This window comes from Nomascus leucogenys, chromosome 2, assembly GCF_006542625.1.
Source record: "Nomascus leucogenys isolate Asia chromosome 2, Asia_NLE_v1, whole genome shotgun sequence".
In the NCBI taxonomy this organism is placed as follows: Eukaryota; Metazoa; Chordata; class Mammalia; order Primates; family Hylobatidae; genus Nomascus; species Nomascus leucogenys.
Genome location: NC_044382.1, coordinates 36,833,207 through 36,903,565, shown reverse-complemented (window position 1 = coordinate 36,903,565; position 70,359 = coordinate 36,833,207). Strand labels below are relative to the sequence as shown.

Here is a 70,359-nt window from a genome sequence, read left to right as displayed (position 1 = left end):
GGTTCAGAGGCTTGGCCTCTCTCAGTGGTCCTCCCTTGCTCAGGCTGGGGGTGGGAAGGGCTAGAGTGGAGGGAGAAGTTATGGGGTGTGAACCCCACCTCATTCCTTCGGCCTGGATCCATCAACCCCTTCTGAGGAGACAAAAAAAAAAAAAAAAGCATCCTCACTGCATGGGACCTACCCATTCTGCCTCTTTTTCTAAGCCTATAAAGTCTAGTTTCCCCCTCTCACGTTGAGTCCTCTGGATGTGGTGACAACACAGATGCAGGGAGACAGGAGTCCTTTCTTTCTCCTTCTCCCCTCTGGGTCCTGGAGTGATGGATCACACACTTCCCAGAAGGAGAAACAGAAGAACCTGCAAAGGCACCCTGGCGAGAAGGGAACCACATTTCCTGAGAACTTTCTCTGTGCCAGTTGTTACATAGATATCATCTCACTGTAATCTGTATCATCACCCTAGGTGGTACTATTGTCTCCATTTTATAGACGGAAAAACTGAGGCTTGGGGAAATTAAATCATCTGCATAAGGCCACAACACAGATGGCAGAACTGGACTATACTATTTTATTTCAAAGCCCTTTCCACTCCACACCTTGGGGCACCTGCTCTGGGCTTCCCCGTTGTCTCAAAATGAATGACCTCAGGGACAGCATTTGAGAATTCCTAAGGGTCTCTGCATCTGTCATATGGAACTGCAACTACAATGATGCACCAAGCAACAGCAGACCTAGCATCTCCACCAGCCAGGAAAACAGTCATGGATGGCAATCCAGGAGCCTGCCACTCCACTCAGCACCATAACCAGGCTCCATTCTTGGGCTCTTGTGACACAGAACTCCCTGCCCTCCCCAATCACCAGTCTGCATGGTTTGGGTCTTCAGCCAGAAATACTCAGGTCCAGACACAGAAGCTGACCATATGTCCACTGTATCTGAGGCAAGAATCAGAGCTGTGTGACTTTGGGGAAGTTACTCAACCTCTCTGTCAAATAGTAATAGTGCCTGCCTCAAAGGATTATTGAAAATACTAAATGAGGTCATCCATGAAGGAGTTCGGCACAGACTCCACTGTGCGCACTCAGTGTTGATATTGAGGAAGAGGTGTGGCATTGATTCCAGCAGGGAAGTTCTCCCGCTACAGCCCAGCATTTCCCACCTCATTCATTCCACAAACATGTGTGAGCATGGACTATGTGACAAGCACACACTTCCTGAGCACTTGTGCTGGGCATAGAGGTGAGCTAGTCAGAGGCTGTGCCTATCTCCCAGACACTCTCTCCCTCATCGCACCCTTCTTAACCACCCTCTCTCTCTCCCACGCCATCCTTCTTCATCTCACTCAATCTTAGCTCCCATCCCAATTTCTCATCTCCACCTTCTTCCTGCATCCCATGCCCCTCTTCACCTTGCACCTTCCACCAGCTCCCTCCCTCTCTGCATCCCAGCCTCTTCTCCACGCGCAGGTCTCTACCTTCCATTTCCTCCAACTCATCCCTTCCTCCCCCTGGCCTCATTCCCACCTCCTTCCTCATTCCCCTTTTCATTTCTCCATCCCCAACCTGGACTCCACTCCCACCCATCCCCATCTCACCCCAGTCTCCCGCCCGATTCCCATTCTAGTCTTTCCCTGACATTTTTCTTCTTTACCCCATTTCCATCTCTCCCCTTACCCAGCCCCAGCCCCAGAATTCCAACCCTTCTGATTAGAGGAGCCCAGTGGAACCCATGGGGGAGGGGACACTGCCCCCAGAGGCCACTATGGGAAGGTGCATTCCAGGAGACGAACCCCAAGTCCCCGAGAGCTGGTGCAGCCCCAGAACCTGCAGTTGGCAGAGTCGGGGAGGGCGGAGACTGGGCAGCAAGCAAGCTTCTCGCTCCCTGCCCCCATCCGTCCCCCTCTCCTCCGGGCAGGCCACCACGCTGGGACCTCGGCCCACAGCCCGGCTCCTCACGCGGCTCCTGTTTTATTAACCTGACTGTCGCTGCTCTCGCCACTGAATAGGGCCTGTCGCGGGGGCTAAGGGGGTGGGGGGGCCTGGGCTTTGCCGGAGATCACCATGGAAACGGCAGCCTCGGCCAATCAGTGGACAGGCAGCACCGAGTGCAGCAGGCAGCTCGGTCTCCGAAGCCTCGTGCAGCAGCAGGCTGACTCCTGCCTGACAGGCCTTCCACAGCCCTTGCGGTGGGAGAGGATAAGAGCGGGGACAAGACCCTAGGAGAGGGGGCAGAGGCGCAGGAGTGGTGGGTAGTATGAGGCCAGGGGACACTGAGGGTTGAACTAGAAGATGGGAAGAGACTGAGGAAGGGGATCAGAGACTCCTGGGGTGGGGTTTTGGAGGAGCCCGGGGCAGGGGGCTGCATTTCTCCCCAGCTGCGGTTCTCTGCCTAAGCCAAGGTTTCTATTGGCATTCTCCGCACTATTCTCAGCACTATTGACATTTCGGACCAGGTGCTTCTTTGTTGTGCGGGCTGTCCTGTGCACCGTAGGTTGTTTAGTTGCATCCCTGGCCTCTACCCACTAGAAGCTAGCAGCATCCCCCCACCCCCAGTTGTGAGAACCAATGTCCCCAGACATTGCCAAATATCCCATGGGGGTCAAAACCACCCCTGGGTGAGAGCTACTGGTCCAGGCACTCATAGGGCAGTGGTCACTGTTTATGAAATGTGCTCTCTCTGAGCTGGCTTCTCTAGGGGAAGAAGGAAGGAGGAAGAAGAAGATGAACAGGAGTGGGAGTGAAAGAGAAAGGAAGAGGAGGAGGAGCAGGAGGAGGGAGCCCAAGGCAGGGTTCCAGGTGGGTGGGAGAACCTCTGGAAATAGGGATGTAGGAGAGAGACGCCCCAAGGGGGAGACATAGGGCTGCCATTTTGTGCTGCAAGAATGAAATAAAGTAAGGTTCCTAAATGCCTTTCCTCCTGGAGTTCCTTCTACCTGCTATAGCCCTTACCAACCCTGCTATAGAAATATTGTCTTTCCTTCAGGCCCATATCAGGCACCACATCCAAGAAGCCCTCCCTGATAATCTCAACACATTTAATTTTCTTTCTTTTTTTTTTTTTTTTGAGATGGAGTCTCACCCTGTCACCAGGCTGGAGTGCAGTGGTGCAGGCTCGGCTCACTGCAACCTCTGCCTCCTGGGTTCAAGTGATTCTCCCACCTCAGCCTCCCCAAGTAGCTGGGATTACAGGCACCCACCATCATGCCCGGCTAATTTTTGTATTTTTAGTTGAGGCAGAGTTTCACCATGTTGGCCAGGCTGGTCTCAAACTTCTGACCTCAGGTGATAATGCCCGCCTCGGCCTCCCAAAGTGCTGGGATTACAGGCGTGAGCCACCACGCCCAGCCCTCCTTCTTCTTTTTTTTTTTTTTGACAAGGTCTCACTCCATCACCCTGGCTGGAGTGCAGAGGCATGATCATGGCCTACTGCAGCCTCGACCTCCTGGGCTCAAGCAATCCTCCCACCTCAGCCTCCCGAGCAGCTGGGACCATACGCATGTGCCATCATGCCCAGCTAATTTTTAATTTTTTTTTGTAGAGACAGGATCTCTCTATGTTGCCCAGGCTGGTCTTGAATTCCTGGGCTCAAACAATCCTCCTGCCTTGGCCTCCCAAAGTTCTAGGAGGTGTGAGCCACCATGCCCAGCCCAGATTGAATTTTTATTTTCTTCAGGACCGCTCATCACTTTGCTTTTACCTCCATGCTAGTACTCAGCACCTTGGTTCACCTACTAACAATAGTTCCCTTTAGTGAGGGTTTCCTGTGTGCCAAATGCTGCAGCAAAGACTTTAAGCATGCTTTCTCATTTAATCCTCCTCACAGCTCCCTGCATCTCCAGTACTATTATCATTTTACAGATAAGGAGACTGAGACACAAATTAAGTAACTTGCACAAGGTCACTCACCCAGTTAGAAATAGTAAAGTGAGGATTCAAGCCCAGGTTTTCCTGACTTCCGTGAATGTGTTTTAAACCTCTGTTAGTGTCCATCTCCCCCATTAGATTCAAAATGGCTGGCAATGCCTGGCACAGTGCTGGCGAGTAGTAGGCACTTGAGAGCTGTTTTGAATTGGCTGGTGGTCTCTGGAAAGGTCTGCCTGGGCAGCTGAGAAGGCGGGACTGAATTGGCAGCACCAGGGTGTTGGGTGCCCTCTAAAGGCCCTCAGGCTTTGCTGGGGCCTGAATGAGCTGGGCCAACCTCATGAAAGGCAAATGCCACTGAGGCTACATCTCAGCCACGCTGCCTCACTGGGCCACCTTGGGTCTCTGGACTGACCTGTCCCTCAACCCCCTGGATGCTAGGCCATGGCCCCCCCCTAGTGGCCAGAAGGTCATGGTGGCGGTGGTGTGGGGTGGGAGTGAGGGCAGCTGGAGATCTCACAAACAGCTCAGTGGGCTTCCTTCCCTCTGAGCCCTATTCCTAGGTTCCAAGCTCTCTGAGGAATTGAAGCCAGATGCCTCAGGAAACTGCCATTGTGGAGCCTGGCCCCTAACCGAGGCCTAGAGGATGAAGCAAACCCCCTCTTTCCCCATAACTCCCCTCCACCCAGTAAGAGCCCCTTTCCCTCCTGCCCCATTTGAAATGAAGGGGGTAGTGTTGGCAGACAACTTCCATCACAGCCCGCCTCCCCGCAGGGTTGATTCCACCCGCATCCCTGCCTTACATTCCACAGAAAAGGGTTTGAGGCTGAGGGGTGTCTGCCAGGAAGCATCGCATGATGCTGCTTCCCACCCAGGTTAAGGTTTTGATCTGGAATCCAGGAGCTGGAGTCCCAGGGGGCTTACATTAGAGCTGCTTCCCCACCCCAGACACACATACACCACCCGCCTCCCACAGGAACCTGCAACACACGCACCTCAGCTTTGAAGGCAGGGCTCCTGACAGGCTGCCGTTCCCATGGCAACCCCATCCCAGGCTGCCCTACCCAGCACTTCCTTCCACCCCCCTTCCTCCACCCTGAACTCACATCACCTTCATTCATAGAACAAGAGCTGCTTCACATTGGCAAAGTGGACACCCCTTCCCCCAGTTCTCTCCCTTTCTTTCTTCCTCTTCTCATTCAATGGAGAACCCAAAACCAGAAAGAGAGAAATGGATGAAAAGAGTAGGACTAAGGTGGATGAGGGGTAGGACAGGAATAAGAAGGAGCCATGGCTCAGTGCCTTCTGCCAACCTGTGGACCCCCCAGCCCCAAGGCTCCAGTGTCTATTCTCATTCCCAGATCTGTCTCAGTTCATGGATCTGTGCCTCTCCCAGCTGTATCTCTGTGGAGATCCAAGACGTAGCCAGGCTGTCTGATGGCCTTATGGCTCCAAGCACAGCAGGGCCAGGTCCCAGCCTCCAGGCCCAGGTCTCCAGCCACCAGCCAAACTGTAGCTCAGAGGCCAGGTGCAACAACTGGGCTCTGGAACTCAGCCCAGGAGTACTGAGGCTGCTCCTGTCCCTAACTCTGGTGCCCCTCCAGCACAAGACACTACCTTGCAGAGGTCACTGGGGAGTGAGGGGACTCTAATTTACAGTAGGATTGTGGGAAGGGCTAGAGGGGAGTCTCAGACTCCAGCCCTGGTTAAACAGTGCAACTTCTCCTGCTGGGAGAAGGAAACTTGGCTTTTGGACCATTGGCAGGTGCTGTTGGAAAGTCAGGACAGGCATCAATCCCATCTCTGCAGGAAGCACTGAGCAATGGTCAGCAACTCAGCTTCAGAATCAACCAGCTTGGATTTGAATTATCATGCCCTAATTTATTCACTGTGTGATGCCTACCTTCTCCAAGACTTGCTTTCCATATATGAAAAATGGAGATATTAATTATATATAGGTATATGACCAATATTTATAAGCTCTACCACCCTTCCAGAGACAGTGCTTGAGATGTAATATCTCATTTAATCCTCATAACAGCCCAGTCAGGTAGATATTATTATTATTATATCTAGTTTATCCTACAAAGGAGAAACTGAGGCTCAGAGATGTTAAGGTGGTTAAGGTGACCCAGCTATGGGACTTTTTTTTTTTTAACAGACAGGGTCTTGCTATGTTGCCCAGGCTGTTCTCGAACTCCTGGGCTCAATCAATCCTCCCACCTCAGCCTCCCAGGAAGCTGGGACTACAGGTGTGCAGTACCACTGTGCCTGGCTAGGAGCAGAACTTTTAATCCCAGGCCCTATAAGAGAATGTATGCACAGTGTCCAGCAGCTGCTAACTAACCAGTAAGTGGAGATTTTCTTATTAGTGAGGTTCTAGGCCCTACATTGGCCTCATCTCTCATTTCCCTCACTCTGGGGATATACAGCTTCCACTGGCAACCAAGATTGTGAACTTACTGGATGAGAGTCAGGAAGGAGCCCAGGCTTGGTGAGATTGAGGATGTGGTACGGAGGGGACCTAATTTTGTGGCTGTGAGAGACCATCTCTAGCTGGCCCTTCAACTGTGGAAATAGAGCAAGAGGGTGAGGCCTCCGGGAGGCAGTGGTTTGTCCAAGGTTACCTGGTGAACAGACAGCTTCACTCCTCCTCAGCCCCCCAACCCAACCCTTTGGACAACACATCAAGGTCAGAAGCCTCTGAGGATTAGAATCTCTGGAGAAGGGTGGAGAGGTGTAGGGGGGAAGCAATATTTCTACTAAAGGGAGCTGTCCTAGAGCTCAAACCCACACAACCATACTTGGAATCCTCACCTCCCTTAAGGCTCACCCCCAGCCCCTCCAGCTTCCATCCACCCCTTCCCTGAGCAGCCCCGCCCCTCGAAGAACCTCGGAACACTGGGGCCTAACCATCTCCCCCCACTCCCCATCTTGAGTGAATGTGCCGAACAAACAGCATTGTTCCCCACACAATGGACACAAAGAACTTGGGAATTCACAGAATGGTCCTGAATTTCTGCTTCCTTCCCCTCCAAGCCCTAGAGAGATCCATTGTCTGTAAACTCCACTTAAAATATGCACCATAGCTCCAGCTGGGGAGCCACTTAAGACGTGCGGAAGCTCCTCCTCCCACCCCCACCCGCCGCTTTCCCTCCTTCCTAGCCCTTTCAGAGCTAGGCAGAAAGGAGGGGGAGCAGCAGCCACTTAGAGTCCCTGATGGAGTCTGAAGCTGGGAACGACCCTGTACACCCCCAAGTTCCTTAAGTCAGACGCTTATCTCACTGGGTCAGACCCAGCACCACTCAGCACCTGGGGCTCCCATTTTTACAGCTGAGTTGGGATTGAAGGACCTGGTCAGCTGGTGGACTACTAATCACAGAACCTTGATGCTTACATGAAGACTCCCTGGGGCACCTCCCTCTATTCTCCTGTCTGCTTACAGACCTCCAAGGACAGGGAACTCACTACCTCCTAAGGCACCTGTTCTACCCCTGAAACTTCTCATTCTTATAATACCTTCCTTAGAAGGAACCCCACCCACTTCTCCTTAACAACCCACTTCTTCACCTCCCTGCTCCTATGTTAACGTGGTCTTCCTCTGCAATGTGACAGCCTCGTGGAATTTGAAGGCTGCCAGTATATTCCCCTGAGGGAATATATTGAATATTTTGAATATACTGAATATATTGAACATAGAATGCATTTGAAGGCTGTCAATATATTCCCTTGTATACAGGGGATACAGATAAGTTATACAGACAAGATAACCAGCCCTCAGGCTGAGAATGTGACTCATGCCTGTAATCCCAGCACTTTGGGGGGCCAAGGCAGGTGGATCACTTGAGGCCAGGAGTTCAAGGCCAACCTGTCCAACATGGTGAGACTGTCTCTACTAAAAATACAAAAATTAGCTTTGTCCTGGTGGTGGGCACCTCTAGTCCCAGCTACTCTGGAGGCTGAAACACAAGAATCGTTTGAACCTGGGAGGCAGAAGTTCCAGCAAGCCAAGATCGGGCCACTGTACTTCAGCCTGGGCAACAGAGTGAGTATGTCTCAAAAAACAAACAAAAAAATCTCATATAACCAGCTTTCTCAGAGGGTTGTAATTCTGGTGGGAAGTCAGGTACTAATATCAGATAAGATAATGCATAATTACTAAGTAAGATAAGAAGTTGACTATAGGAACTTGGTAATATGAAAGCATCTAACAAAGGAAACTGATCTAGTGTGGAAGGTAGAAGGGTGACCTACCGCAGGCTTCCTGAGAGCTAAAGAAAGTAGGATTTGGCCGGGCACAGTGGCTCACGCCTGTAATCCCAACACTTTGGGAGGCTGAGGTGGGTGGATCACCTGAGGTCACAGGTTCAAGACCACCCTGGCCAACATGGTGAAACCTCATCTCTACTAAAATACAAAAGTTAGCCGGGCGTGGTGGCACATGCCTGTAGTCCCAGGTACTCAAGAGGCTGAGGCAGGAGACTCACTTGAACCTGGGAGGTGGAGATTGTAGTGAACAGAGATTGTGCCACTAGACTCCAGCCTGGGTGACAGAGTGAGACTCCATCTCAAAAAAAAAAAAAAAAAAAGGCCAGGCACTGTGGCTCACGCCTGTAATCCCAGCACTTTGGGAGGCCAATGTGGGCAGATCACCTGAGGTCGGGAGTTTGAGACCAGCCTGACCAACATGGAGAAACCACATCTCTACTAAATGCCTGTAGTCCCAGCTACTCAGGAGTCTGAGGCAGGAGAATTCCTTGAACCTGGGAGGCAGAGGTTGCGTTGAGCCGAGATCATGCCATTGCACTCCAGCCTGGGCAAGAAGAGAAGAGAGGAGAGAAGAGAGAGGGGAGGGGAGGGGAGGGGAGAAGAGAGGGAAGGAAAAAGAGAAAGAAAGAAAGAAAGAGAAGAAAGGAAGGAAGGAAAGAAGGAAAGAAAGGAAGAGAAAGAAAGAAAAGAAAGAAAAGAAAAGAAAAGAAAAAAGAAAAGAAAGAAAAGAGGATTTAACTCCCGAAAGAGGGGAGGAAACAGTATGCAGGGTGATGGGATCAGACTGCGCAAAGATCCTGTGGCAGGAGGGAGCCCGTCTTATTCAAGGACCTGAAGAAGCCAATGGGATTGGAGGCCAGTGAGTGGGGTTGTAAGACTGTAGGTCTCAGTGAGGAGGTTGGCATGATTCTAACAGCAATGGAAAGATACAAATGTGTACGTGCAATAAAAGCTGATTGACATTTGCCTCAGAATGACACAGATCCCTAGAGTCACTGGCCCAAAGCAATTCTTCCGAGCTTTTGCACTTGCTGTGCCCTCTGCCTGGAATGCTCTGTTTCCAGATTTTTTCTGAGGCTGATTTGTTCTCATCATTTAGGTCTTGACCCAAACCACTTGTCCTAAAGGAGCTCCCTCTACATGCACTGTTGCTCTCTATCCCTTTATCTTGTTTTATTATTTTTACAGCACTTTCACAATCTAAAACTAAATTGTTAATTTCTTTGCTTGTTTACTGTTACTCTTTCCACTCGCTAGAAAAAAAGCTCAGTATGGGCAAGAATTTTGCCTTAGCGACTACCACATTCTAGCTTCAGCATTGTGCTAGCCCACAGTAGGGCCTCAATAAATAATAAATGAACAAATGAATGAATTACTGAATACACACCAAGATAAAAGGGCCAGTATTTACCCACAAACATACACATATAAATGTATGGCTATTCATGGGCAAGTGCATGAGTACCCACGGTGACTCAGAGACCTCCCCCACCCACAAGGACCACCTCTCAAGGGGCCTCTTAGGCAATCCAGAGCCTGTACAGTTCATTGCCCTAGTCTAGCTAATCAATATACACCTCCTCTGGCTGGATGAGGACCTGCACAAGCAGACATGTTTCAGGTCAGCCATTGGTTAATTAAAGACGAGGGTGGAATTTAAAGTGCCCTATGGAGGGGCAGTGAAAACAGATAGATCCATGTGGCCTGGACACAGTAAAACCCCTTACAGGCTCCATTTATTTCCCACCTCTTATCTCCCCTCTCCTCCTGGGGCCCCAGCCCATCTTCCACTGCTCCTCATTTCCCACTCTACTGGAAGTGGCTGAACCAGGCATTGTGTGGGACGCAGGACAAATAGATCAGAATTTAGTGGGATTTTACAGGGTTTGGGAATTTGACTAGGTGGGCAACATTTTAAACAAGCATTTATTGTCTTAACAAGCACCTACAAAGTGCAAAGCTTGGCTAGGGACTGCCAGATTCATCACATAATAGCTGATTCAGGGGAGACTGTGAAAAATGATATAGTCGGAAACCCTAAAGGTGGAATCCCTGTGTTCCCAAGGTACATGTCAGAGTGGGACACAGTTAATTCCCAGTTGGGGAGCTCTGGGATAGCTTACTAGAGTATCACTCTAAATAACTACCACTTTAATAGAGCACTTACTGTGTAAGCACGTTTTACATGTGACCTTTCTGATTTAATCCTCACTCTAAGCCTCTGGGTATGTGTGATTGCTATTATTATCCCATTTACAGATGGGGAGACTAAGGCTCAGGGCAACTAAGCGAGTTGCCCAAATTTTCCACAGCTATTAAGTGGCAGAGCAGATTTTCAAGCTCAAGAGGAGACACCAGAGTCCCTGCTCTGGGACCCCACCACGACGATGGCCATAGCTGTGCCAAGACACAAAGGTAGGACTTAGGTGGGAAGATAGGAGAAGTCCATTCTAGGAAGAGGACACAGTTTGAGAAAAAGCTGATAGGCAATGGTGCCAGATGTTTTTCTGTGTGTGTATGGTTATTTGTTTGTTTGTTTGTTTGAGACTGAGTTTCGCTCTGTGGCCCAGGCTAGAGTGCAGTGGTGGGATCTCAGCTCACCGCAACTTCCGCCTCCCGGGTTCAAACGATTCTCCTGCCTCGGCCTCCTGAGTAGCTGGGATTACAGGCATGCGCCACCATGCCCAGCTAATTTTTTGTATTTTTAATAGAGTCAAGGTTTCACCATGTTGGCCAGACTGGTCTCCAACTCTTGACCTCAAGTGATCCGTCCACCTCGGCCTCCCAACGTGCTGGGATTACAGGCATGAGCCACCACGCCCAGCCTAGATGTTTTTCAAAACTCTCTGGTAGCAGGTCGGGTGTGGTGGCTCACGCCTGTAATCCCAGCACTTTGGGAGGCTGAGGCAGCCGAATCACCTGAGGTCGAGAGTTTGAGACCAGCCTGGCCAACATGGAGAAACCCCGTCCCTACTAAAAATACAAAATTAGCCAGGCATGGTGGCGCATGCCTGTAATCCCAGCTACTCGTGAGGCTGAGGCAGGACAATCGTTTGAACCCGGGAGGCGGAGGTTGTGGTGAGCAGAGATTGTGCCATTGAACTCTAGCCTGGGCAACAAGAGCGAAATTTCGTCAAAAAAAAAAAAAAAAAAAAAAAATCTCTGGTAGCCTGAGGTCCTAGGAGATTTAAAACAACAACAACAAAAATAACAAAAACAAACAAACAAAAACAACTATTGCTGACTTTTTCCTGTATCTGGTCTTTAGGATATTAGCCCCAGGATGGATTCCTTGCCCTGGGTGTGTCTTTCTCTAGTTCCCAAACAGAATTTTATCCAACGGTGGATGGTAGGGGGTGAGGGTGCAGTATTTTTGGTGAATTGGTCTTCCTACCCTGGCTGGGATGGGGGCCACTTGGGGACACTTTCCAGGCCCAGCTGGTCCTCTGCCCATCTGCATCCCTGCCTCCTGACTCATTTCATTGCAACCAATAGAGTCTTAGCATGCAAATTTAATGAATAGGCAAAGAAATGATTGGCTCATTTTCCCTGATGTAATAATGCCACTATTCAAGTAACTCCTATGATCCCTATCCCCCCGCCCCCAGTTCAGGGCATTTGATCATGTTCTGGCAAGAATCCCCAACTCCTGTTTTCCCTTTTTTTCCCCATTCTGAGTTAGTGAATCACTTCAAAATGACCGACTCATCTCTCCAGGGGTGGGATGTCTGGAGGGCCAGGAAGCCACCCTTAGGCCTGAACCACTGCCGTCCTTCTGGGAGTCCCCTTATGCCTCTGCGGACTATGGGTAGCATCAAATCCAGGATAACAGAGCCCATTTACTAAGACATTTTGCGAGAATCCATGTCCAAAGCCTTCCTGAAACCAAACCCCAGCATATCGGCTGTTCCTTTCAGCCCCTAATTTAGTAATTCTATTGAGAAAAAGAGATTGTGGGTTTTTTTATTTGGTGTGATTTATTCTTTATCATATAAATAATAATAATTTACACAAAGCTCATCCCCAAACAGAAGAGAATCTGTACATAAAAATAAACAAAAATTAAACTGAGCTGGGCCTGGTGCCCAGAAAACCAGCCAATTCCAAACACAACCAGGAGGAAAAAATTCTCCAGGTCCTGGGAGCTCTGGGGCCTTGGCTGGAATTCTGGGTGGAGACTCTGGTCCGGGAAGCCATTGCCCTCTTTCCTGCAGATCCTGTGCCGGATGATGGCACCTCTGGCAGCCAACACTCATGGACAACCAACCAGCAAGCTCATTGGGTTGGGAGGTGGGTGGGATTTGAGCTTAAGGGAAGAATCAGTTTTAAAACTCCTGGGCAGTGTTGCTTGCTTCTGGCTTCCAAGGGCTGTGAGAAATACTGTGGCTGGGGAGATGGGTGTTGGCCACCACCCAAAGGGGTGGAAGCTGCCTATGGCTCCATCTTCCTCCTGTAGCTCCTTAGAGGCATGAGTTGGACAGAGTACCCACTGGTCTTCTGTTCCCTTGGAGCTCTAGCCCCCTCTCTGGAGGCTCGTTATTTCTTATAGATATTGAAAGATGACAAGCAATCTTCTTGGCCATTGATTAATTTCCCTCAGCAGGCACTCTTTGGCTGTTTGAAACTTCTCCTTCACCACCTCCATCTTATTGCAGAAAAATCTCTTAAGAAGAAGACTGCCTTCCACATTCTGGTTTCGTACCTTTACTTACAAAGGGAGGAGTGTATGTGGCTTAAACTGCTGTTTGGTTTGACTGTAAGCCCCATCCTCCCATCCCAAGGCAGGGGTTAGATCTGCATTGGTTTATAGGTACACAGTCATTTGCAATTAGAGACTTTATAAATGGTGAAGTTGATCATGATAGTGAACGCGATAAGGCTAAGATGGTGATGGAGAAGATAAAAGGAAAAGGGATTTTGATAGTAGTGCTGAGCCTGCCCTTGTGTCTGGGGTGATTATCTGGCTTAGCCTGAAATGAGAAATTGTGAAGGTGGTGGTGAAAGCTAAGGACAGGAGAAGAGGAAAGTGAAGGTAAATGTGTCCAGGTACAGGTGAAGCTTCCAGAGAAGAGAGATAGCACAGCCCAGTGGTTAGGCGTCTAGATTCTGGGGCAGGACATTCTGGTTTCAAATTCTAGCTTGACCACATACTAGCTTAGGGAAGTATTTAACCTCTCTGAGCCTCAGCCTCCCCAGCTGTAAAATGGGAATCATAATAGTACCTGCCTCAGAGGGTGGCTCATGGTAAGTGCTGTGTGAGCACGTGCAACCTAAGGTATAGGTGGGGTTACAGTTACAGCCAGAGGAAGGGCCGGAAAGCACAGCAAGCAGCACTGGGAAGATTCAGGAGATCTCGATCAGGCCCCATCACAGTCCTGTGTGACTTTCCCCATCTGGGCCTCAGGTGTCTTGTCAAAGGAGAGTTGAAGTAAATAATACTCAGCCCTCAGAAAGTCCCCTTGGGCAGCAAAGCTCTGTATGTATGACTTGTAATTGTCCTGCGGGAACATCCAGGCCCAGATAAGACTCTACAAGTCTATAAGTCCAGATGTAGACTCAGCAGGCATGCTCGTGTCAGGGGTCAAACCGGGGGAGTTGCTGAGCCCGTTGAAACAGCCTCCTTTTAGGGGTAATAGAAAGATGAGAGGTGAGTTCTTGCCTGGGAGAGGAGGCTCCAGCTGTCCCTCTCTCCAAGGAAGCTGCTGGGCTCCAAAGTACAGCCTGATGGGGCGGAGCCACCAATCCTGATTGTACTGTGACTATAGCCATGTTGGCATCTGCTCCCCAGTTTGGGTACATGAGGGGTTTCACTACCAGAACCAGCCTTTTCCAGTTTTGCCCCTTGTTTGCATTCTTGAGTTTTTTCCTACCCCCTAGGGTTAAAGGACAGGAGGGATAGAAAGGGCACTCATGCCCTGTGCCAAATTAAATCTTTATAGACCCCCTTCTCTAGGCCTTGTCTAAGGATGTCAGAGCCCTCTAAAGTCCCCCAAGCCAACAGGAGGCTATCAGAGGCTGCAGGGCAGGAATTGGCCACAGGATGATTTCCCTTTATTCTGCCCTAAAGGAAACCCAGCTTCAGGTTCATTGCTTCCTGAAAATCAGGGGTGAAGAAGGGAGTTTGGCCTTCAGTACCCAGGGGCCTTCATCAGTCCCTCACCTCTTCTCCTGACAAGCCCTTCAGCCACTCTTCCACCTGAAGGAGGGAGAAGAGCCCTGCCGTGTCCTGAATTCCAATCCTGGGAACTGTCACTCACATGGTCTCTGGTCCCAGCCTGAATTTAATGCAAGAGCGGAGGCCTGCCTGGTCCCAATCAACCTAGGCACAGAGGATCATGGGCTATGTGTGTGCATTTGGTTGGTGCTTAGAAGATATAATACAAATATTAGCAATCCACTTGAACTCTTACTCTATCAGGCTTTACGCTAGATGTTCCACATGCATCACTTTACTGAATCCTTATTTCAGAGTAGGAAACAGGCTCAGAGAAGTTAGGTCACTTGTTCAAGGTCACACAGTTAGAAAGCTTCAGAGTCTACATTTGTGGACCTCTCTGATTCCAAAGGCTGTGCTCTTATTCACTGAGCTTTGCAACATGTACCTGGACGAATATGAGGTCTCCCACCTGACACTCAGTTTACTAACAATGTGTGCTGAGGACAGTGTAGTGGGCCAAGGGGGGCCACCCTCAGGCCTCAGATCCACCTGCGCACCCATGATCTCCTGTCTACCTAAGACCGTCCAGGGATACTCCCAGAAAAGCTGGAACAGAGCCCGGAGCCATCCCAATGCCTCAAGGAGGCGGCCAAGTCTTTGCTGAGTCTGCAAATCCTCATCTACAGGCCCCCCATGAGCTCATTTTGAGACCCCCCCAATACCTCTCCCCAACCTCTGCTCCCTCCATCAAAGTGACCCTCCAACCCCTTTCTTTTCTCTCCTACCTCCAAAGCATTCCCTGCAGCACCCCCAGGTTCCCTTCTTCCTGAAGCCCAGACCTGTAGGGTTAGACTGGTCCAGCCTGCAAATCTCCCAGTTGAGCTTCCTTTTGGGGTCACAGCTTCAGAAGCATCTCTGCATCTTGCCTGTACTTTGATAAATCGTATGAAAACCTGAGTCTCTTCGCTTCTCTGGAACCCCCTCCTCCCTGTAACTTCTCTCTGCTCACCAGCTGCACAATGCAGTCAGAGGGAAGGGGGTGGACTGGCAGAAACCAGCTTGTTTCTGAGGCTGGAAAACAGAACTGTAGGAAATTAACAGGCTGAGAAATGTCTGCTCGGCTCCGCGTTTGTTTTGCACCCTCAGTCTTTCTCTCCGCAGCTCTCGCCTCCTGCCCCTGCCCCTGCCCCTCTCCCACTCCCTGCCGCTCAGCGTGGGCACCTGGGGCTTGGCGGCTGTGTGTCTGGGCCTTGCAGGAAGGTGCATCTTGGTGTGTGTGTGGGAGTGTGTGCTCTGTGTGTGTGTTTCTCTGTGTGTGTTTAGGGATGGCAGACCTGCCCCTCCTTCAGAGGCAGCTTAGCCAGAAACGCCAGCGGCAGAGACAACTGTGCGGGTGGGGATGCTGAGCGCAGAGCCGGCAGAGCCCGCGGGCAGGCAGAGAAGCACCACACAAGAAATTGATTCCATTAAAAAGTAATCTTAAATTTAATAAAAGTTATGATTTGATTATAGCCACAGAACCTACAGGCAAGAGGGAAGGGGGGTGGATTCTAGTGATGGATAAACAGAAAGAAGAAAAAAAAAAAAGAGGGGGGAGGGGAGGAGAGAGAGATGCTTAGGTTTGGATGGATGAGAGGATGGAAAGACCTGGGGGTGGGGAACGAGACCATTTTCTCTCCCTCAGATGGAAGAAAAAAGCCTGTGGCTGGATTCCAAAGAGGAAGCAAGAGTGAGGAGTGAGTGAGGAGATTCAAGGAGCTCTCAGGAGATGGAGCTGTTGGAGGGGGCTGGGGACATGGAGGCACGGCCTGGGAGAGGTGGATGTGCAGGAGGGATGGTCTGGAGCCCTGGGAGGGCAGGTAAGGAATGCAAAGCACCCATTCAGCAGTCAGACAGGCAGTCCTGGGTTTCCACTCCAGGTCAACCTCTTCCTAGCAGTGTAACTTGACCTCTCAGACCTTCATCCTTTTCATTTGCCAAATGGAGCCAGGGAGATAGTGCCTACCTAGCAAGCTGGTCGTGAGAATGAATGAAATTGTGCAGGTGCAGCTCCTGGGTGCCCAGTAAAGGACAGCTCCCTTCCTGACCCTCCCCGGATGGAGGTCATCACCCCAACACTGCCCCCTCCTGTTTATTTGCAAGCACTGGCCAATCCCACTCCTTTCTTTTACTCTTTTTGCAGTGGAGGGGACTGAGTGGCCATCATCTCCAATCTCAATCTGGAGGCTGGTTCTCCTGGGTAGTCGCCTACTTTGTCCTTTGCCCACCTCTCTAGAGCATGAAGAGGGCATGGGCAAGGCACTCTAGAGCCCACTTCCACTGTGAGCTAAGGGACCATCTAGGGGACACATTCCCTTGCCTAATCTGCCACACCCCACCCTGCTTTTTCTCTCCTCCTCAGCCTAGAATCATGTGTAAACACAGGGCTGAAACTCTCCTAACCCCTGAGAAGTGTCCCTTGGGTGAGACTGCCCAGGTACAGCCCCTTGGCCACCATAATCAGGTCCTGTTGGGTAGAACATTTGGCTTTCAGGCAAGTCTCCTGTTGTTCCTTCCAATGAGCCTGGGCCCTATCTCTAGGCCGGCTGGGAGGGAGCTAGGTCCTGCAGGGTCAGCACCAGAACTGGTGAGTGGGGCCTGGGCAGGAAGCCAGGACATCACTGTGAGATGCTATGTGAGGCGAGAGCCAGAAAATCTCAGCTACCCCAGAGTCCAGGGACTAAGAACCAGGAAAAATCGTCACAGCAACAGGAGTCTCCTGGGGAAGCAAGAAATCATTCTGAGGATAACACAGCCACTTCTACTCAGTCATCTCCTCCTACCTGGGCTGGGCTGCTTTTAGCAAAGTGCCTCCACCTGAATTCACTCTTGCCTCGTGGCATGTTAAAGGCACCTGCTGGCTGGAGACAGTGAGGAAGACAGGACAGGTGGTATTCGCATCTTCATTTTACTGATGAAGAAACCGAGGTCAGAAAGGGAAAGCTACTGTCCCCAGGCCACACAGCATGTAATATATGGAGGTGGAACTGAAAGCAAGCATTTAGACTCTGGATAAAGGTGCCACAGCCTACCCTACTGAGTGTCACTCATCATGGCTACATGTGCTGGAGGCCTTGTCACCACTGCTGTCACCATGCTGCTCAGCTCCCCCTTTTTTTTGCCAATATCACCACCTCGGGCCCCATCACAGTGGCTGCTGGGCTCACACACATGTCCTCTTCCAGGAAGGGCAGCCCAGTCTGGGATTCTCATGTCTCGTGTGGTTTCCAGAAGAAAGAAACTATAGCCCTGAAGGTGGGGCAGTGGCCTAGAGACAGTGGAGCACACTGACCTGCAGCTAAGAGGCTCTTGGCATTGCTGAGGGTCTGGCTGGGACTATGGATGCAATCTGGCCACTACCTCCAAAGGATTTCCAGACCTCTCGCCCTGAACCAAGACAGGGAGATGGATAGGCCATCCTGGGTGGGGACCTCCGGTGGGGCACCCTGCTGCTTCCCTCACACTTATGCTGTGTGTCCAAGACAGAAATGCCACCCTGCTGCCTGTCTGTCTGATGTCTGTTTTCTGGTTCTATTCTCTGCGAAGAGACCAGTCTAGCCACTCTCTGTGTAAAAGCCAGCCACCCTCCTCTTGTTGAGGAGGATTCTCTTTTTTTTTTTTTTTTTGAGACGGAGTCTCGCTCTGTCGCCCTGGCTGGAGTGCAGTGGCGCGATCACGGCTCACTGCAAGCTCCGCCTCCCAGGCTCATGCCATTCTCCTGCCTCAGCCTCCCAAGTAGCTGGGACTACAGGCGCCCGCCACCACGCCCAGCTAATTTTTTTTTGTATTTTGTAGTAGAGACGGGGTTTCACCTTGTTAGCCAGGATGGTCTCGATCTCCTGACCTCGTGATCTGCCCGCCTCGGCCTCCCAAAGTGCTGGGATTACAGGCGTGAGCCACCGCGCCCAGCCGAGGAGGATTCTCTTTCTCCTCTTCTGCAGAGACTGAGGCATGGAGGGCAGTGTCTGGGGTGAAGGGATCATTTAGGAAGAGGTCCTCCAGTGAGGTCTGATCTTCGTCGGCACCCTAGGCTGTGTTCTCAAAAGCAGATCCTTACAACTTTACTTGAAATGGTCCTTCCCTCTAAGAGTTGCCTTTAGAGGTGACCTTTAGAAGGAGCCACCGTGGAGTCCTGACTTCTGTGTGACATTCATTAATAAATCACCTTCCCCAGCCACTCCCCAGAGCTTGTCTTCCATGATGGATGCAGGAAAGGGTTCAGTCAGGGAATGGAAACTAACATGGGCCAAGAGCCTACTTCGTACCAGGCCCATGCTAGAGGCTTGACCTACAAGATGCTATTTGATCCTTGCAACAGCTTTGTGAGGCAGCTCTTACAATCTCCACTGGGCAGTTAAGGAAACAGTAAATCAGAGAGGTTAAGTGACTTAACCAAGGTCACACAGGAAAAAGGTGGCAGAACTGGGATTTGAACCCAAATACATCTGAATGGAAAGTCCATGCTCTTTCTACCCGGGGTGGCTTTCATCACTGGTTCAGCCCTAGGGATGGAGGGCTCCTTCACAGAAAAAAGTTATCCACTTCAACTTGGCAGTATTTTTCAAAATGAAAAATTCATACATATTTTGAGCCAGCAATCTCTCTTCTAGGAATAAATCCTCAAGAAACACTCATACGTGTGCACAAAGTATATTAGATGTTCTTGTTTGCAAAGCAAAATATCAGAAACAAACTAAATGTCCATCAGTAAGGGATTGGATAAATAAACTGAATGACTATGTAGCTGTGAGAAAGGAGGAGCGCTGGGTGCGGTGGCTCATGCCTGTAATCCCAACAGTTTGGGAGGCTAAGGCGGGTGGATCACCTGAGGTCAGGAGTTTGAGACCATCCTGGCCAACATGGAGAAACCCTGTCTCTACTAAAAACACAAAATTAGCAGGGCATGGTGGCACACGCCTGTAATCCCAGCTACTTGGGAGGCTGAGCCAGGAGGACTGCTTGAGCCCAGGAGTTCAAGAACAGCCTGGGCAACATAGGGAAACCTCATCTCTACAATTAAAAAAGAAATTGGCCGGGCGTGGTGCCTCATACCTATAATCCCAGCACTCTGGGAGGCCAAGGCAGGTGGATCACTTGAGGCCAGTAGTTCGAGACCAGCCTGGCCAACACAGCAAAACCCTGTCTCAACTAAAAGTACAAAAGTTAGCCAGAGGTGGCCGGGTGTGGTGACTCACGCCTGTAATCCCAGCAATTTGGGAGGCCGAGGCAGGCAGATCACTTGAGGTCAGGAGTTCCAGACCAGCCTGGCCAACATGGTGAAACCCCATCTCTACTAAAAATACAAAAATTAGTAGGGTGTGGTGGTGTGCACCTGTAATCCCAGCTACTTGGGAGGTTGAGGCAGAATAATTGCTTGAACCTGGGAGGCGGAGGTTGCAGTGAGCCGAGATGGTGCCACTGCATCCAGCCTGGGCGACAGAGCCCGACTCCATCAAAAAAAAAAAAAAAATGGAAGGAAGGAAGGAATTAGCAAGCCATGGTGGCAGGTAACTGCAGTCCTAGCTACTCTGGAGGCTGAAGTGGGAGAATTGCTTGCGTCCAGGAGTTCGAGGCTTCAGTGAACCATGATCGCACTACTGCACTCCAGCCTGGGTGACAGAGCGACACCCTGTCTATAGATAGATAGATAGGTAGATAGACAGATAAAGATTGGTCTTGGAGCAAGGATTACATGATGGATGAGTTGTTAGTAGGGACATTGGTTGCAACTGATTGCTGACTGTTCAGATAAACTCCAATGACCTTGTCTTCCTCCCCACCCCAAGTAGACCCACACCCTGTGCAGACTGGAAGCTCAGATGGACTACTGTCATTACACAGACAGCCAGCCTATGTAGCAGCAAAAAAGCTTTCATGAAACCTCAGACTGGCCCATCTGGAAAATCATCTTTGGCTGTGTGTTCTTTCCAATAAGTTCTGTTATCCCTGCTTCACTGTTAAATGTCAGTTCAGTGATCCTAAAGGACCACCCCACCCCCATGCACACCTGCTTTCCCATCAGACTCAGTCCTCATCCCTGTAGTTGTGTCTCTCTCTAGGTTGTCTTTCTCTCCCTCTGTTTCTCCTCTCTTTTTTTTTTTTTTTTTTTTGAGACAGAGTCTTACTCTGTTGCCCAGGCTGGAGTGCAGGGGCGCGATTATCGGCTCACTGCAACCTCCGCCTCCTGGGTTCAAGCAATTCTCCTGCCTTGGCCTCCTGAGTAGCTGGTACTGCAGGCATGTGCCACAATGCCTGGCTAATTATTTTGTATTTTTAAAGTAGAGATGGGGTTTCACCATGTTGGCCAGCCTGGTCTTGAACTCCTGACCTCAGGTGATCCACCCACCTCAGCCTCCCAAAGTGCTGGGATTACAGGCGTGAGCCATCGCACCCAGCCTCTCTCCCTCTGTTTCTCTAAGTGGACTTAGAGTCTCTTAGATGCAAATGACAGAAATACAACTCAAACTGGCTTAAGCTTTTTTGCTCACATAACTGAAAAGCACAGGAATAGCCTTCAGGCATAGCTGAATCCAGGCGCTCAGACGTTATCACCTGGCATCTGCCTCACTCCAACTTTTGGGTCTCTCTCCATTGTGTTAGCTTTACTCTCTGATAGCCACTTTCCAAGCAGTTTAAGAAGCTCCAGTCTTACACTGACTAGTGTGACAAACCTGACAGAAAGAACCCACTCATCTTTCAATAATTCGGCAAAAGATCCACTACTAATATTATTGGATTAACTTTTTTTTTTTTTTTCTGAGAAGGAGTCTCGCTCTGTTGCCCAGGCTGGAGTGCAGTGGCGCGATCTCGGCTCACCACAACCTCCACCTCCTGGGTTCAAGCAATTCTCCTGCCTCAGCCTCCCGAGTAGCTGGGATTACAGGCACCCGCCACCATGCCCACCTAATTTTTCTATTCTTAGTAGAGATGGGGTTTCACTATATTGGTTAGGCTGGTCTCGAACTCCTAACCTTGTGATTCACCCGCCTCAGCCTCCCAAAGTGCTGGAATTACAGGCGTGAGCCACCGCGCCCAGCCAAATTAACTTTTAATGAGTCACCGTGTCCTGGAGATGGAAGACACAGATTGACCAGGTCCAGTTACATGCCCACCTTGGGATCCTGGGGTAAGATCAGGTTAGGTCACAGAGACAAGGAAGGAAGATGGGAGACTTGACTGTCTGACCATGACACTGACATTGGGGAGTTCTTCACCTTCTAGATCTCAGTTAGGTCTTGTGAAAAACTGGGTGTGGTATCCAGATCTGATTCTCTGCTGTTGGGACACTTGCAACCTAGTTTCTTTTCATAGCGTTAGGCAGATGATCTGAATTAAAGCAGCTTCCAGATCTTTCTGTCACCGCCACTCTCACTACTCCCCTATTTCAACTCCCAGTGGAGACTCTGTGGTATAGAGGGGTGAGGGAGGAAGAAAAAAGAAAGTAAGAGATGGGATGGGAAAGAAAGAGAAGGGAAGAACAACAGAGACAAAAGCTCTGGAGCAAACCTCCAAGGCTGCACTGGTCCTGGGCCACCTCAGCCCCTACCTCCATCCCACCTACTGGCCCACATCCTCCACCTGTGAGTGGTGCATTGTGGCTTAGCTGTTCCAGACCCCTGGCTGGGCTGGGCTCCAAGCTCTGCTGCTTTGTCAGGGTATCATTATCCCCATTCTGCAGCTCTTGTCACCTGGAGGCTCCTTCTTCTTCTCTGGCCCACACACCAACACACAGGTGCCTCCTGCCTTTCAGCTCCTCCTACCTGCCACCTTCTTTCAGGGCCCTTTCCATTGCCACATAGTCAGTGGCTCTGCCCCTAAGGGTGCCATCCCAGCCCAGGACCATTTTCCCTCCTCTTCTCTTCCTCACTGAGTTCTCCACCCTTTGTCTAGAGAGAGCCAAAGCCTCTGCTCTAAGGGGTTTCCTTTTTCTCCCTGGGAGGAAAAAGGTGAAAAAGGTATCCAGGATGCTGGGCAGATCCAGATAACTGATCACTCCATGAGAACCAAGCACTCACCCGTGTCTGGTCTGCAATGCATCCACATTCTTCTCCACAGCTCAGAGTGGGAGCTCCTTTTCTAGTTATCCCACACTCAGGGCTTCTGAAACTCACCACTCTCCCTGAGTCCCTTGTCAATATCTAGTTTTGCAAATTCCACCTGGGTTTCAGGAGATCGCAAAAGCTTTGAGATCTGCCTGCAACTCACTGTGAAAACCTTGGACAAGTCCCTTCCCTGCAGACTCCTGGGTTGTACTACAGTGAAGAGGTTGAATTAGATCAAGGAGGTAAATCCTAACACACATGCCACCATTTCTCATCCAATGCCCATGGCAGACACTGCTAATCAACTACGGCACTCTCTTTTCAGGATGCATTCCAGGAAGCTGCTACTCATCATTCAACATTAGCTCATGACATCTTTGCCACTCCTGGACTAGCTCATCTCTGAAGGCCCTTCTCTCATTGACAGCAAGGATTCTGTGGCCTGGTTGAATCAATATTACTTCTCCCTAGTTCCCACTTTTCCCTCCAGCGCATTCTTTTGATCATCCCCATCCCTCCCTCTCTCTCATCTTGCCTTGTTTCCAAGTCTCTGCCGCTGAGTCCATGTAAACCCTAGATGATGTCTGGGTCTCCAAGGTTCTGTTTACTGTCACTCAACTTCAGGCTCTTTGAAGGTTACATTTTCCAGGCAGTCACACTTACACATGTTGGGCGGTTCCGTGGCATTGGCTCAGGGGAGGGAGGCAGTGATCGAGACACCAGAGACAGTCAGAGGAGGAGCAGGAGGAATAAGACCAAAGTAATATTAAGAAAGAGATAACAGGATAGACAGACAGTGGGGCTAGAGTTAAATTTATGTATCAAGGCCATCCTGGTAAGAACAGGGAGCAGGAGTTTTAATGGAATTTATCCTGGACCCCCAAGGTCACAGTGGGAGGGAGGATCAGGGAGGACCTAAAAGCAAAGGACAAAGGGAGCATATAAATTAGTAGCTCAACTGACAAACATGAAAGAGGTGAAGGGATTCTTTGGTGGGGGAAACTATCAGGAGTTGCCATAATGAGATGGACTTAACCATGCTTCACGAGTGTAAAAGCATCCACTAGTTATTGATCAGAAGAGTTTGGTAGAGTCAGGCAGATGCTGGCTAGCAGCCAATTAGAGGCTTAAAGCAAAGCCCAACCCAGGTTGCAGGACATGTCTTATCTCCTCAAACTGCCTGGAGCAGTTTTAGAGTTTCAGGAAATGCTACCAACTTTATCAGATGGGCATGTGCACTAGTGGGGCATGCACAAGGGCCAACCAGCCAAGAGCAGAATGACCACAAGAAAGCCCATGTGGCCGTGCACGGTGGCTCATGCCTGTAATCCTAGCACTTTGGGAGGCTGAGGCAGGAGGATTGCTTGAGTCCAGGAGTTCAAGACCAGCCTGGGCAATATAGCAAGATTCTGTCTTGCTACAAAAATTTTAAAAATTAGCTGGGTGTGGTGGCGCATGCCTGTGGTCCCAGCTATTTGGGAGCCTGAGGCAGGAAGATCTCTTGAGCCTGGGGCGGGGCGGGGCAGGGGGTCAAGGCTACAGTGAGTTATGGTGGTGTCACTGCACTCCAGCCTGAGCAACAGAGCAAGACCCTGTCTCAAAAAAAAAAAAATGCAAGAAAAGGAAGAAAGAAAGGAAGAAAGGAAAGAAAAGAAAGAAAGAAAGAAAGAAAGAAAGAAAGAAAGAAAGAAAGAAAGAAAGAAAGAAAGAAAAGAAAGAAAAATAAGAAGGAGGAGGGAGGGAAGGAGGAAGGGAGGGAGGGAGGAAAGGAAGGAAGGAAGGAAGGAAGGAAGGAAGGAAGGAAGGAAGGAAGGAAAGAAGGAAGGAAGGGAGGGAGGGAAAAGAGAAAGCCCTACATGCTATAGGTCTGGGTTCAAATCCTGGCTCATCTATTTACTGAGACTTTGGTCTCAGTTTTCTCCTCTGTAAAGTGAAGACAAGCATCACCTAACTCATAAAGTTGTTGAGTATTAAATAAGAATGCATGAGGCCAGGCGCAGTGGCTCACACCTGTAATCCCAGCACTTTGGGAGGCCGAGGCAGGTGGATCTGAGGTCGGGAGTTCGAGACCAGCCTGACCAACATGGAGAAACCCCGTCTCTACTAAAAATACAAAATTAGCCGAGTGTGGTGGTGCATGCCTGTAATCCCAGCTACTCGGGAGGCTGAGGCAGGAGAATCACTTGAACCCGGAAGGTGGAGGTTGCAGTGAGCTGAGATTGTGCCATTGCACTCCAGCCTGGGTGACAGAGTGAGACTCCATCTCAAAAAAAAAAAAAAAAAAAAAAAAAAAAGAATGCATGTAAAGGGCTTGGCACAGTGTGTCAGGCTTGTGGTTGATAATAAATGGTAGCTGGTAATGTTAGCATTATTATTATCATGGGCAACATGTCTAAGGGGTCCCTTGAGTGACCCCTACTACACTCAACATATATACATATACTTTAATGGTGGGATCCTCCAGGCACACCACCTAATTTGCATATGATAAATTTTGTCTAAACCAAAAAAGGCTGTAATTCAAAATATATGCTCTTGAGCAGGATTGCTCATGTATAGGAAGAGCTGGACAGCTCCTGTGGGCCTAACAGGAGGAGCTGATTCTTCCCTAGGATGCGAAAGCCAGATGTGGGGGAACAGCAGAAGTGCTGGGCTGACAAAGGCTCGGAAGAGACCCAAAGATGCTGACAAGAGGGGCAGGTTCTGGTCAGTTCTTTGTCTCCTTGACAATGCTGTGGGTGGGGCCCTGCCCAGGCTGCCTGCCCTGCCCAGCACCCCTTCCCTCCTCCCTGAGAAGGAAATGGAAGAAAATGGGACTTCTGCTGTCTGGAAGGCTGCATGGCTGGGGTTAGCAAGGGCCAGTCAGGCCTGTAGGCTGGCAGTCAGGATGCCAGTCAGCTGGGGATGAGGAGCTAGGGATGAGGCTGACGGGGCAACTTCCCAGAGACCCTACAGCTGGCCGCTGCTGCCTTCCTGAGGCTCTGCAGTGGGGTGTGGAAGGAGCCAGGGATCGTCTGACCCCATATGTCATGCCCGCTGACTCTTCCATGTGGCGTAGAAAGAAACCTCAGCTTCCCAGTAGACTTCTATCCCCAGGACATGAGTGGTGCCCACCTGAGCCTGAGACCACAGTTGCTTTTCAGATGTCTCTCAGCAGGGTTCCAGATCATCATGCCCTGGCACAGGCACAGAGATTAAGGGGAAAAGGCTGTGGAGTCAAGCAGACCTGAGTTCAAGTCTCAGCTTTGCTATTTACTGGTGTGACCTAGGGCCAGCTCTGTGAGTGATCTGGGCCTCAGTTTCCTTACCCAGAAGTTAGGGATGATAAAAGGAAGTTCCTGACAGGACCAAGTGAGAATGATGCATGTGAAGTATTTGGCCCAGGTCTGGCGCATAGTAAGTGCTTGAAAAATGTTAGCCATAATTCTTCTAATTAATTATTACTATATTTCGTGAGGTCCCCAAATGTACTATGATTGAGCAGTTACACAAATTCCAGCCAGGAAGTCCATATGGCCCAGTATGGGAATGACTGTCTCCAAAGTCCAGGGTGATTTGATCCTGGTATTTCTGTCACACTGAGAACGTGGCCCAGATCGGGGCTGGAGTCCCTTCAGACTACTGGAGAGCCTCCCTTTCCGTGGAAACCCATGGGGAATCTTAGATGATACAGCTCCTGGATTCCCTTTGCCCTCAGGTCTGGCCAGGGTGCGGAAGGAGGCAATGGGGATGGGGAATATATGCCTCTGAACAGCTGTGCCCGAAGTGGCCCGCTTCCACATCCCTGGGAACAGGACGCCCTCCAAGGGATAGGGCCCAAAGCTGCCTGGATTTCCAAAGATTTTGGTCTAGACTCTAGATGGTCAGGGCTGGTGGCTGGGGGAAGCAGCCCCCACTTCTCTGAGCCATTGCTGAGAAAGTAGGAGGGAACAATGGCTTATGGTGACAGACAGGAGGCCACGAGGAGACCTCAGACTCTTTTGCTAGGGACCTTAGTTCAAGAGCTCCACCTGGCAGTATTCTCCTCCCCCTGCCTTATTTCTCCTCAGGAACAAACTGTGTTCCTGTGTTTACCTGGGGCGGTGAGCTGGGTCTGGGTATTTCTCTGTATGTGGGCCCTTCCTTGTCCTCCACCCAACGGATGCCTGGGCTGGATTGTATATTTCCGGAGTTGCCTACTTGAATCACAGGCTTTTATTTTTAGAAGATTACAAATGCGGGGGCTGGAAAAGGGAACTGAGGGCCTGGAGCTGGGGTGGGGGAAGAAGTTCAGGGTCTGAATATGGTGCATATGGGACAGGAGTGGGGTAGGCACTAATAAGGAATAAGTGAGATGGTGGGAAAAAACGAGGTGAAGAAGTTGGGAGGGGTCCCACTCTCCCAGTGCCCCAGCGCCCTGTGCGGGATCAGACTTTCCTCGGGCTGGGGAGGGCCTCTGGAGGGGGATGGGTCAAGGGCCACCTCTCCGGCATGTAGCTGGGTCCCCAGAGAGGCTGAGGAGCCTGGGAAAGAGATGAGAAAATCGCTCCCCTTCCCCCTCCCCCAGGCCTTTGGGACTGGGAGAGAAGCTTCCTGTGCAGACAACTTCTCCATCCCCTGGGCTAGGACGTCTTAACCCTTCTAGTGCTGGTATCAGAGAAACAGAGAGCAATACAGATGTGCACATACATTCTTGCAGAATGGCCCAAATGCTACGTCCCACACAGGTGTAGGCCTTCCTCTTGTTCTGCCGTGGTCAACGTGCACCTCCCAGCTCCTGACCCCAAAGCCCCAGATTACCCAAAGCAGCAAGAATTCAGTGGATTCTCCTACCAGAGCACAGATTGAGGAAAATGGAGACCCTTCATCTGGGCATGGGTGGCACAGCATCTCTTCCTTCACTATTGGGTAGTGAGAAGACATCAGACAGAACTTAGAGCTTGTAGAGTTAGGAAGTCCCCATCCTGCCATTAATAGGGAGCTCCAGGCTGACAGGAAAGGAGCCTTAAAGCCAGGAGAACTGGTTTGCATTTCTGTCTCTGTGTGTGACCTTGAGAAGTTACTTAACTTTCTTGACTTTAGGTGCAGCTTCTGAAAAACACGAGGAAATCAAACCAGAGATGGTCTGGTGCCGTAAGAGGCAAAGAAAGGATATCGTTCTTTGGCTTTTCATTGCCTGGAATCCCCTGACCAAGGCAGCCCCAAATCCCCAAACACCGAATTTCAGGGCTTTCCTCTCCATCTGCTCCATAAAGGCAAGAAGCCATTTGCTTTCTCCATCCCTGAATGACCATGCCCAGCATGGTATCTTGCACACAGTTGTCTTCCAATAAGCTTGTGATAAGCAACTAAATAGATACATGACCCACCTTGACTTCGGGATGGGATTTTTTTTTTTTCTTTTTCCATTGTATTCTCAACAGTACTAGACTAGAAGTTAGAAAGACCTGGCCCAAGGCTGGGCGCTGTGGCTCATGCCTGTAATCCCAGCACTTTGGGAGGCCGAGGCGGGTGGATCACAAGGTCAAGAGATCGAGACGATCCTGGCCAACATGGTGAAACCCCATCTCTACTAAAAATATAAAAATTAGCTGGGCATGGTGGTGCACACCTGTAGTCCCAGCTACTCAGGAGGCTGAGGCAGGAGAATCGCTTGAACCTGGGAAGCGGAGGTTGCAGTGAGCCGAGATCGCAGCACTGCACTCCAGCCTGGGCGACAGAATGAAACTCCATCTCAAAAGAAAGAAAGAAAGAAAGAAAGACCCAGCCTTGGGTTCATGCTGACTGTTACTTACCACTTGTGAGGCTTGGGACAAGTCACATTGCCTCTCCAAGCCTCAATTTCATTTATCTGTCAAATGGACGTTAGAAAGAAAGCATCTACTTTATGGGCCTGTCATCAGCATAAATCCAAAAAGCCTTTGAAAACTCTAAGGTGATATACCAAAGCAAGTAGGATTGTTATCGGTAATACTGGTAGTCCTAGACTTAATTTCAGGGGTGGTCTGAAGTGTGGCACTTTTGAGCCTGAGGCAGCAGCTTGACAGATATATGATCTTGAGCAAGTTTCTAAACCGCTCTAAGCCTCAGTTATCTCATCTACAAAATGGGGATTCTAATAGTACCTGATGGTACATATAAATGGTTTGCACCATGCCTGGCGCAGCAAACTCCATAAATAGTGGCTATTGTTATCCTCACCTCCCCCATTAACTCCTCCAGCAGCTTTGCCCCCACCTTCCCACCTCGAGGTGGTTGTTGCATCCATACCTTTCTTGCACAATGACAGATATTCCCAGCTTTCTACTTTGGCCTAATTTGGATGAAAATATATCTCCCAGAAGCTGCCTGCCTCCCAGCCCTGGAAGGAGACAGAGTAGGAGTGAGGGTTGCTCAGGGGAGGCCAGAGGCTGAGCGGCTGTGAATTGACTGTGTGTGTGGTGGGGTACGAGGATCAGAGGCTGACCCAGCACCCCCACCAGCCACCCCAGATCCAGGCTGCTTAGCCTGCCAGGCGGGGCATATTGATGCTTAGCTGCTTATCAGGTTAGAGTGGAGCCACTGTCTCTGGCTGTCTCTGCACATTACCCGACCCATCCGTCCTGCTCTCCTGCACGCCCTGCCTGCCCCCAGCTCTGCCTGCGCTAACTAGTTAATTGGATCTTGGCTAACTTGGTTATGGGCCAAGTCAGCCAACTCTTCTGCCTCCAGAAGCAGGGTGAAGGAGAGGCAGAGCCGCTGTGCATGTGTGCATGAGCATGTGTGTCTGTGTGCTGGAGCCTGTCTTTGGGCTGGATCTTGGTCCCTAAGGTGAGCCCAGAGCACCCTGCCCCACTGTGACAGGTGGAAGGCACTGAGTCACACGACCTGATTCCAAAGCCCAGCCATACCACTAACATAGTCTGTATGACTGGGGTGGGAAGCTGAGCCTCAGCTTCCTCCTCTGTAAAATGGGGCTTATAAAATGTACCACCCTGGGTGTACATTTTATCAAGAGAAATAGAACATTCACTTCAGTGCCTGGCACTTAGTAGGCACTCTGGGAATTACAACCAATCATCATCATCTTTAGTCACATTGGGTTCCTGCCATCCTCCCCAACCCTGGGGGGTTTGTAGGAAACATCTCAGGGTTGGGGGTAGGAGAAGCTTTCATTCACTGTCCTTTGCAGGTGTTTCCTCTGAGGCTCAACTCCAATCTCCTCAATTGTTCCTTATGCAAATGTTATGCTAATGATCACATCAGCGCTTCCCCAAGCCCAGCGCCGGGAAGGTGACGCGGAGCTGACTCCCCAGCTTTCACTTTGGCCAAGTCCCTCGCCTTCCTCCCCAAAAGAGGAGCAAATGCTGGTCCTCTGACAACACCAGTTCTTAGGTCAGAGAGAGAGAGACCTCGATGGAGAGAGAAACAAAGAAAGGCCCCAGTCTTTGTAGGAGACGTGCGGCCTCGTCATCACCATAATCATCAACATCAAAAAGGCCTTTGGAAACTTCAGATTCTTCCCCGCCTTGTGCGGACTACTATACAATTATAGAGGCCCAGCCCCCCCACCCTGAGGAGCTGGAGCTGGGGCTGGAGGTGGGGAGGAGCTGGAGAGGGAGAGGGAGAATGAGAGCTAGAATTTCTTGTTTTCTTTTTTTTTTTTTTTCTGAGATGGAGTCTCTCTCTGTCACCCAGGCTGGAGTGCAGTGGTGCGATCTTGGCTCACTGCAACCTGTACTTCCCGGGTTCAAGTGATACTCCTGCCTCAGCCTCCCGAGTAGCTGGGACTACAGGTGCCTGCCACCATGCCCAGCTAAATTTTGTCTTTTTAGTAGAGATGGGGTTTCATCATGTTGGCCAGGCTGGTCTCCAACTCCTGACCTCAGGTGATCCACCTGCCTCGGCCTTCCGAAGTGCTGGAATTATAGGCATGAGCTACCACGCCTGGCCAAGAGCTAGAGTTTCTAACTGGCAAGTGATTTTCCTTAAGGTCAGGGGCCATGCCCGGCATCGCCCCTCCCCAGCGCTCAAGCTCCAGGAGGATGGAGGTCCTCCAATAAAGTGTAGAGATCAAAACTGAGGAAGTGATCCCAGCAGTTCTTGTCCCGCCATGCTTTCACTTTCTTACCAGCTATGTGACTTCATCTCTTTGTCTTGTTTCCCCAACTGTAAGATGGGCATAATAATTCCCACTTTTTAAGGTTTACTATAAGAATTAAATAAGTAAAATCTTGTAGGCCTCCAGGAAAGTCGATCATAACTGGGGAATAGAGTGACAGCAAAGGAAAAGCAAATGCCCATCCCTGTTCTGTGGCCCACATTAGCTGCGTGGTCAGATATAACCTGTCCCACTTTGCACCTGGCAACTTGATGTGGGATCAGTTTTCTGAACCAAGGCAAATAATAAAATCAAATGGTGTGTGCCCTCCCAACTAGGTGGGTTTGAGATTGGGGTCTCCGCTGAACATATAACCTGCCCTCTGGGTTAATGTTGGACAAGATTTATAGTTGGACTTTAGTCTTCCGACACTATCCTCTAAATGGTATAAAAATAGAGATGGAGTTGGGGGAGGTGCCCAAAGATGACACTGTAGGCACAAGTACAGCAGCAGGGCAGGGGTGCCGATGAGGCCAATGTGGAACCAGACTCTTCCCTACGGGGAACCTCCTGCTGACACTGCCAAGTTTCTCTCTGTGTGTGTGTGTGTGTGTTGTGGTTTTGTTTTGTTTTGTTTTTCTGAAATGCCCAGGCCTGTAGGCAGCTCTCTCCTCATCCCTCCAGTCTCTGTAGAGAGGAGCTCCAGCACTGGAAGCCTACTCCAGGGCAGACCCAGCCCTCCAGGCATAGTAGGTGCTCAATAAATACAAATTGGATGGACTAGGGAGATAGCCCCGAGGACACTGCCAAATAAATAACAAATTGTGCAAGCAGCAGGCCGCTGTAATTAGACCAAGGAGGACAGTCAGTTATTAATATCAGACACGTGGCAGGGTTAATAGCCATTGAGGGTGGGTATAATGAAGAGAGTCATTTTCTGCACCCTCAGGGACTTCCCTTGTGATGGCCTTCTAAAGAGGGCTGAACAGCACCAAGTGCCCTCGCTGCCTCTGGATCCTGCTGCCCTCCACGTGCATTGGTGCCCCACAACTAGGGCTCTGGTCCCTCCCATGTCCCCCTCCCTCCTACAACCCCTCAGCCCCTTATCTGCCCAGCCATTATGATGCCTATCAGTATGAAGCCCAGATCAGAGTTCTTTATACTCCAGCCTTATCTCCCCTGTGGGATTCTAAACTCCCCAAGGGCAGGATTTATCCTGTGCCCATTACTGTATCCCCAGTTGTGGGAGCAGGGCCCCTGTCCTGTAAGGTCTGCTTAATAAATGCTTGTTAAAATGGAGAATTCCAGTGGGGAGGACAGGGAGCATGAGGGAGAGAGTGGGAAAAAGAAAAGGAGGTTAGCTCGAAGAAGGGAGAGAGAGAGGAGGGAAGGGGGAAGGAGGGAAGAGAAGGAACAAAGAAAGGAAAGAAGGGAGGGAGAAAGGGGTAAGGGAGAAAGAAAGGAAGGGAAAATAGCAAGGCTATATTATGTGTATTCATGGGATTGGGAACAGAAGCCTCGCTGTCCTCGGTGCTTAGAGTCTATTTGCTCTAAGCACCCCTCGGTACTTAGAATCTACTTGGAAAGATAAGGTGGCAGGTAAAGAGCCCTGCCCCTGCCCTGCTGCCCTGCATCTGCTGGGGCTGGCTGGTGTGTCCCTGGCCCGTACCTGCTCTCTGCCCTTCAGCCCAGGTTCCCCTTGGCAACTCGCCTCTGAGGAGGTACTCCTGGGAGCCTTCCAGGGGGTGGGGGCCGGGCAAGAACCCAAGCCAAGCCAGGGAGCATGGCCAGGAAGGAGTCAGCAAAGCAGATGCCGCCCCTCTCCTGCTGTCTTGATTAGAGAAATTGAGATGTTAATAATATTCTGAGATGCAAGGTGCTAATTAAAGTTAATTACTGTTTCCTTGTGAAGTAACCTCTCCTCGTGTTTACCAGGAACAAGGCTGCCAGCCGCTCCCCTGGCTCGTGCCAATCATGATGCCCGCTGTTTGGTGTACCCCCGCACTCTCACAGATGCCCTTGGCTGCCCCAGACCAGCCTGGCCCAGTCCAGGCAGGCACCAGGATCTGAAGTTCCCAAGCTCTGCCTCTTGGCATGGCACCAGACCAGTCCTGCCAGGAAGCATGGGGACACATGGGCATGAGTGACCCCTGGGGCCTGGGAACAGGACTAGTGGCCTCAGCAGCTGGCACCCCTGTCCTGTGCCTCCTCCCCTCCTACAGAGTCTTGGACTGTCTCTTTCCAGCTCCTTGACCTGAAACAAGTTAACTTAACCTCTTAGAATCTCAGTTTTCTCATCTGTAAATGGGGCTAATAGTTCCTACCTTGTACTATTGTTGTGAGAATCAAATGAGACACTGCCTGTAAAATGTTTCCACAACCACATAGCTGGAATTTAATAAACTCTCAATTAAGGGTAACTGTGATTATGGTTGTCTTTGTTAATAATCATCCCTCCCAAATCCCTCTCCTGTGTGGTCTGACTGCAGGACTGGGGCTAGGTCACCTGGGTATATACATGTCCTCTGCGGATACGAGGACACCACCCAGCTACGCTGCACACATAATCCCACACCAACCCACACATTTGCGAAGCACACCCCTACCCACCTTGTGGAGGGCCTCCCCCTTGCTGGCACGCTGACACATCCTCTTCCCACAGCCCCCTCCCTCGTGTCAGCCTCACCCAGAGAAGTAGAGAGAAGAGGGGCAGCTGAGGAGTAGAGAGAACCCAGAAGTAGAGTTCTGCAAAACCGTGTGTGTGTGTGTGTGTGTGTGTGTGTGTGTGTGTGTGTGTCCACTCTTGTGTTCCAAGCTTTACAGGGCTTTGGGGGAGAGGCCACTGCCTTGGGCCAGGTTACCATGACAACCACTGCAGGTGCACACCTCCAATCACCTCTGCTCCCTCACCCCCACCCCCACCCCCACACACATAATCACTCTGCCCAATTCTGGGGAGACACCGCTTCTCAGGGGAATCTCCCCACCCCCCAACCTCCAGGCTATCTTCCCTGTCCCTTGCCTGCCTTCTCAGGAAGTCCCTGGGCTGAGGAAAGGGCCAAGCAACAAGGTGGGGCCCTGTGAAAAGATTAACCCTCAAATCCAGTTTCCTCTAGGGGCTTAGTGCTAATGAGTTAATATTGCCATCACCTTTGATTTGGGAAGACGGAGGCTTCCGCAGGGGCCTCCCTGGGTAGAGCATGGGTAATCAAAGGGTCAGGAGCCCCTGTGTCTTTGTGCACCCTTCCCAGCCAGAGGAGGATCCCTGGCTCTTTCTATAAGGGCGGCCTGGCCAGCCCAGCCTGGGGCATTTCCTGTTTATGGGCTTAGAAAGGCAAGGGGAGGAGATCTGGGGATGAGAGTGAGTTGTAGGGACATTGGTGGTACCAGCAGGCCCTGGGAAATCCTTATGACTCAGCTGCTCTTGGTGGGTCTCTGCACTCTACTCACTGTGGCCCTGGACCTGAATTTCAGGTTTCCCCTTGCCCTTGCCAAGGACACACCCTGTCCTTGACTCCCTATTCCAGGTTTGCCCTCCTCCTACCCAAAGCCCCTGCCTCTGGCGCCTCTGGGGACCTGAATCCCTTCCCCTAAAGTCCATGCCTCCTGGTTCTAGCTCCATCTACTTGCATCCCAGGTCTCTCCTCTTCCCCATTGTCCCTCCCAACCCATCCCACCCACTCTCTTCACCATCTAACCCTCTTTCCCTCTTTTCACCACAGTTCTCACCTACAGCCCTACTCATCTGGAGCCTGCCCTCCTTCTCCCTCCCTTATCTTGCTCTGGCTACAGAATCTCCAAGCAGAATTCCTTCCATTCACTCATTCATTTATTCATGCAACAAATATTTTTGGTGGTGGTAAATAAGTTAAACAAGGTTCTGGCCTCCTGTAAACTTTTATTCTAGTGGGAAGAGGCAGAAATTGAAGGCTCAACAAGATTAAATAATCATAGATTGGAATACGGTCAAGGAAAGGGACAAGGGGGACCTATGACCAAGATTGAAAGGGATACCTTCTATTCCCTTACTTAGATATGTTGTCAGGAAAGGGTCATAGACAGCAGCCCTACAGGAACTACCCTGAGACAGAGGTTTGGCAGAGACAGTCCCCCAGCTCATCTGCAAGCAGGGGGCATGAAAGCCACTAGACTCGGATGCTGTCCCCCTCATTCCCACCTGTTCTGCTGGACACCTTCCTCCTTAGTCAACCATGACAGAGACATAAACTCAGGAGACCTCGACCTCCTCCCTACCACCCCAACCTCTGCCTCTGCTCCCAACCCACCAGCTTTCTCTAGCTACAGGGGTCTCCTGATAAGGCAGAAGGAATGAGGATTAAGGGTACCAGTCCTTGGGAGTCATGCCTTTTTTTGTCCCTATGTGGGGGGGGGGGGGACACTGACACAGGGGCAAAAAAAGACATGACTGTGTAAACATACAGCCTAAAAGCCATAAGAACTACTACAGCTATAAGAAATGAAATATACATGCCCTGGGAAGGTTTTGGAGGGATCTTGGCCAGGAAAGGGTTCACGAGAGCAGCTTTCCTGAGTGTAGCATTTTGAGGGTTGGGGGGTAAGGAAGGCATTGGGCATATGGAACAGCTCCAAGCCACATGGAGTCACGCGCATATGCACAAACACAGCTCAGGGACTTTGCCCTTCCCAGCGCTGCAGCCCCATGAAATATTTAGGTTTCTGGACGCTGCTCATCCCTTATTGTCCCCCTCAGCAAGTACGCTTCCCCTAAATCATTTATGGCTGTCCCCTTTCCTCGCCTCTGAGGCCTGCAGAGAAGGGAAAAACAGACCCTAAGCTGGAGAAGTGTGTCCCTCCAGACCTTGTGGGCAGAAGGCAGGATCCCAGCCTCACCCCCTACACAGGGACACCATAGTGAGTAGCCCTGGGAGCCAGGCAAGGGGGAAGGTCCAGGAACTGAGAGGCAATTTGGGCCCCCAAGAATGGAGAAGCAGCGGCAGGAGGAGGGGATTGGAAGGTGCAGCTGTCCTGGCTCCAGAAGGACCCCGGAGAAAGGACAAGAGTCTGGAGTGATGATAAAAGCTGCCATTTATTGAGCCCTTACAATATACCATGCTAAGCAACTTACGTGCATTCTCACCTTAAATCCACACTGCATTTTTGGAATGTATTATCCTCATCTCATAGTTAGAAAAAGTGATGCACAGAGAGGTTAAGTAACTTGTCTGAGACAGTCAGCCCGTCCAGCTCCAGACCAAACTCACACACAAACACACCCTGACCTGTGTGGGTATGTGGAGGGGAGTCGTGCCAGGCCAGCGTCCACCCTACTCTCTCTTTCTCCCCAAAGACAGGGCTCCTTAAGTATAATCCCCTCCCCCTGCTCCTCCTCCACTCCCCAGTGGATCGGCCTAGATCAGCAATCCTATATCCTTTATCTGTTCCATATACAAATACTAGTGGCCAGAGGTCAGGAGACTCCCACGAAGAGGATAAAGGAAGGTGAGGAGCTAGGCAGGGTGAACAGGAGAGAGTGAGAGTGAGAGCTAGAGCTAGAGACAGAGATACATGGAGACAGACGAGAAGGGGCAGAGTAAAAAGCAAGTGGGCGTGAGGGGGTGCTAGTGGCAGCTGGGAGGCTGTTAGAGAGACCCATCAGCCTGTATAGTCACAGCCCACCCCATCCACTGGGTGGCGATAGAATGGATGGCAGGTGGTGGAAGGGACTCCCACCCCCACCTTCACCCAGCTTTGTCTCCACCCACCCTCCCCCTTCACACCCCTGCTTCTCCTTCCCCTCCCCCACTGTCTTCTCCGGAACAATTCCGATTAGACTAAATGACTAAGAGGTGGTTTCGGCCCGAACAGCCAATTAGGCCGGGAAGAAGAGAAAGTAGCTTCCCCAAGTCTCCCACCCCTACCCACCCACCCCCATCTGCCTTTTTCACCTAGACCAAGTATTCTTATACCCAAGACTACAGACTGTCAAAAAAGTTCCCTTGATTCTGCCCACTCCTTACTGCCCACTGTGCCTCATTCCCTGTGTCCAGACAGCCCCTAATCTACTGCTTAGTCCCCACCCTGAGCTGCTCCATCCTCACGGCCCGAATCCACTCATGTCTTCCTGGCAGGGTTGTAAGGAAAGGGTAGAGCTCTCCTTGGGAGGTTATCTTTCTAAGTCTCTTTATTTCTCTTTCTCCGTTCTCCCTCTCCCTCTCTCTCTCCTCTTCCTCTGGCACTTATTTCTAACATCCGTGGACCAGGCCTACTGGTTGCCATGGAGACGCACGGTGCAGCTGGATGGTGAGTGTGTGTGAGAGGAGCTGTGTGCGCTCTGCAGCAGGGGCGGGCGGCTGTGTGTGAAATGTATCCATGTTCCAGGAAGCATTCTTTGAGGGGGAATCAGACAGGGATCCAGGCCGCCTCCATGAAGTGAGACCCAGGCCAAGCGGGAAACTCCAAAAGGCCTAAGCCCCTAAACCCCTTGGTCATCTTCATCTGGGAAACATCCACCCCTTGGCCCCTGCAGGTCAGATACTAAATTCTGTTTCATCCAGGATCTGGACTGGCAGATTCTGGAGGGGCCCTAACCTGCCCCTCCTGCCCAAGAGGACCAGGAACCCCAGAACCCACTGGGAAAAGAGCGGGCTGAGACCTGTCCTGAAACTGGGAGGGGGGTGGGGGGCAGCTATAGAACAGCTGGAAGATTAAGCTGGACAGATGGGCTGACTGATGGAAGCCCACATCTCCCCAATATTACTCTAGGGGATGGGGTTGGAGGGGAAGGGGGTTGGCCCAGCAGGATGGAAACTCCCCTCCATTTCTTTTTTCTTGAGACCGAGTTTCAATCTTGTTGCCCAGGTAGGAGTGCAATGGTGCGATCTCAGCTCACCGCAACCTCCGCCTTCCAGGTTCAAGTGATTCTCCTGCCTCAGCCTCCCGAGTAGCTGGGATTACTGGCATGCACAACCATGCTCGGCTAATTTTTTGTTTGTTTGTTTGTTTGAGATGGAGTCTCGCTCTGTTGCCCAGGCTGGAGTGCAGTGGCACAATCTCGGCTCATTGCAAGCTCCGCAATGAGCTTCCGGGTTCACGCCATTCTCCTGCCTCAGCCTCCCGAGTAGCTGGGACCACAGGCGCCCGCCACCATGCCTGGCTAATTTTTTTGTATTTTTAGTAGAGACCGGGTTTCACCATGTTAGCCAGGATGGTCTCGATCACCTGACCTCGTGATCTGCCCGCATCGGCCTCCCAAAGTGCTGGGATTACAGGCGTGAGCCACCACACCCGGCTGTATTTTTTTTTTTTTTAGTAGAGACGAGGTTTTTCCATGTTGATCAGGCTGGTCTCGAACTGCCCGCCTCAGCCTCCCAAAGTGCTGAGATTACAGGCGTGAGCCACCGCACCCAGCCAACTCCCCTCCATTTCTACTCACTTTGACCAGAAGGTTAGAAGAAAAGAGACCCAGGTAACTGCCCTGAGGAAGCTTAGCATCTTAGAGTACTGTGGCTATGCTCTTTTCTCCTACCTCAGGGCCTTTGAAGGCAATTTCCCTGCAGTTTCCTTGTATCTGGAATGTTCTTTGCCAAGCTCTAAAACTTCAGGGTTATTTTCTTTTTTTTTTTCTCTTTTTTGAGACAGGGTCTCACCTTGTCACCAGGCTGGAGTACACTGGCCAACCTTCAGGTTTCCTCAGGGAAGCTTCCCTGGCCAGGCTGGGTAAAGCAGTCCCCTCCCCTCCCCCACCTCCAGTTATCCTCCTTCTTGTCCCACTGTTTGTTTCCTTCACAGCACTTTAACACAATCTATAATTATCTCATTTATTTGTTTATTGTCTGTCTTTTCCTCTAGAATGCAAGTTCCCAGAGACAGAGAGTAGGCATCATGCCTGTCTTATTCAGCACCATAATGCTAGCACCTGACACAGTGCCTGCCACTTAGTAGGTTAGACGTGTGATAAATAAAAAAGTGGACAAATTATCTCATCGAAGCCCCACAATAACCTTTGGTGATGGTAAGCACTATTATCCCCACCTTACAGAGGAAGAAACTGAGGCTCAGCCACCTACCCAAGGTCATGCCACTAGAAATAAGTACAGCCAAATTTCTAACGTAGGTCTCTCTGACTCCAAGTTTGATGGAAAGTGGGGACCATTCTTCTGTTTGTTTTCCGAGATGGAGTCTTGCTCTGTTGCCCAGGCTGGAGTGCAGTGGTGCAATCTTGGCTCACTGCAACCTCTGCCTCCCAGGTTCAAATGATTCTCCTGCCTCAGCCTCCCAAGTAGCTGGGATTACAGGTGCGTACCACCATGCCCAGCTAATTTTGATATTTTTAGTAGAGATGGGGTTTCCCCTTGTTGGCCAGGCTGGTTTCGAACTCCTGACCTCATGATCCGCCCACCTTGGCCTCCTAAAGTGCTGGGATTACAGGTGTGAGCCACTGCAACCAGCCAGGGACCATTCTTAACCAGCCTAAACTGCACCTGGTTCCTCTTCCTGTCTGCCTGTGTATCTCCACTCCCAATCCAGGCATCCCCAGAGAAAGCTGGGGCAGGGCAGGGAGGAACACAGAATCTGGAAGAATGTAAATCTGACCTTTTCTTTTACAGGCTTAAAATCTGTAAATGGCTCCACTCCAACCCCTCAATCCAAGCACTTTAAGTTGACCAGCAGGTCCTTAGTTCTGGCCCCTACCTTCTTCTCCAACTTCTCCTGCCCTCCTGAGCCACCTCACCTCCTCCTCCACCTCCAGACCCTGGCACACAATCCTCCTCAGCCTGCAAGGCTGACCCCTTCCTCAGTAGCCTATCACTCATCTACCCTTTGAAACTCAGCTCTGGCACCACCCCTTCCAGGAAGCCTCTAGACTTTGGAGAGGACAGCGCCTTTAGGTCTCCTGCCAGAATTTCCGGCTCAAGGCAGGGCCGAACACAAGATGTGGTCATTGTTTACCTGTCTGCCTTTCCCACAGAGACTGTGTGTCATTCTTGGGGTCCAGTACCCTGTGCCGGTCTGGCCCATGGGAGAGGCTCAGGAAATGTTTTTAGAATGAGTTAAACAACCAGTGACAGGATTCTGGTACCAAGTCGGCCACCACATCTCCTCCAACTTCCTTAACTCCGACATCTTTTCCTGGGCTAGGGCTTAACAGAAGGAACTCCTCACCCTTCACTGTGGGGTCAAGTCAGGGGTGGAGACAATGCGAGGCCCTCCCCCGCTGATTCAGCGCCTCTCCTAATGAGGTGAGGCCAAAGGTTTAGGAAAGGGTTGCCACAGCCACTGGTAGGGGGAGGGTCTGTGATTCTGTAACTGGAGGATAGGTAGGGGGCTTCGGTTGCAGACTGAGTAGGGAGCTGACCTAACCCGGTAGATTCAAATACTGTCCAAGATAATCTCTGCCTTTCCGCCGCACACCCTGTCACCCCGCGGCCAGGCTCTCGGCGCGTTAGATCCCGGCCCTGCCTTCTTCATCTCCTGCCCCGCCCCGCCCCCAACTGCAGATCCAACTCGGGTCTCTCAGAAAGCAGCAAGGAGCCTCGGGGTGGGCTCTATGCCCCGCGATGCTCCGAGTCTGGGAACGGATGAAGGGGTGTCAGCAACCCCCGCCGTCCCCGCTGTCGATCCGGGTTTACACGAGGCTCATCCGGGATTAGTCCCTGCGGTCGGCTAATCCCAGCGGCTGGACCGACCCCCGGGTCCGGAGCGAGGCCCACACAGTACCGGCCTAGGGAGCTAGGACGCGGGCCGAGCGAAAGCGCGCGACGCGGGGCGGGTGTGGGGGTGGGGAGGGGCGGAGGAGGGAGCAGCGCCCCGGGAGGCGGGGCCAGGAACCGGCTGATCCGGTCTCTGTTTTCCGACCTCTCCGGAGCCGGTGTTTACCCGGGAGCCGGACGGAGGAGGCCGGGGCCGGTCAAGCCCGGAAGGGGGGAGGGGAGCGCAGTCGGAGACCGAGGCTGAGACCTTTTCGGTTCCTTTCCCCTAAATCGACTTCCAACCCTCGTTCCTGAGCGTGGGAGAACGCGACAGACAGACAGATGTCTCCCGCCCCTTATCCCATCCAGTTCCGCAATTCACACTCGTTGCCAGAGTGGGGAGCGGGAATGGATACACCCGGGAACGACTGCACGTCCTGGGGGCGCCCTGGGAAGAAGGCAGCGCAGCACAAAACCTCCCCTGCGGTCACCTCCCACCCCGTCCTGCACCTGAGTTCTTGAGGGGAGGGGGTGCCCACAGCAGGTCGGGCCCAGAGGATCCGGCAGGGGTCACTTTGAGGTGTATGGACTAGGGGTCTGTCCTCAGAACGCTTCAGCTCGACCCCATCCCCGATTAATACCAGTGCGGGTCTCAGTCTCCTGTCCCTCGCGTCTCTTGTCCCTCCAGATTTATCTCCCACTCTCCACGGGACGCAAGCCCGAGGACCCGGAAGAAGCTGAGTGGGGTCCGGTTTTCACACTTTTATTGTAAAGCTCGGGAATAATTACACGGGTCTTTTCATTGACAGCTCAGCAAACAAACCGGAAACGAACCGAACCGGAGGGGGTAGGGGCGGTGCCTGCGCATGCTCGCGGCGGGGGTGGGGGTGGGGGTGGGGTCAGAGAAAGAGAAAGACAGAAAGAGACAGAAATCATTACAAATCAACGGGATTGTGCTCGCAGCGCCAGGGATGGGGTGGGGTGGGGTGGGGTGGGGTGGGGAGGGGAGGGGAGGGGCGGGGCGGGGGCCCTTCCCGGGAGGAGCGAGGCGGTGGGAAGTGGCACGAACCAAGAAAAACACGACCCCAATGTGGGCACCCGACGCGCGCAAAACCCCCCACCCCGACCCCCACCCCCCTACACACGAGAGAGACACGGCCCCCCTCCCCACTAGATAACCCGAGGAGACACAGTCTCCCCTCCCCATGGGCAGACACACCCGCCCGAAACCCCATGGGCGAGACACAGTCCCCCCTCCCAGAGAAGTCCCCAGTGGAGACGCCCCTTAAGAGACTTTCTCATGGCCAACACAAGCCTTCCCAACACCCGGAGACAGCCCCGACCCAGGGAAGAAATGGCTCCAGAGGCCCTACCCTCGGGAGAGAGAGGTATCCCAGGGCTCCTAGGAGAAAAGACAACTCAGAGATGCCCAGCCTCATCCTAAAGTGCTGCAGGGCAGAGAAACCCCCATAGGAGAGATTGGGGCAGGGCCAGAAACATCCCTTCCCAGACGTGCTTCAGAGATAGCCCCCTTCCCTGGGAAGAGAGATGGCCCGAAACTGACTTGCCTTAAGTACTCCCAGGAACCCTGGGAGGAAAACAGGCTCCCCAGAGAGCCTGGGTAATCGGGGGAGACATGCTCCCGTGGTCCTCAGCGAGAACACATGTCCCCCGGAGACTCCCAAGGGGAGAGATAGGGCCTAGAGAGCCCCCAGAGGTGAGGGATGCCCAGAGAACATCCCCCCCCACCCCAGGATGTGAAACATGCTTCAGGGACCCTAGGAGAGAAATATGTCCCCATATACCCTCCCCCTACGGAGAGACATGCCCTGAAGTAGGGGAATGGGGACCGACTAGGTCCCCTCTAGGAAGACACAGACTGGGTCAGGCTGGGTTTTGGGGGGGCTCTCCTCTGGCCAAATGTCGCCTATTGGTACATAAAACTGTACGCGACACAGGCATTGGGGAGGGGCTTCACAGACCTAGGACCCACAGGGATAGTCCCCAGTGCTGTCGCCAACCCCTGCCCACCTTTGGTTTCATCTCTCCAGTGCCCAGTTGGTGACAGACTCAGTGCCCTGGCCCCAACCAGGGGGCTGGGGGCTCTGTCTTTTGCCTGTGGGAAGGGCTTCTCAGCCCTCCCAGCCATCTGGGCCACCCTCTTTCTTCTGGCTTCTCCATTGTGCAAAATGCTCCTCTGCTCTTCCGCTCAGTGCTCAGGGGTCTCTAAGACCAGGGCAGGGTACCCAGGCCACTAGGGGCTTCCAGTGGGAGTCCACTGACCCCAGGAATGCCGCCAGTCTGGACCACCTTCTCCACCATGCAAATGGGCCTCATACAATCTTCTTGCCTGAATCCTGACCTCCAGCACCCAGGACAATCCTTGAGGCCTCTGTTCCACCAGCTGGGCACCCAATACTACCAACTCCAAGACTATTGCACCTGCCCCATTTGTGCAGGGGAAAGGAGCTGTCTCTTTAACAAGCCCCCAGCCCATTTCCTGGGCCTCCCCAAGGGAAAGGAGCCTTTGGCCAACCCCTAGACCTGGCTGCTGCCACCCCATCCCATTCTACCCCTTCCCCTCCATAGAAGGGCTTCGTATGCCGGGGCTACCAGCCTAACAATGCTCTCCTTCCTAGCACTGTCACCCCAAGCCAAGTTGGGGGTAAGAGGCAGAGAAATAGGGTGATTCTTCAGCCCCCTGGCTTTTCCAGGGTGGGGGTGGGGTCTCTGGGGTACAGGAGTCAAGACCCCAGCAGCACAGCTCCCAAAGGCACCAGATGACCCCGCAGCCTGTACCCACCCCTCCCAATCTTGGACCACCTCCCCAAGCTTAGACTAAGTCAAGCAAGGGCCATACCCTGAGTCTCCAGCCTCCCAGCCTGGGCCCCTAGGGAGCTGGAGAGGTATGGGCCAAGGCAGTGGGGGTTTCTGGAAGGAAGAGGGGCTGAGGCTTTGAGATGGCCACAGTGGGAGACGGGGGCTCTGCAGGACGCCCCTTACACCCTGGCCCCCTGAGGTGAAGAAGAGAACTCCACCTCATCATGGCTGACTGGGCTTCTCTGCCCCCCAACCTCCTACCCCCTCCCCCATGGGACCCCTGACCCTGGCAAAGGGAAGCCCAACTGGAAGAAGGGGGCCTGGAGCCCAGGGTGCCCTGAGGCAGCCCTCCCACCCCCTGAGATCAAGGCAATGGTGGTTTTACAGGCTGACGGGTCAGTCATGGCAGGGGCTGGGGGTTGAGAGGGCAGGGAGGGGGCAGGATGCAGGCCCCCTATATCGGGAGCAGCACCCAGCCGCCCCCTGAGCAAACCTTCCTGCTCCCAACTCACCCAACCAGGCCAGAGGCACAGTCATCCCACCCCTGTCCAGCTGCCCCCCACAGTCTCAGGGCCCCTCTGTGATGCTCATCTGGATGTGGGAGGCCAGCCTGAGCGGGGATCCCCCCAGGGCACAGCGCAACAGTTCCAAAAAAATAGAGATTTGTATTTTTAAAAAAAATTAAATAAAAGCCCAGCTCTGCTGATAGGCAAATGTTACCCCCGTCCCCACCCCCACCCACCTGTTGTTTCCCTGGCCTGCACCCCCATCCCACCATGGCCCCAGGGGTATTTACAACATGGAACAATAGAGGCCTGGGTTGGGGGGCACTGCGGCAGGGAGGAGGGGGCACAGGGCAGGTCCCCCCCAGAGGGGTCCCCCAAGACAACACAACATCAACAAGAAAAGTTGCAAATCAGGCAGAAATGGGGACGTCATTCCAAGGTCCTTATATACAGACACTGCATGACCAGCAGGGAAGGGGGGCCCAGATGGGACTAGGCGTGGGCATGTGGCAGGCAGGTGGGCCAGTCCAGGAGCAGCACGGGAAGACGAGGCCTCCGCTCCACTCCCACCCCCGTCCCTACCCCACCTTTGGTAACAAAAGCCCTTCAGGGAGCCCCTGGTGGTCAAGAGTTTCCTCTGGGAGCTCCCAGGGAAAGGGGCTCCCCAGTTCAGCCCTGCTTCAGGGCTAAAATTGGGCGTGCTATCCCCGCCCTGGTCGGCCATGAGGGAAACAATGAGTTAGAAGTATGCTGCCCACCCTTGACTCCACCATCTGCCCAAATCGAGGGGGTGCTCCCTGGAAGTCAAGGGAAGGAGCCCAGTCATTGTAGAGGAGCCCTCTTGGGCATCAGCTGGGGGAAGCCCCATAAAGGGGAAGGGGCCCCTGGGGGCTGGGAGATGGAAATGAGGGGAGAGGACCTGGACCCTGCATGGGAGAAGGGCCAGCGTGGTCATGAGGTCAGTGATACCCCCACTTGGGGCCCTGGCCAGGAAGTCCACGCTGAAGGGGTCGAGAGTGAGGCCCTGGAATGGGCCCATTTGGGAGCTGGCTGGCGGCTGGGGGAGGGGGGCCGGCCAGCCAGTAGGGGGCTCACAGGTAGATCTCGCGCTTGGCCGTCTGGGCAGATGCCGGTGTGGCTGCGGGTGGGAAGTCCGAGGTCTGGGTCAGGGGGATTTCCTCCAAGGTGGCCGAGTCCTTGCAGGAATCATGGCTACTGTGGGAGAAGGCACTGTAGGAGGGCAGGAGGCGCACGGGGGCCGTTTTGGTGTTCCGGTCTTCCGGGGGGCTGGGGCTGCCGGCGCCCGCAGGCTCCTGCCCTCCTCGGTCCTGGTAAGGCACGAAGGTGGAGAGTTTGAGGGCGCTGCTCTTGGTCCGGCGGCTGGGAGATGACTGGCCAGGCATCCAGCATGTGTCAGAGTGGCCAAACTCACTGCACTCCCGGGTACATGTGCCTGTCATGGCGACATCAGGCAAAGGGCGAAGGTCTGTGGGAAGGAGCGGGGAAGGACAATTGTCAGACCTACAGCCTCTGCAAAGCTCTGCTTCATGGCCTCCCACTGGCATCTACACCCCACCTCAGGACAGGAGTATGCGCCCCTTCCTGACCACTGAATTCACAGGCACACACACCCTCGAATAGACACATGCCCTCCCACCATTGACCTACTGGCCTACTGTACACACGCACATGCACACGCACACGCACACACACACACACACACACAATCTTATCTTTTTTCTTTTTCTTTTTCTTTGTTTTGAGATGGAGTCTTGCTCTTGTCACCCAGGTTGGAGTGCAATGGCGCAATCTCGGCTTACTGCAACCTCCACCTCCCAGGTTCAAGCAATTCTTTTGCCTCAGCCTCCCGAGTAGCTGGGATTACAGGCGCCCACCACCATATCTGGTTAATTTTTGGATTTTTAGTAGAGATGGGGTTTCACCAGGTTGACCAGGCTGGTCTTGAACTCCTGACCTCAGGTGATCCACCCACCTTGACCTCCCAAAGTGTTGGGATTACAAGCATGAGCCACCGCACCCGGAGTTATCCTTTTTTTTTTCAAGACAGGGTCTCACTCCTGTCACCCAGGCTGGAGTGCAGTGGTGTGATCTTGGCTCACTGCAGCCTCAATTTCCCAGACTCAGGCTATCCTCCCACCTCAGACTCCCGAGGAGCTGGGACTACAGGCGTGCACTACCATGCCTGGCTAATTTTTTGGTTTTTTTTGTAGAGATGGGGTTTAAGCCATGTTGCCCAGGCTGGTCTTGAACTCCTGAGTTCAAGCAATCTGCCTGCCTCAGCCTCCCAGAGTGTTGGAATTACAAGCATAAGCCACCAAGCCCTAAATAGACACATTCCTTCCAACGTCACCTACCCCACAGTGCTCTTCTTACACACCCAAATCTGCCCTCAGACAGATGCACAAACACACACTCATCTACACACTGCCTCATCTATCTATCTCCAGACAGACTTAAACGTGCAAATCTATCCTTAGGTGGGGTTGAGGAAACCCCCATCCTCATTGAATTGATTGACGCAATCAATCTCTCTCTCTCTCTCTCCCTCTCTTACACACACAGATAGGCATGGATGCACAAATCTACTACAGTGGGCACCTCTATCCTCAGATGAAATTGGGCACATTGCTTCCTTCAGAACCCCCTCAAGCCTCACATGCTCCCAGTGGTCCTGAACCCACCCTCCTCCAGCGAGACCTTGCTTTAAAGCCAGGGGGAAGGGACGAGCTTCTATGTGGGGTATTCACATAGAGGCCCACACTCACATCCACAAGCACGCTCATGCAGCCCCTCCCCACCTCACTCTGGCCCCTAAACCAGCCACCACCCCTGGCCTTGTCCCAGCTCCCTGCCCAGAACACCCACGGGAACAGGAGTTGGCTGCCTGACATCAGCAGTAGCCGGTGTAGTTGCTGGGCAGCGGGGGTCTCCATGGGAACGGCTGGGCCTTGAGTACTTCCTGTCACAGCTGTCCCTGTCCTGCCCTTGCTCAGGGACAGCACCAGGCAGTGACCCCCCCACCCCCCAGGGACATGGCTGAGCAATACTGCCTGGGACAGGGGCTCCCCTGGCACCACCCACTCTGGCTTGGCCTCCTGCCAGTGCCAGGTGAGGAGGGGACAGCTCTGTTGTTAACCCTCAAAGTGCCAAGGCTCTACAGCTCAGAGCAGAGTTGGGGGACACAACATGGCTCAGAGCAGAGCATGGGCACTGGGTGGGCGAGGCTGGGTGCTGGGCAGAGTCCCACAGACCCCAGACCCCAGAGCAGTTCCCACATACCTGGCACTCTGCCTCAGGGCCTGCTCCGGCCAGCCGGCTCTGCGCGGGCACAAAAAGGACGAGACGGGCATGAGATCGAGCATGGAGGGGTGGGGTGGGGGTGGAGGACACTCTGAGACCTAGGGCCTAGGAGGTTAGACAAGGGCCCTGTGCCTGAGGTAGGGGAGTGAAACCTCCCATCCTTTGTGGAGAGAGGAGGCTTTGAGTTGAGGGAGTGGGTGAGACCTGAGGACAGCTCCAACTTAAAGAGTCTTTCCATCTCAGGGGTTAGCTCGTTCACTCTCCCCCTCCACAGGCTGCCATGGATGCCTTCACACACACACACGCACTGCACACACACTTACTGACAGCACACCTCACCATCCTTTCCCACACCGACCTCTGCTCCGGCTCACACCTCCCTTTTGCCATCACCCTCCAAATCCCTCCTAGACAGGCCTTTCTCTTCACCAGACCTCCTGCCGCGGTCTTCCTCAAAGAGGTGCCAAACCTTCTCCCACTCCTCACCCCAGCATATGTCACTCCGTTCTCTGAGCCCCCTGTAGCATCCAGGGCCCAATCTCTATTCTCAAGGCCTTTCCAACCTTAGAGGACCACCACCCACCTTCTCAAGGTTTCCTCACCATTACGTGAGCTTTCTGGCCACCACACTCAGGGTCCCTGTTCCCAGGTGGCCGTGTAAACATGGTGCCGAATGCAACAGCTTTGGAGTCAGAGAAACCTGGGTTTGAATCCCTCCCAGGTCTGTCACTTTCTAGATGTATGACTTTGGGGAAGTGACTTAACCTCTCTAAGCCTCAGTTTCCTCCATTGTAAAGTGGGTGCCATAAAGTTCTCAGATCGCAGAGTGGTTCTGGGGATTAAATGCGTGTATACCTGAAAGCCCTCAGCACGGTGATGATGACTGAGCACATAATAACTCAATACATAGATGATTTGTTTAAGGCCTTGTCACCATTCCCAGGCTTCCACTCATTCCTGGGGTGCCCTGACCATGGTGCTGCGCCTCACCATTCTCGGGGTGCTCCATCTCTCCTATGCTGCCGTCAGGGGTGGTGCGCTCATAGTGATCCTCAGGCAGGGCCAGGGGACCGAGTCGAGGCCCTGAGGATGACTTGCTGGATGGCGTCTCAGACTCCTCCAGGCCACTGTCATAGTAACTGTGCTGGGATGGGTCCTGCAGCTCCTGGGCCTGGCTGGTGGCCGAGAAGGTGACGCGGCGGTGAGGTAACTGCAGGGAGAGAGATCGTCACTACTGACCAGCCAGCTTGCCCACAGGGCCCACCACCATACCAGGCCCTAGTACAAGCCAAGCACCATCCTACTCAGGCCTCAACAGCAACCAAGAAGAGATCCAGGCCCCAGCACAGCACATTCCTCCCGAAAGCACAGGCCCCAGTGAAAGACAGCTCCTGAGTTCTAGGACCGCTCCTAGTACAGCCAAGTCCACATACTGGAAGTCCCAATACAGCGCAGGCCCCAGTGTTATTATAGCCCCTATGCTACCCCAATAACCCTCATCCAGTGCAACCGCTTGTTATAGCACAACCCTTCTAGTTCTAACCCAGCTTCCCAATATTGGCACAGCCTCCCTTTAATCCCAGAATGACCTGTAATACAGTGTAGAGCCCAATACCAGAGTAACATAATACCACCTGACTCCCCTAATTCCAGCTCAGCCTCTAAACACCAGCATAGCCTGCAGTTTCTCGAACAGCTTCCTAAAAGAAGCAGACTCCTAACTCCCAAATGGCTCACCAATACCAGAACAGTTAGTTCCCTCATTTCCAAACAGCACCCTCCAAACTCCAGCTCCTCACCTGTCTCACTGCTCTTGCCACTGCCTCCTTCCAAATGAGGGGACAATCTTTCTTTTCTTATCCTCTGTTCCTCATCCCTGGTTTGTGATGTTGCAGCAGTCTGAAGACTCCCTGCTGTGGCCCCTCCCTCTCAGCCCCTCATCCCCACTTCACTCCCCTCCAGAGAGGCCTGGGAGTGGAAAAAAAAGGGAGGAGCCTGATAACAAACCAGGGCACCTGGGGGAAGGGGACAAAGCAGAACAATGGGAACTCCCCAGTCCTCTCTATCAGGAAATAGAATATTCACTGGAGAGGGTAGGGCTCTGCCAGGAGCCTGGACATGGGGGGAGGGCATGGCACCCATTAGGGATTAGGAAAGCTGGTCTCGAAGGGAGACTCCTTCCAGGAAATAGGAAGGAGCTTCTGGGAGGGCTGCTGGCATGAGGAGCCAGACTTGAAGGCTTGGACTGGGGACTAGGGGTCGGGGGAGTGGAACCGTGACAGGCTGCTCCCAGCCAGCAGCCCTGTATGCCTGCCACAGGTTAACGATCAGCCCTGGAACCTGGCAACCTCAGCTTGGCACTTGGCACAACCAGCCAGCCACCCAAATACCCACTTGGGACTGCCACAGATTTTCCTGCCAACCAGAAATTAGGAGTTGTGGAGGGCGCAGACCCAGGGCCCCTGGAGGCCAGGGGTGAAAACAGCTAAGCCCAGGGCTCTGCTGATGAGTCTCTAAGCTCCTTCCCATCCTCCAAGACTTTGGCAGTGCTTTGTCTTACTCTATAACTCTGGATAGGAGGTTATGAAGATGGCCAGGGGAGGTGGCCCTGGCTTTGTAGACTTACCCTCCTAATAGCCCCATTCAAGGCAGCTAGGGTGGAAGAGGCTGTCAGGACAGGAGTTTTGGAGCTGCTGTGGTAGCCCAGAACTGCCTCCCCACTATCCCTATTCCTGAAGATGCCTCCCACCTCATCTTCAGGAATAAGCGACCATTCTTGGAATCCTTGTATTGATCTAAAACACTGAAGGGTCTGGGTGATGACTGATAAGGTCCCCAAAACTGACATGGATGTTTGGGGCCGGGAGGCTATAAAGGAGTGTAGTCCACCTGGTGTAGGTGTTGGTGCTTCTCTTTCCAGTTTTCTTTCAAGATACTGGCCAGCAGTCCCACCTCCTTGCAGAACCCATACCTGGTAATTGAAGGCTTCGGTCCTGCCTACTAAGCAAGTCGCTTGGTCTCTTTTCCCATGATTCTTTTCCGTAAAATGGAGGGTTGGGTTATACCCAACACTTAATGTTCCCTCTAATTTTATGACTATCAAATTATAAAAGCCCAGATCAAAAAATCTCTCTCAAACTGAAGCTCTAGACACTTGCTGATTATTTCCAATTGGCTCTGCCTACTGGCCCTTAAGATTCAACATGTCTGAAACCAAATGCTTCTTCAATTAGCTTCTGTATGGGCAATGATCTCATCACTATCCTATCACCCAGACTCAGAAGGCTGATGTCTACCTGGGAATCCTGGTAGCTCTCCCCTCATTCCCCATCCCTACCCCATATCCAATTACCCCTTGAATCCTGTGGGTCCTTTCTCCCTAACCTTGGCCAAATCCATCCATCCATCACCCCCATTGCCACCATCATAGTCCAACTCTTAGAAGTTCAGTCCTGTACCTTCATCTCTATGCCCTTTTAAGCCTACCATATATTCCAGTGCACTTTCTAAAACTCAGTTCATCTAAAACACTCATGAGCTTTCAGGGACTAGTTCCTTCTGAAGAACTTTTGGTAAGGCACCCATGTCCTCTACAACCTACAGTTCTTCCAGTCTCATCTTTCAGCTTTCTCTTATGCCCCTCTTCTTGCCAGAATATTCCTTTTTCTGCCCTTTCCCTGCCTCCAACTTGGCTCACTCCTGCCGCAGGAGTTTGCTCACATAGTGACCCTGTGAGGAGGCAGGGGACCCTCCTGCCCTAATCCTGCTCATCACTGACAAGCTGACTTTCTCCTTACAGAAGCCCATTTCCATGTCTTGTGCAAGTTTTCGTATACTGTGCTTGTCAAAGGAAGGGAGGGGCAATATGGTGAAATAAATTCAGAAAACTCAAGAGGTAAACAAAATTGGGGCTGGGCACAGCAGCTCACACCTGTCATCCCAGCACTTTGGGAGGCTGAGGTGGGCAGATCGCTTGAGCCCAGGAGTTGAGACCAGCCTGGGCAACATGGCAAAACCCGGTCTCTACAGAAATTACAAAAACTAGCCAGGTGTGGTGGTGCACGCCTGTAGTCCCAGCTACACAGGAGGATCGCTTGAGCCCAGGAGGCAGAGGTTGCAGTGAGCCAAGATTGCGCCACTGCACTCCAGCCTAGGTGACAGAGCAAGACCCTGTCTCAAAAAAAAAAAAAAAAAAAAAAAAGTTAAACGAAGTCTAACAGGTTCCCCCTTTTTTGGAGGACTCTGCAGAGCCTTTAATAGGCTAACGTGATCATGAATTTCTTACTACCAAAACTAACTTCACCACAGAACCCCTTTTTTATAGCATAATAGATAATAGGAGACCCGCCTGCTTTGTGTTTGAATTTGGCTGCATCACTATTTAGTTTTCACTTCTGCAAAATTAATATTAAAATGACCCATATCATAAAGAGTTATGAGCACTGATTGAACTAATTCGCACAAAGTGCTTAGCATGGTACCTCACACCTAGTAAGGACTCAAAAAACGGAAGTGAGTGCTGGGCACGGTGGCTCATGCCTGTAATCCCAGCACTTTGGGAGGCCACCGCGGGCAGATTGCCTGAGGTCAAGAGTTCAAGGCCAGCCTGACCAACATGGAGAAACCCTGTCTCTACTAAAAATACAAAATTAGCTGGGCATGGTGGCACATGCCTGTAATCCCAGCTACTTGGGAGGGTGAGGCAGGAGAATTGCTTGAACCCGGGAGGCAGAGGTTGCAATGAGCTGAGATGGTGCCATTGCACTACAGCCTGGGCAACAAGAGCGAAACTCCATCTCAAAAAAAAAAAAAAAAAAAAAGGAAGTGAGCAGTAGCAGTAGAAGTAGTTTCATTGAATAAGTTGGGAAAAGCTTTAGTAGGGCACTTTCATTCGACTCTTAAGACTCTCAATTGCCTCATCGTTCACTTGTCTGTCTTGTACAAGTATGGCCATTTTTTCATCAGGGTCTAGTACCATGCTGAGTACTCAGTGGAAACTTGGCCTATGTGTGTTGATGATGACAACAGGTGGTGTGGTTTGGTTGTATCTGAATGTTGGGAGAAGACATTCAGTGTGGCTCCACGGATGGGTTAGGTTGGATTAGAGCTGAGTAAGAGACAATCCCTCAGATCATGGGAAAGAAAAAGAGATGAAGACGCTAAAGGAATAGGAGAAAGATGGAAGGAATGCCAGCAAGGACAGAAAAGGAGGAGAAAGAATGGGAGGTCAGGAGTTGCTGGAGGTCACGATATGGTTAGATCTCACTTCCCCAGGCCCCACTCCTCCAAGGACCCCAGGAGTTTTTACTTTGGGGGCCCCCCCCAGGGCATTGGGGGAATTTGTGGATGGAATCAGAGGAGATAGCTGGCACCTCGGTCCTCTTGGGACTGTCTCAAGCCTCTTTAGTCACCATGGAGATAGTTTGCCTCTGGCCTCGGAGACTCCCCCAGGGCCTGAGGCCCCTCAGCCAATATTTAGCCTTCCTCCAACTCAGGTACAACCAGAGACAGGGCAGACCCAGGAGAGCAAGAAGTGAGAGACGGAGAGAGAGAGAGTGCGAGCAAGCAACCCAGGGTGGCCAGAGCAAGGAGTGGAAAGAGGGGAGGGAGGTAGCATCACAGGCAGAAGGCAGAACTAGGAAGCCTCTGCTCATGAGCAGGGAACCCCCTAAGAGTGGGGGTGCAGGGCAAGTCAATGCAAATAACTTAGGAATTCCCCATGTCTCCCCCTGGGCCCCGCCCCCTGCAGCCCCGGCTGGTGATCATGGTGGGGAGACACAGGGGAGGGCCAGCTAATTGCTGGGTGTTGAGTGTTGTTGGGATGAAGAGGCTGGGGAAGGGACTTGAGGGAAGGACTTGCCCTGGGGGAAGGTGGCTGGTGTAATCAAGAGGTTCTCTGCCTTCACTCAAGGCAGGAAGGAAGGCTGAATGCTACTCCCTGCCAGGTGCTCCAGTCTGAGGTCTGTCAGAGGCAACTGTTTGAGCAGATTGGAAAAATCAAGCCTCAGATGGGGCAGGACTTGGGTATAGCTCTACCTGCCCTTTCTGGGTCATACTTAGGAAGAAAACCCTACAGACATGGGGCAAGGGGACACATTGCCAGACACCTCCATTTGAAGGCTGGTCAGAAGGCCACTTTCCCAGACATGGATAGGGACATGGGGGTGGATGGCAAGATGGTAGGCTAAGATAATGTGGGGTACAGTGGGCAGGTCTAGGATGTGGCAAGAGGCAAAGAGAAGGGAAGGGGAAATTGAGGTAGGACCTGAGGACAAAGGGCTGCTTCCAGTCTCTCTCGCTGCTTCTCTCAGTTCCAGAAAATAAGAAACCAAAACTCCAAAAATAGAAAACTTTATTGTCAGGGTCAAGGGCATGTGGGACCCAGCCCCAGAAGCCTAGTGGTGAGGAAGATGTTAATGCACAATACACACAGAAGGCACAATGGGGAGGTCCCCTCCCCTGGCAGACTCCCCACTCAGTTATCCACAGGACCCCAGGTCTCCCGGTTTCCCTCCTAGAGAAGCACCTAGGGCTGGTCTCACATACAGACCTAGGTTTGGAGTAGACTTCTTCCCCATTTCCCTCCCCACCTATGCTCACCTGCCCACCACCCCCAACCCACAAGGCCCAGTAGCTGGTCCAGGGTCCGGGGACTTGGCAAATCACAGGTCTCTCCCCAGTGGGGAGAGGGCAGGGAGGAGACCACAGAGCACACCCTCCCTTAATCTTCACTCAGCCTAATCCCTGTGCCTGGGTGAGGCAGCGGTGTTATTACTAAGGCCCCACCTCCCACTGCTGGCTCAGGCTGGCCCCCACACGGGCAGGCACAGTAAACCTGCTCCATCACTCCCACACCTCGGTCCAGATGGCTCCATGGTAGGGGTGGGGTAGGGGCCGGGGTGTGCTGAGCTGAAAGGGCTGGCCTACCTGCTTGCTGGGGTATTTGGGGGGGTTGGTGCGGTAGCTGTAGTCGGAGTACTGCTCAGAGCCCGTGGACGTGGTGTCCCCGGTGCCCACGAATGTGTTTGCAGGTGGCAGGTCCTGTACCACCTGGTGCTTCTTGGAGGCCGAGGGTGACTGGGGCTGCAGCTGGATGGAAGGCAGTGGGGAGTTAGAGCGGTAGTGGCGGCCCAGGTCAGGGCTGCCTGGTGGGTAGTTGAGGGGCAGGTGGATGCGGGGACTGTCCCCAGGGGCATCGCTCATCAGGTTGAACTTGAGGGACTTCTGCAGCCCAGCCTCATCCTCGTCCTCCACTGGCTTCACGGGCTTTGGGGACTTGCTCTTCTTGCCCTTGCTTTTGTTTCCCTTGGAGGCCTTGCCACTGGGCTTGGGAGCATACAGGTCCTTGGTCTCCTTCTTACCAGCCTGGTAACCACTTTTGGCTTCCCGCTGTCGGCAGTAGCGCACAAGAACCGCCAGGGCGATGAGCAAGGCCACGGCCACCACACCGGCCACCACACCAAAGAGAATGTTGCCACGCTGCTTGGAGCGCTCATATTCTGGATCCCCAGCAATGTCAATATCCAGCGGCGTGTCCAGGCTGTGGCCCAGGAGGGTCTCCAGCAGCGTGCGGTTGGCCAGAGTCTCATTGACATAAAGATGGACCAAGGCTGTGCCATAGCGTGGGGGCTTGCCGCGGTCACTGACCTTTACCACCAGGCGGTGTAGCCCATGGTGGCGCCGCTCAATCTCCTTCTCCAGGGTGATGGCACCTGAATGTGACCCAATCTGGAAGAGTCCGTAAGGATTGCCACCTGCAATGCTGTAGATCAGCTCAGCATTGACACCAGAGTCAAAGTCCTCGGCTGCCACCTGGCTGACCGTCTCACCAAGACGTGTCTGGGGGGTCAGCAGCCGGTGAGAGGTGTTAGAAGGGGCAGTGATATAGGGTGCGTTGTCATTCTCGTCCAGCACATTGATGGTGACACCAACATAAGCTGAGCGAGGTGGGACGCCACCATCCACCGCCTTCAGCTGGAAGGTGTAGGTGCTTTGTTGCTCTCGATCGAAGCTCAGGCTGGATAGGATGGTGCCTGTGCCATTCTGGATAACAAAGTCACCGTTGTCCTGCTCCACTGAGAGCTGCACCTGGGCATTCTCCCCCTTGTCTCCATCAATGACAGTCACCATGCCCACTGGACTCAGCGCTGGCATGTTCTCCATCACTGAGAAGTTGTAGCCACTCAGCATGAATTTGGGGTCATTGTCATTGCAGTCCAGCACATTGACAAGGACAGTGGCTGTGCCCTGGAGGCTAGGGCTGCCCCGGTCAGCTGCCACCACCTTCAACTCATAGCTCTCCCGCTGTTCCCGATCCAGGGATGTCTTCACCTGGATCTCTCCAGTCTCGGGTGAGATGGTGAAGAGGCCCTTAGCAGCCGGCTCAGGCTCCAGAGAGTAAACCAGCTCAGCATTAGAGCCAGAGTCAGCATCACTGGCAGTGATCTCAGCAATCACTTCACCAGGCTTGTTGTTTTCCGGGAAGGCGACCTCAGTGACAGTCTGAGTGAAGACAGGTGCGTTGTCATTGACGTCCACCACCTGCACCTTGAGGGAGTTGGTGCTGGAGAGTGGGGGGTTGCCAGAGTCCACAGCCACAATCTCAATGGTGTAGTCTTTGACCTTCTCGTAGTCCAGGGGGGTGGTAGTCTGCAGGAAATACTTCTTCTTGCTGTCACTGCCTGTCTCACTGGCCTGGCGCAGCTGGAAGGGCACATCACCTGCCACCACACAGGTGACAGCTGCATTCTCTCCCTCATCTCGGTCAGATACCTGCACCAGGGCCACAGCTGTCTCCTCTGCCACATCCTCTGAGATGTTAGCCATCCCATCTTGATGAGTCACTAGCCCTATGCCCCGGATCTCAATGGTGGGGGCATTGTCATTCATGTCCTTCACGGTCACAACCACCTGAGCACGGGCACTCTTGGGGTTGGTGCCTCGGTCCTTAGCAAGCACTGAGAAGCGCAGGGTGCTTAGGTCCTCACGGTCCACCGGGCCCTGAACAGTGATAAGTCCAGTGTTCCTGTCCAGTCGAAGAAGACGCCTCACAACTTCAGGCGCCTGGTGGAATGTATATTCAATCTCTGCATTGGCACCTTGGTCTGAGTCATTGGCCTTCACCTATGGGGCAGGAGAGAAAAACAAGGAGAACAGAGATGGTTTAGATCAGGGATAGCAAATAAAGGGGCACATATGCTGCCAATGTCCTTTCCAACAAGCATGGCAGACACAGCCAATCCAACATCGCTCCCTTTCCAGAAGCCATGTGTGTACCGCCTTTTCCCAATTCGGACTCTCTGGCAGGCATTACTAACCTATTTTCCTGAAGAGCCCAGATGCAGCCTGCAAATCCTCAACAGTGCTACAGGCAACTGTTGGAGATGGGACAGGGCAGAATTAAACTTCACTTGTCATTGCCGTATGGGTCCACAAAAATACCAGGAGAGGGTGAGGACCCAATAGAACTAGGGAAGCCATTTCACCAATGAACCCTGCCTGAACCCTCCTGAAGAGATGGAGAGGTGCGAGTAGTGGAGGTGGTGTGTGTGCCCGTGTGAATCTGCACTACATGCACGCGTGCACATATGTATGTGTATGATTGTGTCAGAATGTGTGATTAAGTGTGATATTTTTGTGTGAGAAGGTATATATGTTTGTATGTGTATGATTGTATCAGAATGTGTGATTATGTGTGATTTTTGTGTGAGAAGGTGTATGTGTTTGTGCATATGTGTGTTTGCACACATGAGTAAAGACTCACATGCCCACCTGAAGGCCCCAGGTCGGGGGATTTCTTTTGAAAGAAGTCAGGTAGGGTTGTGGGTCAGAGAAGCCCTCCAGGCCGGGCCCCAGCCACCACTCTGTCAAACTGGGGAAACCTGTTTCAGCAGCAACTTCTCCTCCTGGCTGGCACTGGCTGGCGAGGCACCAATGTGAGGAATCCGGCCTGAGCCTGCAGCCAGGAGGGAGGGGTTGATGCAGGCCACAGAGCCTGCTGGCAGTGGGCTGGGCTCCCAGCATCAAACAATGAACTGTCTGTCCCTTTGCAGTCAGTGGGCACGCCCTCCCACGCCAACTCCGACGCGCACTCGACTCAACTCTATACAAACACGGTTGGTAATGGGGCAAGAGGACCCAGGTGGGAATGGCCATGGGGTACTACTGGGCAGGGAGAAACATGAGGGCTGGAGTTAGGTCACAGCCAGACAGAATGTGACGGCTGTGGGGAGTGAGGGGAGAATAAGCATAACTTGGCAGAGTCTCTGGGGTAAAAAAACAGAAGAGTCCTGGGTTCAAATCCCAGTTATACCACTTCCCAAGTAACTACGTGACCTTGGGCCAATTATTTAACCTCCCTAAGCCTCAGTCTATGAATGTGTGAAATGGGGATAATAATGTAACCTATTTCACAGAACTGTGATGAGCATCGAATGGGATAATACAGGTAAAAATGCCTGATACTGCCTGGCACAGGGAAAGAGCTCCCTAAATAGCATGTATTTCTTTTTGTCTGTCCAACCGTCTACCCTCCTACCCACCTGCCTCTGAAAAATCAGTGCTAATGCAGTAGTGGGCACTGCACCTAGTGAGCCCTCAAGCCACTGTCAGTCCTCTCCTCCTTGGGAATGGGAACTCCAGCTATCCCTGCCTGGGCTTTTTCTACAGTGAAGACTCCTGGGCAACAGTTCCCCAGGTACCCTGGTCTCTGTTTACATCTCTGAGTGCCAAACCCTAGCAGTTTCTCCTCCCCTCACCCCAGTCTACCTGTCACCAACTTTATGATGAGGATCCCCAGTCTCCCTTGCCTCTAGATTGGTCTTCCAGCTTCTTATCTGCCTCTTGTCTTACCTCTCTTTGTCTCTGTCTGTGACTCTTGGCTTCTGTCTCCTTTCTATCCTTGCTCAGTTCTGATTCTGCCCCTTTCCCACAGCCTGTTTTCTTCCATCCTCTCTTTTCAGCCCTGCTGACCTCTCTGCTTACTCTCTGCCCTACTCTCCCACTTCACCTCACTGGGAGGTGGTAAAGCTGTTACACACCTAGGCTCTGAAGCCAGTTACACATCTAGGCTCTTGGCTGTGGCAAAGGTGGACTCTGAACTCATTAGCTGTAGGATATCAGGCGAGTTTTCTAATCTGTTTGGGCTCGGTTTCTCATCTGCAAAATGGGGATAATGCTTACCTTGTACTGTAAGGATTAAATGATATAATACACATCATGTGTTTAGAACGGTGCCTGGCACCTAGGCTATTATTATTTGCTATCCCTGACTGTCTGTCTCCCTTTTCTTTCTCAGTCTCTTTTCCAGGTCCCAGTCCACCAGGCTCTAAAAAAAAAAAAAAAGGCTGAAACTCCCACCCATCTCCCACTTCAGCTTGAGGACCTAGGACTAAGGGTTTTCCAGGATGGGTAACGGTGTCCAGGGCAGGCTGAGCCTCCTCAGCTCCCTCACATCAAAGAGAGAGGCATCTTCAGCCCATGGGGAAGGAGAAAGGAGCTGGGGCTGGCAGGAGGCCAGAGCTGAGATGACAGCGGGAGATACACCCACCTGTCTGCAGAGACGCTTTCTTTGCTCCCTCCCAGGCCCCAGCCCCACCAAGCTGCCCAGCGCCTGGGGCAGTTCCCATGGAGAGGGGTGCTGAGAACTTCAACAGAGGAAATTGACCCCCTACTGAACCCCACTGTGCCAAGCATCCCACACCTATGGGCACCCCATGCCTAGGGGAGAAGGCAGGTATACAGACACCCCAGTATGTTTTTTCAGAACTCTGAGGGTCCCACCTGGCTAAAATGATCTCATTTGACTTTGTCAGGAAGAGGCAAAATGAGGCTATATCCTCCAGCTTCAGGAAAACCTTATCTGGCTAAAGGGAAATTGTCCCTGGTTGGGAAGATACTCTCATCTCAGGAGAGATTCTACCTGGATAAACAGTGATTCCTTTGTTCCAACTCAGCTCACCCGGCTGGCAGAGAAGGATCTACTTGACTAGCACGGGAGTTTCACTTCTCAGAGGTTTCCCCAGCTTGAGTCTGCCTTAGGGGTCAGGGGAAACTGTTCATATGCTATTTCACTGTCACGTAAGTAGCCTGATAGAGGAAAGTAATATCACCTGCTGGGGTGGGGTGGGAAAGACTCCCCTGGCTGACTTTGGGGAGAAGGGGTCTCACTATAGTATTCTGGCAGTTTTTCCCCTAAGTGAAGGGAACTCCCACCTGGTTGGGTGGGCTCCCATCTCTAATGGTGGGTCACCCTGACAGTTATACGGAGGGGGCCTCTCACCTGGATGACCGAGTGGCCTATGGGGCTATTCTCAGATAGTTCGGCCTCATAGGAGGGCCGCTCAAACTTGGGGGCGTTGTCATTGGTGTCGAGCACGGTGACACGCAGCAGGGCACTGCTGGCGCGTGGGGGGCTGCCGCCATCCTGCACCTTGATGGTGAGGTCGTAGGAGTCCCAGCGCTCACGGTCCAGGTTGCCCATCACAATGAGCTGTGGTTGCTTCTCCTCCTGGTCCTCTGCCACCTGCAGCCCAAATAGCTCCTGGGCCTCAGGCCCAGCCTGCAGCTCATAGGATGCCACACCATTGGGACCAGCATCACGGTCTGAAGCCAGCGGGATGGGGAAGAGTGAGCCGATGTTGGTGTTCTCAGGGATGGCCAGAGTGATGACTGGTGAGGCGAAGTTGGGTGTGTTGTCATTGATGTCTTGTACCTCTATCTGGCCCTCTAGCAGCCGGGGGCTGCCATTCTGCACGAGGTCTGTGATAGACACCTCAAACTCCAGGATGCAGGGATCACCAGGGAGCTGGTTCTGGCATTCACGGAGCCCCTCACGGTCGATGGAGGTCTCGGTGGTGAAAATGTCACCTGTCTTGCCATCCACACGAAGGTATGGGGCACCCACCTCCAGCTTGTACAGGTGCCCCACATCTGGAAAACCATAGTCGGCTGCGAGGCTCCCAATAAGGGTGTTGGGTGGCTGTTCCTCCGGCACCTTGTACACTACCCGAGTGGCGTGGCCTGGGGATGGAGCCAGCAGGAGCAGCAGTGCTAGCAGCATGCAGGGCAGCAGTAGCCGTTGCCCCCCAGGGCCTGGGCTGTGCCTCAGGGGCCCCATCCTGGCAGGCCCCAGAATCAGGAGGGCTGCAAGGGGAAGAGGCAAAACAGAGGCCATGAGCTGGGAAGAGAAGCCTGGTCCTGAGCTGCCCAGAGCTGGCCCCATACTCACCCTCTCCCACTGACACACAATTCTCCACAAGAGCAGTCAGTCCCAGCACAGAACCCCGATTCCAGAAACTCAGATCCCTGAATCTCATCCACAGCTGGCTGTAGCAGCAGTGTCTTCCCCAGCTGGAGGAGCCAGTAAGAGGCCTGGCATGCCTAGAGCAACTCCCGCCCATGGAACACCCTCACCCACCTGACACTCCCTGGGCCCAAGCCCGGCTGCCTGCCCTCTTTCCTTCTTTTCCTCCCTGCTCTCTGCTCTGTGCTTCACCCAACACCTCCTTCTCATGAGCATCCTGCCTTAGTCACCGATGGTAATTACCTTGATACTGAGATAGGGAGAGAGAGCCAGTGGAAGGGTGAGGCCTCGAGCATCCCCAATTGGAGCACCCCTCCCCACATGCATGGTAGGAAAGAGACACAAGTACGTCCTTACACGCCCCAGACCCTGGGACCTTGACTTGTCACACTGGGCTCCATTAAGGTTGGCTGGAGGGAGAGGGGATGATGTCTCAGTTCTCTTTATTCTGAGATGCCAAGTCAGTGCATATGCATGAGGTACGACATCTCAAATCCTCTTTTTCTGACAATCACCCACGGTGCCCAGTATTCTCCACCCCCATAAAAGGCCAGCTTGAATTGGGCAAGGCTTGTGAAAATGGTTAGGGTTGAGGAGTAGGTGTTAGCCTTCCCCGACTTTCCCCCAACACATATGCCCCCGAACGTGCACACATGCCCCAGAGCGTGCACACAGGAACATGCACAGTTGCTAGGGCTCCTCTCCTCTCCCTCCTACTGCCATGGGCAGGTGCGTACAAGGGAACACAGGTCAAGATTGCGGTCAGAACTGTGGTCAGGGCTGACTAGCCCTGGAGTTGGCATTGGGAGCTGCCCTGGCCTGTCCTTAGCAACAGGGAGCCCAGCAGGTCTAACTGGGACAGAGCTGCCGATGATAATGACACCACCAGCCTTTCCCTGGCCACTCCCCAACCCCACACCCTCTGGTCTCTGGATGAACATCTGGCTCTTATTTGACATCTATCTCCATATATCCAGCCCCTACTTCACACCTGCCTCTCCCAACCTCTGCCCTAGTCAACCACAAGCTGCACCCCCATCGCAACAATAACCCCCTTCTTCTGCCCATCTCCCCTGGCTTTGAGGTCATGCATTTGCAGATCCCAGCTAGACCCAGCTACTGTCTCTGTCTTGAATGATCCCTCCTCTCCAACAAAATCATGGCCAGTCCCTCCTTTATTCAAATCCAAAATCTTTGGATCAGCAGTTTCTTTAGAGGCTTCTGGTTCAGTCTCCTTTCCCCACTTCCTCACTTTTAACTGGAATACCTGCCCCGCACCTGGAACACCCACCCCACATCAATCCCACTGAGGGCAGGCTCTGGCCCTCCAGGAAACCTTCACAGTCCTCTCCTGCCCACGGTGACCTCTTCTTCCTCCAACTCACAGCCGCTTATTGTCTGCTCCAATCCCAAGGCAATGAATCATGGGGCTGACTGGGACACCGCCCGCCTGTGTTGTTCAGCTTCAGTATTGTGCACCTATTCCTGAGTTCTCTGCCTTTCCAGGCAAATGCAAAGCACCATGAAGGAAGGGACAGTATTCTGTACACTCACTCATCCCCTGCCCCCTAACAATGCACCTTTGCACATCTGGGTACACTGTAGGGACTCAGTCATGCATTCAACAAATGTTTATCGGGCATTTACAATATGCCAGGCTCTGTCCTGGGCACAGGGATGCAGAAGTAAACAAGACTGGTCCAATCTGCCATGACAGTGCTTCTAACTCAATGATTATTTGTTCATTTTGTTTGGTTGCTTCTGTATACCATTTGGCGAATGTAGGTCAGCAGGGTGGAGAAGAGCAAGGGCTGTGGCATCAGACAGTCTGAGGCAAACCCAGCTGCTCACTTCCTGGCTGCATGACCTGAAGCAAAGATTTAGTGCCTCAGTTTCCTTATCTGTAAAATGGGGATAATACTACCTATTTCCTAGGGTGTTTGAGATACTGTGGGCTAAATGTGGGTACTCAACAAAGGACTCCTTCAAAGCATTTAGCACAATTGTAGTTGTGTACCTGTTTGGAAAATGTGTTAATTGTCTGTCTTTGCTCCAAGATGGTGAGCAGAAAGCAGGAGAGTTTCTACTTTGTTTGCTCCTACCTCCTCAGGGCTTAGCCCTGGACCTGGCACACAGTGGGCACTCGGCAGCTCTTGAATGACTGTTGTTATTTTGGCTCTCTGGGCTTAGCCTTTCCTGGTACTTTGCTGTGTGACCACTGCTCTTTTACTTGCTCACTTGCCCGATTCCCCTACGCCACTGAGAACTTCCTGGGGTAAAATATAAGTCTTCTCTGTTTAGGGCACATAGTAGACTCTCAGCAAATGTTTGCTGAATGCACACAGTCCTTAGATAAATCAAACACTTCCCCTCCTCTGTATGGCCTTCCCCAAGCACAGGCCCCTCCCTAAAGTGTGTGTGGCGTTATCAGATTGGTGTGAATGTTTGTTCCCGTTGCAATCTTAATCTCTTTAAAGGAAGCAGGAATTTATCTGTACTCCATTTGGATCCACCACCACCCCCCTCCAGCCACCTCCCCTCCACCTGCATGGACCTGGCACAAGGCTCATCTGACTACTTCAACCCCAACCCAAACACATCCCCAAAGGACCATCACCAGAGAACCTCATTTTCTTATGGGACTGTATCCTGCTGCCACCCTCCTCTGCATATACAAGGTGGTATCACTGTGCACCCCAATTCTCTACAAAAGTCTTGGCAGGTGAGGCGTTATGTGGGAAGCCCACGGGAATTACCCTAAACCTGACCAAGAGAATAAATAAGGCAGTCACTGTTTGCCTCTGTTCTCTCCAGATCAAGGATATTTAAGATAGTTAATCTTTTGTGGTCACATCCTCCTTCAAGAATTTTATAAAACCATGGTGCAGATTTTTCCAGGAAAAATGACTGTTCACAAATTTTAGCTGCTAATTCAGGGGGCCATGATCTGGCAGCAGTCAGGGCAAACGATGTGTGGCCACTCCAAGAGCTACGAATTAAGCCCCTACCTCAGGCTTCCTCCATCTCACAGTCACAACCTGAGGCCCTATAACCTTTCAAACCTCCTAGGCAGAACAGGCACACATGCTTATGAGACTACCTCCACCCCCCACATGCTCTTTCTCACCCTGAGGAGTTGCCTTACCTTCAACCAGCAAAAGAACCAGTTAAGGACTGTGGTATCTAACCTCTGAATTGGAAAGAGAAGGAGAACCACAGGATAATATCCAACTCAAGGAAGGTATGGGATGGCGGGGCCGGGGAAAGGTCCCAGAAAGTAGGAGGAATGTGGCGAAAAGAGGGTTGGGGGAGAGTTGCTCACAGTGGGGAAAGGAGTTGAAGAGGGCCTACGCCCTTCAAGCATCTGGAGGGTTTCTTCAAAATGAGGATTATCTGGCCCCACCCTTAGGAATCTTTATTCAGGAGGTGGGACCTAGAGAAACCCCCAAGCAATTGTGATGCAATGGTCGACCATCTGGGTACAACTTTGAGATAATTCCAGGGAGTTAAGAAAGAGCCTGAGGTCCTGCAAACTCTTTTTTTTTTTTTTTTTTTTTGAGACAGTCTCACTCTGTCGCCAGGCTGGAGTGCAGTGGTGCGATCTAGCCTCACTGCAACCTCCACCTCCCGGGTTCAAGCAATTCCCCTGCCTCAGCCTCCCAAGTAGCAGGGACTACAGGCGCGTGCCACCACGCCCAGCTAAATTTTTTTTTTTTTTTTGTATTTTTAGTAGAGACAGGGTTTCACCATGTTAGCCAGGATGGTCTCGATCTCCTGACCTCGTGATCCACCTGCGTCTGCCTCCCAAAGTGCTGGGATTACAGGCGTAAGCCACTGCGGCCAGCCCCTACAAACTCTTATCATCACCTTTGCCATCATAATCACTCATCATCATCATCATCTCAGCAAACACTAAGATTTTACTCAGTACTAAGCATTTTACACACGTGATCTCTTTCCTCCCAACCCTCTGAAATGGGTAGTATTTATTATTACACTCCTTCCCATACTACAGATGATCAAATGGGGGCTGAGAAAGAATAAACTGTCTTAAGTCACAGAAGTAGTATGTGAAAGAACCAGGACTTGAGAAATAAGAATGCCTCTTCACATCCCAGGGTCTGGGGGAAAGGAACAGAAATATCTGAGGCTAGAATCTGATGCCTGTTATGTCACACCCGCCTCCCCACCATTCCTGGACTGCCAACCTTGCCCAGTAAGAGGGAATAAGAAACAGTGGGCCTAAGGGTCAAGGAATAAACAAGCCCAGGCTTCCTAGGCTGCTGCTGTTCACCCAGGGGCCCGTAGAGATGCAGGGAGAGAGCCAGGGTGGCCTGGAAGGGCAGGAGCAGCAATAAGGAGGCCTTCCCTCACCCCTGCTCCCACCATCTCTGAACTTTGTCCACAGCAGTTGGGCACTGGGAGTCATTAGTCCCACACGGCAGCCTTTGATACATGCAGCGCCTTATCTGCCCTTCCCCAGGCCCTGGCTGCCTTCCTGGGCAACGGTGCCCTACCTCCCCCCAATGACATGGGCACCCAGGACCCTGAGAAGCCAGAGCCTGAGGGGGAACAGGCACAGGGACCCATGTCCCTCAGATAGAGGAGCAGAAGTGCCATCAGGGGTGTAGGAGTAAGGGATAAGGAGGGGACGGAGTCCCAGAAAAGCTGAAGGAAATACCGTCTGTGTCAACATCTGGGAAGGGAGAACAGAGGTGAGGGTTCACCCGGAAACTTCATTTCCAGCCCACCCCGGGGACCAAGGTCCATTTTGCTGAGTGCTGTGGCCAGAGAAAAAACACACAGAGGCAGCCACCACTGTCCCAGTAGCCAGGTCAGCTCTGACTCCCCACCCTCGCCCCAGCACTGTTACACAACGGTCACTGCCGCGGGCACAAAACACCAAGGGACAAACGGACGGACTGTCGGAGAAGAGGGGAAGCAAATGGGGTTGCGTAGGGTGGAGCTGAACAGAAGCCTCCCACAGATAGCAAGTGTGCAGACCTCAGCTCCTCTCCCCTCTCTCCCACAACCCTCTATTAGCCTCTCTGCAGGGCGTCTGGGCACCTGCATGTCAGATTGTTGGGGTTAGAACCCTCGCTCCACCACTTCCTAGCTGTGTGACATTAACCAAGTGAATTTACTTTTCTGAACCTGTTTCCATACTGTGAAATGGAAATAATGAATCCTGCCTCTTGAAATTATTTGGGAGAATTAAATGAGATCTCATGCCTATAAGGTCTATTACATGAAGGTCTATTTACATTACATGTAAAGGACAAATCATTTTTTCTCTAAGCCTTCCAATTGCTGAATAGATCATTTTATTTCCAGCATCAGGCACACAGTGGGTGCCCCTTGGTTCGATGAATAAACAAGCTAATCCCTCGCTGGTTGGTAAGTCCTATGAAGGCAATGACGGTATGTCTCTTACTACTGCATCCTCACCACCCACCATGGGCCCTGGCAGATAAAAGGTGCTCAATACATTGTTGAACAGAATCTCTGCACCAACTATCCTTGCTCACGGCAGGGGCAGCCCTCACCTTCTTCTTTCCCCACACCCCTCCCCGAACCCTGATTCCCACTTAGCTCCTCCCCCACCCTCGCAGCCGCCTCCTGGCCCTTCAACCCCCTTCTTCCCAGCAATTAGCTTACTATCACTTGCCCAGTTCCCCTGCAGAAGTAGCCACAGTAGCAGCCCCTCTGCCAAGAAGATGGCAGACCAGCAAGACACCCACTTCCAGCTGAAGTCCCTTTTGGAATTGAGAATTGGAGGTGGGTAGGAGAAGGGGTAAAAACTAAATGCGGCCAGAACTGAATCCAGACTTGCCTCCCTATCACACTGCCTCTGGCCACCTCTGGGGGCCAGTCTGCCTTTCCCCTCGATTCCACCCCATGCCCTAGTCTAGTTGTAATTACAGGTTCCAATTCCCCCAGACCTTAACGTCAATAAAGTAACGCCCACCTACTCCCGCGCCCCCGACCCCAAACACAGCTAGACCTCCGGCTTGTCATAAAAACTTTCTGGGTGGCCCCTTCCCTGGCAGCTCCCGAGGGTTGACCCAGAGCAGGTGCTAGAAGGCTCTTGGCGTCTTCCTGCACGAAGTCCTGGACTCTGCCGACCCGAGCAGCCCCAGTCCGCACCGCCTTGGTCTGCGGGCGCTCCCAGCACACACCCAGCGCGCGGAGCGACTCCTCCCAGAGGACGCCGAGTGTGTGTGTGTGTTGCGGGGATTCGGGGGTGGCGGGGGGGACGGCGGCAGTTTCTTGGGCTCTGGTGGCCCCACCCCCACCCCGGCAGCGCCCAGCCTCCAGGAACCCAAGGCAAGGCTAGGGCGCGGCGTGGTGAGAACCCGCCTCGGCTAGTGGGGGGAGCCCTTGCGCCCCCCGCACCCAGGCCACCGCGGGGAATCCCTCCTCCCCGGCATCTCCGGCCTCGGCCTAGGGTCCCCCGCAAGCCGGCGCCGGCTCGAGCAGCGCAGCGGGCGCCGGGAGGGGGCGGGGAGGGAGCCGGCGCCGGAATCACAAAGCCGCGAACCCGGCTAGGCGGGGACATTCTCATAAAACCGACCCTCTCGTGGCGAGCGGAGGGGGGTTTTTCCCTACGCTCAATTCTCCAAGGCCTCAATGCCGCCCCCAGTCTTTCCTGGCAGAAGAAATAGTAGCCGACCACTGTTGGGGAAACTGAGGCCAGAATTCTGACTTACAGAGGGTAGCTGGGGGGGAAGGGGTGCGCGACCACCTCGCCTACAAATTCTGCTCCTGTGCCTGCCGCGATTTCCCTTCTGGCTCCAGGGCCTGCCCGCGCACACACTGGCCTACAGCGGGGACCAGGCGAAGGAGGCGCCCAGGTGTGAGACGAACCCAGGTGTGCGGGACCCACCAAGGTGTGTGGGACCCAGGTGTGCTGGAGACCCAGATGGCTCAGAAAACTCAGCTAAATGGCTGGAAGAGGGTCGCAATCACCGTCCCGGGCTAGCACCCTCTACAAAGGAACCTGGGGCCCCGGAGCTCCGGGGAGGCGGGATGGCTTGGCCAGCCAGGTCCAGCTTGTTCCCGGAACACCGGCCGGTTCGGCCCGGGAGTGGGGGTTGGGGAGGCGCCGACTGGGAAGCCGGCAGGCCGGCCCAGGCTTCCCGCTGTGCCGATATTTACAGTAATAATGTCGCGATTAACGTGGCGGGGCGCTTGGGGCTCGCCGAGCGACCCCGGCGGCTTCTTCTGCCTGAATCTGGACTCCGAGGGAGAGGAACGGAGTGTGTGTGTTTGTGTGTATGCGCTGCAGGGTGTAATGTAATGTGACACTGTTGGTTTGAGGTGTGTGTGACACCCAGTGTTAAGATGGGTGAAGCAGTGTATTCTGTGTTTGTGACCGTGAGGCGCTGCTGTAGGTGCCACTTCCTGTGTTAGGGTGTGTGCCATCAAGCGTGTGCTGAGATACTGGGTTGTGTGTTTGTGTGGGTGCAGTAGAGGGGTGCAAGGAGACCTGTGCTGTGTACCTATGTTCTGGCCAAGAAGTGGGTAAGAAGATATATGTTAGGGTGTGTTCCTTAAAGGAATGTGGGGGGTGGCTAGGTTTTGAGGGTTCATGTAGTGAACTGTGGCTGTGACACTCGTACATGAGGGCACGAGATTGTGTTTGTGTGTCCACGTCGCGGGGTGTCACACCCGGTTGTGTTATTGCTCTGTAAAGCCACGGGTTGTGTGTCGGTGCTGCTGATCGTGCAGACACTGAAGCGGATTCTGAGCTGGTGACGGTGCCCCAGTGGGCGCTGGTGTGCGGGAGGTATGTCTGTGTGCACATATGTACGGATGTATGTATATGTGTATATATGTCCACGGTCTGGCCCTCTGGGTGCCCGCTGGAAGCTGGAAGCGGCTGAGTGAGCCGAGCTAGTTGCCCAACAAGTGTGTATGTATGTGTTGTGGACAAGGGTCCTTGCTTGCTCCGTCCTCCGGGAGACCCCCACCAAACTGGGGGCCGCGCGCTTCCCCAAACCCATCCTCCACGCCGCGCGCTCCTGGAGTCTCCCTATCTCCGTCTCTCCGAGCGCGCCCAGGTTCGGGACGCGGGGACTGGGGTTCTGCTCAGCACCCCCTCCCCTCCCTCGGCTTCTCGCCGCAGACCTGGGAGGCCGGAATCCCTCGGCCGCATCCCCCGCTCTGGGCTCCCAGCCGCCCCCACCTCAGCCCCCTGGCGCCGAGCTCGGGCTGGGCCCCCGCGGCCTCGCTCCGCCGAGCGCCCCTCCCTCAGCTCCCGCCGGCCGTGACCGCTTCGGGCCCCAAGCCGCTGCTGCCTCCACCGCCGCCGGATCCTTACCCGCCTCCGGGCAGCGCCGGCCGCCTGCCCCGCTGTCCATGAGCCGCCGCCGGCCCCGGCCCGGGCTGCGGCTCCGCACGGCTGGGGCTGGCGCTGCGGTTCGGGCTCCGGCTCCGGCTGGCTCTGGGCGCAGCAGCCCGGCGGCTTTGCGTCCGCGCCGCGCTCCCGCTCCCCGAGTGTGTGAGGCGGCGGCGGCGGCGGCGGCGGAGCCAGCAGAGAGCGGAGCGCACAGCCCGGCCCGCCCCCTCCCTCCCCCCTCCCTCCCGGCCCGCCCGCCTCCCCGCCCCCCCGCTCCGGCCGGGAGGTGGAGCTCGGGACCGCTCTGGTCCGGCTGGGAGGGGACCCCGAGCACCGCTCCCCAAAGCCTGGACCCCTCCCTTTGCCATCTCTTTACCGCCCGAGGCCCCAGTACACAGGCCGTCCCCTCCTCTGCGCTTCACCTTACACTTATCCCACCCAAGCCTCCATCTAGGACTGCTCCTGGATTCCCCTCCTTACCCTACTCAAACACCTGTCCCTAGCTCTGTCTGCCCGCTGGGAAGTCGAGGCAAGGGAAGCGCCTTCTTGCCTGGGCACCTGCTCCTCCATATCCACCCTTTTCCCGCCCAGATCCCGGATCGCCCTGTGTGGCCCTCCCTTCCCGCTGCGCTCGGGGAAAGTTCACCCCTCCCCCTCCGGCCGAAGCCGCAGAGCGGTCAGCCTCGGTGGCCGCAGCAAGCCGTGGGGGTGGGGCTATGGAGGGGACCGTGGGAGGAGGAGGCTAATGGCACCCGGGGGCTCTAGAGTGAGGGTGGGGAAGATACACAAGCGTGAAGACGAAGTGCTGCTCCTGAGCTTAGGCTATTCGAGGGTCTCCTGATCACCTGCCCTCTGGGGGGCGTAGTGCTGCGGCCACACGTATTTGCCAGTGACTTACAGTATACAGTCACCGGGTCCCTGCCCCGCGAGGCCGCCCAGTGTCACGGCCTGTGTCACACGCCCTTGCAGTGCCACACGCTCCCTATCACACTCACCAAATCACACACGGTGTCACACGCAGTGTCTCACACACTCCAATACTCGGTTTCTCCCATTCAGCTCTGGCTCTCTGGTGCCATCTAGAGGTCTCTGAGCAGCTTGGGAACTCCCTCTCCTGCGCTTGCGGTTTGGTAACCCAGGCTGCCAAGTGTCCCAGTTCAACAGGACCTCCTGCCTTCTTCGCCTGCAGGCCCAGGCAGAGTGTTCTAGGTCAAAAGAATGAGGAAGGTTATCCCTAGCCAGGCCTAGTGCTGGGTGAGGAAATGCTCTCCTTATGGGATGACCAGTTGCTGGGCCTCTTTTTGCCATAGCCTCTGACTCCCCATCTCTGTCCTTCCCCATTTTCCTGTTCCTACCACTCTTCTGTGCCTTTCCTCTTTCTTCTACTTCCTTCTCTTCTCAGCTCTTGCCTGTCTCGGTGGGATGCTCTTCAGGATAAAAGCGGAATCTCTGGCTAGCTAAGAGGGCAAGCAAACTCTGTCCAAGATCTCTCCCAGAGCAGCCCCGCTTAACTGGACTCCTTTTCTGGCCTATGCCCTGCTCTATCCCTCAGGCCCAGGAGCCCAGGGGCGGGGCTCTAGATGGGAGATTGGGTAATCTGGTGAAAGAGGGGGGTGGGTCTGTCCTGTAAGTAGCTTCTTTCTGTCTCTAGAAAGCTCATACTCTCTACATCACTGAGCACAGCTCTGAGGAGGGAATCAGTGGCCCAGAGAGAAGAAATCTTCCGCAGAAGAGCTGCCCCGGTCTCCCTGCCCCCAGCGTGTGCCCGCTGCCCAGTGCAGCAAACCCTCCCCGGTCTGCTTGCTGGGAGCCATTCAAAGGCTCCTCTGTTCTCCTCCCTTGCTCAGGGCTGAGCAGGATCAGCAGCCGCAGAGCTGGGCAGGAAATGCTAATCTCCCAGATGTTCGCCTCCATCCTCCCTGCTCCGCCACCATCAAACTCAAATTCTGCACCAAGTGGTAGGAGCAGAACTGG

General features: G+C 52.9%; 1 protein-coding gene across 3 annotated transcripts; it reads right to left on the bottom strand.

Moving 5' to 3' along the window:
• Positions 1-40,841: 40,841 nt before the first annotated feature.
• PCDH1 (protocadherin 1) lies at positions 40,842-68,543 on the bottom strand. Of its 3 annotated transcripts, XM_030827343.1 has the most exons (6): positions 68,368-68,543; positions 59,022-59,884; positions 53,669-55,864; positions 47,732-47,951; positions 46,721-46,759; positions 44,853-44,906 (listed from the first exon to the last, which is right to left on the bottom strand). In XM_030827343.1, exons 1-5 carry the CDS (start codon positions 68,405-68,407, stop codon positions 46,734-46,736), a joined length of 3,345 nt encoding a protein of 1,114 aa, XP_030683203.1. In that variant the 5' UTR covers positions 68,408-68,543; the 3' UTR covers positions 44,853-44,906; positions 46,721-46,733. The 3 variants fall into 3 exon arrangements, with proteins under 3 accessions (XP_030683196.1, XP_030683203.1, XP_030683213.1); XM_030827336.1 differs by lacking the exon at positions 46,721-46,759 and having other exon boundaries at positions 40,842-44,906; XM_030827353.1 differs by lacking the exons at positions 44,853-44,906; positions 46,721-46,759; positions 47,732-47,951; positions 68,368-68,543 and adding an exon at positions 59,970-60,099 and having other exon boundaries at positions 53,077-55,864.
• Between the last annotated feature and the right edge of the window lie 1,816 nt (positions 68,544-70,359).

Coding starts and splice junctions, on each gene's coding strand:
- PCDH1 (XM_030827336.1), bottom strand. CDS start 68,407: ATGGACAGCGGGGCAGGCGGCCGGCGCTGCCCGGAGGCGG. Junction 55,865..59,021: donor TAGGCCACTCGGTCATCCAG/GTGAGAGGCCCC, acceptor CCTGCCCCATAG/GTGAAGGCCAATGACTCAGA. Junction 44,907..47,731: donor GATGGAGCACCCCGAGAATG/GTGAGGCGCAGC, acceptor TCCTTCCCACAG/ACCTTCGCCCTTTGCCTGAT.